Source organism: Artemia franciscana, chromosome 5, assembly GCF_032884065.1.
Source record: "Artemia franciscana chromosome 5, ASM3288406v1, whole genome shotgun sequence".
In the NCBI taxonomy this organism is placed as follows: domain Eukaryota; kingdom Metazoa; phylum Arthropoda; class Branchiopoda; order Anostraca; family Artemiidae; genus Artemia; species Artemia franciscana.
The window spans coordinates 35,446,791-35,518,879 of record NC_088867.1 but is presented as its reverse complement, the minus strand read 5'-3'; positions in this window follow the sequence as shown (position 1 = coordinate 35,518,879).

Sequence of the window (72,089 nt, the reverse complement as noted above, 5' to 3'; positions counted from 1 at the left end):
GGATTGATTACTCCCTCTCAATTTATTAACATTCCAGTACAATATTTTACTATTATGCCGTTTAGCTATATCTTCCCGATCCTTGGCAGTTTTATCCATGACCTTCACTCGCACCTCCTTAGTTCACGTTTTAATGCTTTCTCCACTTTCTTTACATTCCTTTTGTTTTCATATGATCTATCAATCAGATAATTCTTGTACAAGCCCTTTCTCCTCTTTATTAAACATAAAGCTTTTTCACTAAGTTTCCTAGGCGAGAGACTGAATGATAATGTGTCTATAATGTGTGCAGAGTTAAGTGCCATAATCATGGCACCCCATGAATAATCAACCTTTGATTATAAAAAAAACAAGTTTTTTTTAACTGAAAGTAAGGAGCAACATTAAAACTTCAAAGGAACTGAAATTACTCCGTATGTGAGAGGGACTTTTCCTCCTCAACGTACAGGTTACGAGCCTGAGTTCAAAAGTTACGTATCAGAGAACCCTACTGTAGAGGTCTCAAGTTCCTATCTGCAATTAAATAAAAAAAAAAAGTTTTTTTAACGGAAAGTAAGGAGCAACATTAAAACTTAAAACGAACAGAAATTACTTCGTACATGAAAGGGGCTGCTTCCTCATCAACGCACCGCTCTTTACGCTAAAGTTTGGCTCTTTCTCTTAACTCTACTTTTAAAAAAAGTAAAAACCTTTAGCGTAAAGAGCGGGGCGTTGAGGAGGAAAAGCCCCTTTCATATACGGAGCAATTTCTGTTCGTTTTAAGTTTTAATGTCGGTCCTCACTTTCAGTTAAAAAACTTGTTTTTTTATTTAATAACGGAATGTTTTTGAATTAATACATGTTTTGATTTTGGCTCTCCGCACATAAATAATTAAAACGAAATTTGCATATTAATTTTGTATGGGCTAAATGGCTTTCTCATAGTTTAGTTCCAAGATTTTGAGAAAAAAAGGAACGGGGGAGGAGGCCTAGTTGCCACTCCAAATTTTGATTACTTAAAAAGGCAACTAGAAATTTTAATTTTTTACGAACTTTTCATTAGTAAAAAATATACGTAACTTAAGAATTAACTTACGTCAAAACTTCTATATTCTTATATTTTTATTATGTATATGAGGGGGTTTGTCCCCTCGTTAATACCTCGCTCTTTACACTAAAGCTTAAGTTTTGTTCTAGTTGACTAAGAATGACCCCTCAATCAGAAAGGCCGTAGAATAAATAGTTGAGATTAGTAAAGATACTTTAGCGTAAAGAGCGAGGTATTACAAGGGGATGAATCCCTCATATGTGTAATAATTTCTGTTCGTTTTGAGTTTTAATGCTGTTCCTTACTTTCAGTTGAAAAAACTTTTCATATTTATTTTTTAGTTTTTTTTTTTAATAATGCTAGAAAATCCTACGCCCCAGTCATTGAAATTCTCTTCCCCATGACAAATTCCTCCATGGAAAGATCCTCCCACGTAACCCCCCTCCATCAAATTCTCCCTCCCCCCCCCAAAAAAAAATCCCCCTGAAAATGTCTGTACACTTCCCAATAACCATTACTATATGTAAACACTGGTCAAAGTTTGTAACTTGCAGCCCCTCCCAAGGGGATTGTGGGGTAGAAGTCATCCCCAAAGACATAGTTATTAGGTTTTTCTACTATGGTGAATAAAAAGGCTATCTCAGAGTTTTGATCTGGAGACTTTGAGGAAAAAATGAGCGTGGGAGGGTGCCGGTATAACCACCAATTTTTTCGTCACTTAAAAAGGGCACTAGAACTTTTAATCTTCGTTAGAATGAGCCTCTTGTGACATTCAAGGACCACTTAGTCGATACAATCACCCCTGGGAATAAAAACAACAAAACAAAACCAAATAAACACGCATCCGTGACCTGTACTCTGGCAGAAAATGCGAAATTCCACATTGTTGTAGATAGCAGCTTGAAACCTCTACATCCGGGTTCTCTGATACGCTGAATCTAATGGTGTGATTTTTGTTAAAAAACCACACCATTGTATGACAAATAGGGGGTGTTTCCCCCTATTTTCTGAAATAAGGTAAATTTTATCAGGCTCGTAACTTTTGATGGGTAAGACTAAACTTGACAAATCTTATATATTTAAAATCAGCATTAAAATACAAATCTTTTGATGTAACTATTGGTACCGAAATTCTGTTTTTTAGAGTTTTGGTTACTATTGAGCCGGGTCGCTCCTTACTGCAGTTCGTTACCACGAAGTGTTTGATTTACAAAATATTATAGTTTACTCTGACTCGTTTCGTCAAACCTAGAGCTTCCGTCTTCAGCTTCTCAGCGTAAGATTAATTTAGACACTTTTCATTGTCTTAGCATTATTGATAATCTTGCTTCAAGAGGATAAGAACTTACTTTCACTATATTCCAAGCCACTTAGATATAGCTGGTAAATATCAGGCGGATGACATTGCAAAAAAAGCTCTAAACCTTGACCAGCCAAGTGGGAGAAAAATTCCCATTAGAGCTGCTCGCACATTACAATACTATTTAAGCACCGTCTGGTGCAGGCACGTACGCAGGAATTTTTTCGGGGGAGGGGGGTGGCAAAACCTTCGAAACAGCAGATATAAAGTAACACTTTTTTTATTTAGTAACTAAATTAGTGCAAAAAGCACGTATATCGGAAAATACTGATTAACTTTAATCTGTAGTATTGTAGCGAATGGGAGGAAGAAGACTGAAGCCTCAAAAGTGCGTTTTAGGCTCAGGTTATGTTCATAGCGATTTAGAACCAGTGATTAATCTATTATATCCCACTGAAAGGGAAATTTTAGGGTTAACAGTGCAATATGGGTGCTGTGGGGGGTAGTTCTTTTATTGCGAAAACGTCGATTTTAATGAAAAATGATAGTTTCCAAAATTGATCCATTAAAAGCTGTACTTATCCTGAAAAGGGGGGATAAACGCCCTAATGTGAAGGATAATTCTATTTTGCTGTGGAAAGCAAACTCTCTTTACGAAAAAAAAAATAACAAAATAGTCGATAATTACTTCAATTGGTTAATAATTGGGCAGTGACTTGACCAGATAATTTTATGGTGTAAAATCCCAAAAAAGGCATGCATCTAGATTCTTAATAAATGTCCTACTTTTGCCAGACATCCCAAGAAACCATGGGAAAATTAAACATTTCGCAAAATTTCGAGGGGGGGCGAAGGCCCTCCCCCCTGCGTACGTGCCAGGTCTGGTGTCTATTCAGATAATACAATTATGGGAACACTTAATCCGACTTGTTTTAGACAGCTCTGCCCTGCTACTGTGTCGTGATGATACTACTAACAAATCTGTCATATGTTTGTATCATCACGACAAATCTTCTAATCTACTCTCTAAATCTTCAAATCTACTTTGTCGTGACGATACTAACAAATCTTCTGTGAGAGGGCAAGCCAGTAGGATATTGCTGGCTTGCCGTATTTTTTCTAGAGGATGAGGAAATAATTTTCAAATGCTTCTTTTTTAATACTGTATAATTTTTGTGACTATAGAATTTGAGAGAGAAAAGACGGGCATAATTTAGGTAAAACAGTGGAACAAAAAAAGCAACAACAAACTGTAAATAATAGAATTCCAAATATTCCAACTCCACGTCTGGGAGCCTTATCAATGGGGGTAATGAAGTTACAGTTGAATTAAATGAAACGCAACATATAAAGATAAGGACAAGCCAAAAACAACACACATACAAAAAATATTACAATTAAATCAAATTTGCATTTAATAACCTCCAAAAATACTGCAATCACTGTAAATAGTCGTGAAACTGGTTACGCCCCTTCAACATCAACATCTGACTTTGTCATGTTTGCCCTGGGCAATTGGGAAATCTTTGTGGCAGATGATTCATGTGTCTCCTGATCTTCTAGGATACACTACATAACATAAAAACCACGGAGGATGCAAAGTCCATACTCTCACAACTAGATCGGAAGACCTTTCGAGCCTTTAGATATTGTAAGCAATGGACTTGCCCTTTCCAAAAGTCATATGTTTGTGTCGAATGTGGTGACTGAGATTAATTTGACTGTTCGTGCATATGTAATCGAAGTGATGTAACAAATCGTTCATTTACTGCGAATAAGAAGTTTCCATTATGTATACTTTCCCAGCTATACGCTTTTGAGCTAGCTTCCCGCCGGTTTGACCAGCGGTGATGTTTACTTTTCTTTATAATGATGTGCCAATACCAAGCTTTGTGTATAAACTGCATGTCTACCCCTCTGTGACCGCGATTCGTTCTTTTCTCTGAGTAAAGTATCTTTCCATAATTTCTTTTTTTTGGAGAATGAAAACAGGTATACATTATTCAAAAATGTTGCTGTGAATTGATTATTCATCGTAAAAGTCTGAATGAAAACAGCATAAATCAACATTCTGTAGAAAAAAAGAATACTACATTATACTTCACAAACCGTACCGGTAGTGTTGATCTTCATTTCATTACCCTTCGCACAGGAATCACAATGGGGGCTGGGAGCCAGCAATCCTATGCTTTCTCACACCCTTCCAGTTTACCTTGCCCAAATTTTTTTAAGTACCCATTTCGAGCTGTATCAACCCTGGCCGAGCATATAGAATCACACCACTGACCACCTTTTCAAACCAAATAACCAGTGACACCAGGACTTAAACCACTATCCTCGCTGACAAAGGATTTGAAGTCTAGCATGCTAGCCAGTCGGCCAGTACCCTGATTTTTGGAGCGATATTTTGTTGTCAGCTGTTTGGTATAAAGCGCTTACAAAATTATCTCCCACATTCCCATTAACAAAAAAAAAACATATGCCTTTCATTGTCAGAGATAGTATCCTTATTTTGTAGTAGTTCATTTGTGTAGTTCACGGCATCTTTGTAGGTATGTACTGGGCTTTATACCATGTCTTGTTGACGTCGGAGATTGCGACGGCATTGTTCCTCGCTGTTGTTTGTCTTCTGACCGAAAATGTCTTTGGTCTTCACTTTCACTTTTAATTCATTTTTGGTTTTCATTATCTCAGACAATTTTTCAATGTGCTTTGCTTTAGTTGCTCGAATTCATCTTGACTATCACGGTTGTTCATGTTCAGCCGTAGGGGATTTACGTTTTTCGGGTCGTCCGCTTGATCTTGTCATTGTTGATGGTTGACAAATTTCTTCTCGTTCAAACAAATTATAATTTTTAATAATTGTAGATTTGCGTTTTTGGGTCATCCAAAAGGTTTTTTTTTATATTGTTATGAATTAAAAAACTTTTTCCGCGAAGTAAGCTTTTCAAAAAAGTGATGAACTCCATCAACCCAAAAATGAGTAAAAATAGAAGCAAATAATAAAAAAAACGCAAAACTACCACAAACAAGGGTGCTGAAAGAAAATTTTACGGGGGGGGGGGGGTAGACTCCAAAACAACAGTGGCGGTTGGGTGGTGGGGGAATATATTTCAGGGTAGTTTTTCGTAGGAATTTTGAGAAAACGGAAAACACCCCCAAAAAAGCAAGCGATCTTATTGAAAATCCTTTTGCCAGATGAATCATATCAGAGAACCCCACTGTAGATGTAATAAGCTCCAATCTCCAGAATGTGGAGTTTTGCATTGTTTTCCAGAAAAAAACATCTTCGATGCATGTTTATTTGTTTTGATTTTTCCCAGGGTTTATTGTATCAAATCGAAGGTCCAAGATAATTGGGAGGGAGCTCATTTAAACGTAAATTTAAAGCTCTTTTTTAAATGACCATACAGATTGGGCCAGGGTGAGTCTTGTTTTCTGCCATTTAGGGCACTTAACAACGACTTTATCCCAAAGTTGGGATAACTATTTTACAGGCTTCCTATATTAGGCATAACTATTTTTTAGGCTTCCCAGTTGCAATAGAAGTAATGTCACACGATCGCAGCACTGGATTCAACCAAGTTGATTCGCTTTAATTGTAATAAAATTAGGTTACGTTTGGCGATCTGTAACTGCGGATCAGCTATACTGAGGGGATGGTTGAGTCATTTTTTTAGGTGGAGATAGGGTAGATTTCTAGAAAAGGACATCTTAGTGGACGAACTGTTTACTCTTCATGAGGCTTCAGATAAATGTTGAAAGAGATAGGCAGGAGTAGTAATTAATTAGAATGTTTCTCTATACACCTAAAATATCACATTCCAGCACAGCACATCAATATCACATACCAGCACAGAGGTGGACAAGGCAAGGCAGACTATCATCAGCCCCTACTGGAATTTTCTTTGGGGTGGCAAATACTGCTAGGAACTTAATTTTTCGCAATTTTATGTGGTAATATTTTGTCTTTTCTATTTATATAAAGTACTTCAATATATTTAAACAAAAATATGCAATGTATTAATCGAAAAGAAAATCCTATTGTAGAGGTTTTGAGGGCTTCAGTTGTGTAGAAGAATGAAGTCTTACAGAATTTCCATCCATACAAACAATAATACTTTTTCTCATCCAACTTTTTAACACGGACTTTTTACCGAAATTATAATATTCATTGCCAATTTTAGTATATTCATTTAAGTAAATGAAATGAAATAGCAAATTCAAATGCAAGACGGTACTAATCAATGTGCGTTTATTTATTTGCACATTTTAAAAGCAATTAACCAGAGATTTAAGGAACCGGTGCCTCAAATTATATCTTGATTAGGTGTGGGTATGATTTAGAAAACAAACAGAAATTGAAATAAAAAAAGAGGTATTCAACAGAAAGCAAGGAACAGATTTGAAACCTATTTGAACCGATTATTTCTTATATGAAGAAAGCTGTCTCCTCTTTAGCTCCTTACTCTTTGCTGTGAAGTTTGGCTTTTGTTCAAGTTTTTAAAGAAAATTTGCAAACAAAAATAAAGATTTTTCAAAGTACTAGAAAACTTATGTTTAATAAGCAGGGCGCTGAAAAGGGGACAGTCCTTTCCTATACAGAGTAATTTCAATTTCTTTAAGGAGGTGAAAAACTGAATATAATTAGCCATCGCTATGACAGTGTCGATTCGCTGTTTTCATAACCTGTAAATTCATATACTTCTTGAAATTTTCATCTTAAATTTACTTAACCTTACATGTAGTTGCGATAGAAGTAGTTGGAGCAACAGTAACAATAGTAATAGAACAAGTAAACGTTACAGTAATTGTAGTATTAGCCGTAGTGTGCAGATATTGTCTTTTGGTCAGTTGATCTTCTCCTTCTAAAATATGAAGACAAAGACTTTTATTGTACGTATAGGTTTTATTACTAAACAAAATTACAAACATTATTAAAACACTTAATTCTTGGAGCATTGAAATCAATATTACACAGGTAGGAAAGAATATTTTCCACTATGAAGTCATTTAATGAAGGATTGCCTACATAAATGCTGAGAAATTCACTGTAAGTGTACTAATGACATCAAAAGCATAATACTGCACGAAAGGATAGATCTAGATCTGTTGACGCGGAAAGGGTTATCAGAGGTAAATTCAAGGGGGCACAAGACATGTGACTTAATTCTATATTTTGTTCATTTTTTTAACCCGTTCTGATTTTTGAATGACATCATTGAAATAAATATTATAATGTAAGATTTTATGATAATTAATTTTTTAAATCAATTAGTTATTGGCATACTTTTATTTTATTGTACATCATTTTTAAAGGTATCAGGGTTTTTTCCTTAATTCTCAAAAATTTGTCTCGTAATTATAAATTAATTTTCTGGTGCATCAGAGTGAAATTTACTATCTTCAAAGTAATATTACATGGGAAATGTTTGTCTCTACGTTTTCTTGCAAACATATTCCTTATTAAATTTTGGTTTTAAGTTTTCAAAGCCTGCACTTACTGCTACAGCAATGATAATTATCTAAAATTGACTTTCGCAATTAATGGTGAATTTCATTAAAATGACCTTACCTTAGTTCCTCCAGAGCCATCGGTGGCGCATAGGGCGTCGACAAAGCCTCTCCATTCGTCTCGCATTGGTGCTGCAGCGATGACGTCTTCCCATTCAGGTATTAGTGAGGTGCCGGCCGTCCTCAGATCTCGGTCATGTGTTCGTCTCAATGTATTTTTGGGGCGGCCTCTCTTTCTTCTACCGTCTGGCTTCCATTCATAGGTTGTTCGAGGAAGGCGGCTCTCTTCCATACGAAGAACGTGTCCCAGGTATGTCCACCGCCTTCTTTTCAGCAACTCAATGACTGGAGGTTGACCTGTTTTTCTGCGTATTTCTGCATTTGTAATTTTTTGTTGCCAACTTGTATTCAACATTCTTCTGAGGCTCATATTTTCAAATGCAAGGATCCTTTTTTCAAGCTGGGTGTTTATTTTCCAACATTCACTTGCGTAAAGGAGAAATGAGAGTACATTGCTATTGAAGAGTCGAAGCTTCAGTCGCATTGAATATTTATTACTTCTCCAAATAGGCTTCAATCTATTGAAGGCACCTGTAGCTTGTCCAATTCTACGTTTAAGCTCGGTCAAGATCTCTCCATCACAATCAATCCAGCTACCCAGGTACTTGAACTCCTGGACTTGTTCTAGATCTTTGTTTTTGCAATGGAGAACAAGTGGCGAGGTTGTGATGGCCATGCTCTTCGATTTGTCAATGTTTATCTTTAGCCCGACATTCTCTGCATTCTCGATAATAGTGTCAAGCAGCTGCTGCAACCGTTCTTTAGACTCTTCGAGAAGGACAACGTCGTCCGCGAAGTCCAGATCAAACAGTTGTTTGTTGCTTACTTTTACCCCGTAGCCCGATGTGAATCTCAGGGCATAATCCATTATTATTATAAATAGCATGGGGGAAAGTACACATCCTTGACGAACACCAGACATGATCTTGAAAAATCTGGTTGCACCGTTTTCGGTCTTTACGCAACATTCCGATTCTTCATAAAGCGCTATAATCATATCTACTATTTTCTCGGGAATTCCGTAGTATTTCAAAACTCTCCACAAGCAATCTCTGTCAACTGAGTCAAATGCCTTTTCAAAGTCAATGAATAGGAGGTAGAGCTTCTTGTTCCATTCTTTTGATTCTTCGACAAGCATTCTCAGTACAAATATTAGATCAGAACAGGATCTCCCAGTTCTGAAACCATGCTGCTCTTCTCGTAGAGTTGCGTCTAGTGCTTTCCGCAGACGTTGCAAAATGATGGAGGCTAATAGTTTGGATGAGACAGGGAGAAGATTGATACCGCTCCAGTTATGGCAATTCATCAAATCTCCCTTTTTGAAGAGTTTGACTATAATGCCTCTGCTCCAATCTCTTGGGACCTTCACTAAGGTCCATATTTTGGTGAAGAGAGAAAGCCAAATGGATATGCAGGTACTAATTGAGTACTTCAGCATTTCTGCTGAGGTGCCATCAATACCCGGGGCTCGTCCATTTTTTAACTTCTTTGCTGCATGCATGATCTCCTCAGCATTCGGAGGATCTGTATTGATGTCTAGATACATAAAAGGGATATCAGGTACGTTAGCTTGGTCGCAAGTTCTCGGTCTGTTCAGAAGTTTTTCGAAATGGGAAGCCCATCTCTCGTCAATTTTTTCTGGATCAGATATAATTGATCCATTTTCGTCCTTGACAAGGGTGATTCGGCTGCTTTGTTTTCCTACCATCTCATTTGTCAATCGGTAGACAGTCTTGGAGTCACCCTTCCTAGCAGCTTCTTCCGCTAAAGCTGCTTTCTTTTCAAGGAACTGTCTCTTGTCCTTTCTTGCACTCTTTTTTACCTCTTTATCTTTTTCTTTGTATAATTGTTTTGTTGCCAGCTCTGAACACCTTGTAGTATCTATGAGCATGGCTTGCTTAAGTGCCTTTCGTTCGTCAATCAGTTGACGAATGGAGCCAAACTGCAGGAGATCTACGTAAACACAAAGGGGCAAAATGATAACTGGATATTTGAGAGGAGCATAAGGATTACTGCCACTTATTTTCATAGAATAGCTTCTCGCAAAAAAAAATACTCCAACCGCACCCATAGTCAAGAATATCCGAATTAATTCTAATTTCAAATCTATTCCAATGCTTAGGGGAATTCAACTGGAGGCTATTGCACTGACGGCGTACGAGCAGAGAGAGGGAGTATCATTACTAAAAGGAGATCAAATGGAACTACTCATTCTTCCAAATATCCAGTTTCTTGGAGCTTCTCTTGATGGTCGCTTAGAAAACGGCACACCAGTTGAAGTGAAGACTGTCCATAATATTCCCAGAGGAATGACCATAAGGGAAGTGGCATCCCAAAAAGGATTGGTAAAGAACTTTTTCCTATGGTCACACAATTCAAAATTGGAGTTAAAGAAAAATCACAAATACTATATTCAAATTCAAGGTCAGCTAGAAATCACCAATCAAGAAGAATGTCACTTGGTGGTATATCACCATGAGCATGATGTGGAAATTTTAACTATTCCGAGATCAAAAGAGTATTTTTTGTCCATATTACCAAAGCTTCAAAAGTTTTGGAGCGATTGTTTACTTCCGGAGATATTAGACTCGCGATTGATTAGGAACATGCCACTTAGAGAGCCTGCCTTAGTCCGGGCTGCAGCAAATCGCGGAATGAAACGGACTTTGGAGCCAGAAGACAGTGGATGTGAGAAAATTACTTGGTCCGACACTGAAAGTGAATATTGAAAGTGGATTTTTCATTGACATGTGAAGAGCATTGACATGCGAATAGTATAGAGATTGTTTAGGGGTCATAATGTATTAGTAGCAGTATTGTTAACCTTAACCTATTAGGGTTGTTTGAATAATAGACTATTATAGGTTAACTATTAGTGTTGGTGAATAGCATATAAATATTAGTAAGTAAATTCTATTTGAGAAATTTCAGCATTCTGTCGAAGTCCAAACCATGTTGATAAATAAACTCTAATTACGTTGAGATTTAGTTGCTACTTTAGGCACTTCCAGGTAAGCTAGGACAGCTAAATTTGGCAGGCGTATCAGGGAGCGGACCAGATTAAATTGGAAATAGTAATTTTCCAGATCTGACCATCTGGAGGGGATGGGGGCCGGTTAATTCGGAAAAATAATATTTTTTCGGGTGCCGGCAGTATTTCAGAAAAATTTCGGTTAATAGAAAAATGAAATATTTTTAACTTACGAACGGGTGACGGGATCTTAACGAAATTTGATGTTTGAAAAAATGTTGTGTCTCAGAGCTCTTATTTCAAATCCCAACTGGATCCGGTGACATTGGGGGAATTGAGGGGGGAACCTAAAATCTTGGAAAACGCTTAGAGTCGAGGGATCAGGATGAAACCTGATGGTAAAAGTAAGCACAAGTCCTAGATACGCGATTGGCATAACTAGAACGGATCCGCTCTCTTTGGGGGAGTTAGGGGGGGTTAATTCTGAAAAAATAGAAAAAATGAGGTATTTTTAACTTAAGAAAGTCATCAGACCCCAATGAAATTTGATGTTTGGAAGGATATCGTGTCTCATAGCTCTTATTTTAAATTCCGACCGGATCCGGTGACATTGGGGGAGAGATGGGAGGGGGAACCTAAAATCATGGAAAACGCTTAGAGTGGAGGGATCGGGATGAAACCTGGTGGTAAAAATAATCGTAAGTCCTAGATATGAGATTTACATAACTGCAACGGATCTGCTCTCTTCGGGGGAGTTGGGAGGAGGATTGTTAATTCTGAAAAATTAAAAAAATAAGTTATTTTCGAGTGACGAAGGAGAGATTGGATCTTATAGTAATTTGATATTTGGAAGGATATCACGTCTCAGAGCTCTTATTTTAAATCCCGACCGGATCCGGTGAAGAGGAAGTTGGGGGGGACCTAAAATCTTGGAAAATGCTTAGAGTACAGGGGTCGGGATGAAACTTGGTGGTAAAACTAAGTACAAGTCCTAGAAAGGGGATTGACATAACTGGAACAGATCTGTTCTATTTGGGGGAGTTGGGGAGGGAGGGTTAATTCTAAAAAATAGAAAAAATTAGGTATTTTAACTTATGAAAGAGTGATCGTACCTTTATGAAATTTCATATTTAGAAGGACCTCGAAACTCAGATCTCTCATTTTAAATCCCTACCAGATTCAGTGTCATTAGGGGGGGGGGGCGGCATTACTGGTACGGATCCGTTCTCTTTGAGGGAGCTAGAAGTTGTTAATTTGGAAAAATTAGAAAAATTGAGGTGTTTTTAACTTAAGAATGGGTGATCAGACCTTAATAAAATTTTATAATTAGAAGAAACTCGGGTCTCAGAGCTCTTCTTTCAAATCCCGACCAGATCTTTTGACATTGGGGGGGAATTGGAGGGGGAAACTGGAAATCTTGGAAAACGCTTATAAACTGCGTAGATACGTAATTGACGTAACTGGACTGGATCCGTTTTCTTTGGGGGAGTTAGGTGGTGTGGTTCAGTGCTTTGGTGAGTATAGTGCTTCTGGACGTGCTAGGACGATAAAAATTGGTAGGCATGTCAGGGAGCTGCACAAATTGACTTGTTACAGTTGTTTTCCCCGATTCCACCATCTGGAGGGCTGAAGGGAGAGGAAAAATTTGAAAAATTGAGGTATTTTTAACTTACGAGTGGGCGATCGGATCTTAATAAATTCAGATATTTAGAAGTACCTTGTATCTCAAAGCTCTTATTTTAAATCCCGACCAGCATTAAGCCTCTGATTTTCCTTTTAAAGCAATATATTGATTCTTAGAATTTTGCTAGAGCTCATATCATATGAGCTCTTGGCTCTTGGCTCTTCTTGACCTTGTCACAAGTGCCATATGAGCTCTTAGCTCTTGTTTTTGATGAATAGTATATAAATATAAGTAGTTTCAAAAATTTATTAAATACCCCTAAGGGGTTTCCTTCCTCCCTTACCTGTATTTATGACCCCAGGGCAAGGGTGCCTAATGTTTATTATGTACCTTCAGGAACATATCACTTTAAATGACATTAATTTAATAAGTATATGCATTACTCCGTAAATCGAAGTATATGATTACCCCGGTTCCAAACCGGGGTAATCAGTCATTTATGAACGAGCTTATAAATCATCAACTATATGAGATGATGGGGAAAAAACCAAAATATTCTAAGATACGGCACTATTAGGAATAAAATGAGATCCCGTGGAACTAAAATGGACGAATATCCTACAACGTTAGATTTAAAAAAATAATGTTCGTATATTTTATAGGCCTACAATCGGCGTTTCTTTACTTTTAAGAGCCAATAATGTCTAAAATAATGTGTTTTAAAGAATAACGTTCTTTTTAAAAATAATATTCATACATTTTATAGGCCTACAATCGATGTTTCTTTACTTTTAAAGGCCAATAATGTGTTTTTAAGAATAATGTTCTTTTTAAAAATAATGTTCATACATTTTATAGGCCTACAATCAGTGTTTCTTTACTTTTAAAGGCCAATAATGTTTAAAATAATGTGTTTTTAAGAATAATGTTCTTTTTTAAAAATAATGTTTATACATTTTATAGATCTACAATCGGTGTTTCTTTACTTTTAAAGGCCAATAATGTTTAAAATGATGTGTTTTTAAGAATAATATTCTTTTTAAAAATAATGTTCATACATTTTATAGGCCTACAATCGGTGTTTCTTTACTTGTAAAGCCAAACTGTTATCTGCTTTGTAACCTAACAAATTCCAATTCGTATGGTGTTAAAATGATATTGCCTCAAGTTGTTGTTGCCAATTATACATGTTTTCAACTTCCTTTTAAATCTGGTCTTAATGCTAAGGAGATGTCAACATTCTTAATGATATTCTGGCAAACCCCTCAAGGAGTGCTTAAGCCAATGAGAAAGGAGGAAATCTTGAATACTAAGAATTATTGCTAAAAATCATCTGTTACAACTACAAACTTAACAATCTTTGGGATTATTTGTAGGTATAAGATCTACAAAACGACACAAAAATCAAGGCTATATGATTAGTACAACCCTTTTAAACAGTAAAGGAAGAATATCTTAAATGGCAAATTTTAAAGGAAACTGATGATAATAAAAAAAAAATTCACGGCCAAAATTTTTGAAATCTTGTGGCAAATGGAGAGGCTACTTTACAATTCTCTACGTCTTCTAAAAGTAACTTTATTGCTACTTTTAAAAATTAGAGGTATCCCCACTAATAAATTTTTTATGAAGTTCTAAAGAAAAAAAATGCAAATTTGTTCGGTCTATTCATGTCAAAGCTTTCAATGAAGCCACAGTAATTTTTTCATCGAAGAATCTGCTCGTGTCTATTGTTAATACGCATTTCACTGCTATAGGAAAATAGCATTGGCTTCAAACCTCGGAGATCCACCTTAAGTTCAAAATACAATGAGGCAAATTCTGATGAAAAATGCTATTCAACAGGCTCGATTGTCAGTGGATAGCAAATTTGAACTGCATATCAAAACAGCCGATCAGGACAGCTTAATTAAACTGTGCTACCTATATTAATAAGGAAGGATACTCAAAGACAATTTGATAGAGAGTAGTTGTAGGATCTACGACACTCGGCTCGATTTTATGTTTGTTGCAGGTTTAGAATATATATTATTTCTATTTTTTATATCGTATTTATAAACATATTTCTAGCATTCAACTACTAAAATAAGCTGATATGGGATAAACTCTGGATGAGATTTTTTTTTTTAACCGAAAGTAAGGTGCGACATTAAAACTTAAAACAAACAGAAATTCTTCTGTATTTGAAAGGGGCTGTCCCCTCCTCAAAGTCCTACTATTTACGCTAAAGGGTTTAATTGTTTTAAAAGTAGAATAGTTAGAAAGAGTCAAACTTTAGCGCAAAGAGCGGGGCATTGAGGAGGGGACAGCCACTTTCATATACGGAATACTTTCTGTTCGCTTTACGTTTAAATGTCTTACCTTACTTTCAGTTTAAAAAAACTAGTTTTTTTATTTAATCTCATCCAGAGTATATCCCATCTGTGCTTATTATAGTAGTTGAAGACTAGAAATATGTTAAAAATACCTCATTTTTTCTAATTTTTCAGAATTACCCCCCCCCCCTCCAACTATCCCAAACAGAGCGGATCCGTTTTGGTTATGTCAATCATGTATCTAGGACTTGTGCTTATTTTTCCCACCGAGTTTCATCCCGATCCCTCCACTCTAAGTGTTTTCCAAGTTTTAGGTTTCCCCCTCCCAACTCCCCCCCCCAATGGCGCCAGATCCGGTCGGAATTAAAAAACAGCTCTGAGACACGATATCCTTCCAAACATCAAATTTCATTAAGATTTGATCAACCGCTCGTAATATAAAAATACTTCAATTTTTCTATTTTTTCCAAATTAACGGGCCCCCCACTCCCCCTCCCATACGGTAAAATCAGGAAAACGACTATTTTTAGTTTAATCTGGTCCGGTCCCTGATACGCCTGCCAAATTTCATCGTCCTAGCTTACCTGGAAGTGCCTAAAGTAGCAAAACCGGGACCGACAGACCGACAGAATTTGTGATTGCTACATGTCACTTGGTTAATACCAAGTGCCATAAAAAAGTTAATCGCAAAATTTGATTTGGGTATGAATTAGGAACTTTCAGAGAATACTTAAAGGGAAGATCGTCTGACCAAAAGGGAATATATGCACATTTCTGCTAATACTAATATTATTGTTACATTTACTACTACTATTACTACTACTACTTCCATCGCAATTACTTGTAAAGCTAACAGCATTGAGCTAGAAATTTCAAGAAGTATATAAACATACAGGTTATCAAAAGGACATATCAGCAATGTCATAGGAATAGCTAATTTTATTGAGTTTAAACTTCCAGGACGTAATGAGACGGATATTTTATTGACCAAAAGGCAATATGTTAGTACAACTGATGCTAGTAGTACTACCGCAATTACTATTAATACTATTGCTAGCAATAAAAAACAAGTTTTTTTCAACTGAAAGTAAGGAGCAACATTAAAACTTAATACGAACAGAAACTATTCCATATGTGAAAGGGGCTGTCCCCTCCTCAACGTCCCGCTCTTTATGCTAAAGTTTGATTCTTTGTCATAGTTCTACTTTTTAAATCAATAAAAAAGTTTGACTCTTCGTCACAGTTCTAATTTTTAAAACAATAAAAACTTAATTTAGATTAAGTCTTCCCCAAAGACATAGTTACTAGGTTTTTCGACTATACTGAACAAAATGGCTATCTCAAAATTTAGATCCGGTTGCTTCGGGAAAAAATGAGCCTGGGAGGGGGCCTTCCAATTTTTTTGGTCACTTAAAAAGGGTATTAGAACTTTTAATTCCCGTCAGATTGAACCCTCTCGCAACATTCTAGGACAACTGGGTCGATACGATCCCCCCCTGGAAAAAAACAAAACAAAGAAAAACAAATAAACACGTATTCGTGATTTGTCTCCTGGCAAAAAAAAATACGAAATCCTTTCCACAGTTCGTTACCACGAACTGTTTGATGCTATTGCTAGTAATATCAATACTACTACTATGACTACTATAGCAACTATCAAATAGTTCGTGGTAACGAACTGTAGTAAAGAGCGACCCGGCTCAATAGTAAACAAAACTCTAAAAAACGAAATTTTGATACTAAAAGATACATCAAAAGAATCGTATTTCTATGTTGATTTTAAATATATAAGTTTCATCAATTTTTTTCTTTATCATCAAAAGTTACGAGCCCGAGAAAAATTTGCCTTTTTTGGAAAATAGTGGGAAACACCCCCTAAAAGTCATAGGATCTTAACAAACATCACACCATCGCATTCAGCGTATTAGAACTCTACTACAAAAGGTTCATGCTCCTATCTACAAAAATGTGGAACTTTGTATAACTTACGTTATACATGGGATGTGGGAGGATCTTTCCTTGGATGAATATGTTATGGGGGAAGAGAAATTCAATGAAGATTTTCTAGCATTATTATAAAAAAGCAATGAAAAAATAAAGATGAAAAAGCTTTTTCAACTGTAAGTAAGGAGCAGCATTAAAACATAAAACGAACAGAAATTATTACGCATATGAGGGGTTTACCTCCTCCTAAATACCTCGCTCTTTATTCTAAAATAGTTTTATTAATTACAACTATTTATTCTAAGGCCTTTCTGATTCAGGGGTCATTCTTAAAGATTGGGACAAAATTTCAGCTTAGTGTAAAGAACGAGGAATTAAAGAGGGGACAAACCCCCTCATATACATAATGAAAATATAAGAACATAGAAGTTCGTTACGTAAGTTAATTCTTAAGCTACGTATATTTTTTACTAATAAAAACGTTCGTTAAAATAGCTTACTTATGAGCAGACGATTTACGAAAATTACTAAGGGGACTAGGAGGGGTTCTTGTAAACCTCCAGTTAAGGGTTCTGGAACCTAACTATTACAATAGTACCTTTTTTGCGCTTCAAAGCTTTTCCACTTTAGAAGTGGTACCAGAAGTGTTCTTTTCAGTGCTAAATCGCACTTATAAATGGTAAAATTGATAATAGAAAAAGCACGTATATATGAGCAATAGCTTTCAAATGAGCCATTAAACATGACTCTTATCAGTTCCGCTAGCCCAATAGCCCCAGCTTTTCTGCTTGAGATACGGCACCAAGATTGCCGTCTTAGCAACGTTTGGAGCTTGTTGATGGTGGAATTTATATGAAGAACGTAGATATGAGCAATAACTTTTTTATGAGCTACAAGAGATCTGTCTACAATGTTCTGGTAGCCTGCTAGCGCCACCCCTTGAAAAATGACACAAAAATTGCCATTTTAGTGAAATGGCACTTGCAGATTTGAAGGAGTCATTAAGCATCTCTATGATGTTCTGGTAGTTCTCTAGGGCTGTTGAAGAAAAAAAAAAAAAAAAAAAAAAAACAACGGGAGACAGATCAGTGCTACTTATGGAAAAATATGATTCTCCTTTTTGTTCAAGGAGGGGGACTGTAATTTCCCTGTATAAGGCTTTTGACAACGATTATTCCAGTAGTACGCTTTTAATTTTAATCTGACGGCATTTTTCAGGGGTTAGGGGCTTTTTTTCGGAATCACCATAAATTTTTTTTCGGAATAAACTTTTCCTTTAAGACGAACCAAAAAATTGGTTACCATTCCTGAGTCAATGTCAGATGGCAAAGCTTTTTCACTAGGCGGTTTTTTTCAAATGTATTTTTTAATTTTTGGTTACTATGGGCTGTGGTTCGCTCTTTACTAAGTTGCAGCTACCGCTGCAGCCATGATAAAAGATTCTTCTCCAAAAACAATAGAGAAATGAATAAATGCTTACAAAGAAACCAAAAGTAACGCATTTGTAGGGTTTTTATACCTAGCAGCTAAGGCAATAATTCAAATTGATTGCAGAGCCACAAATCTTCGTCACATAAAAGTATAATTCGCTGAAAATAGAAATACATAGTGTTTATGATGTATGGCCGCCATGTATGTAAACTTCTCTTTTTTTTATATTGGATTTTTCATATTGCCACAAGGTTCCGACAGAATTTGATAGACAAAGTTTGTTATTTCACGGAAACTATGGACCTCTGGTCAAATAGATGGGTGCAGTAATAGATTTTGGAAAGTGGCAGATAATTCAGACTTTACCGGTAAACGCGTGGCACCTGGTTCAAAAAGGAATCATAAATGGATTTTTAGAAGCACACGTGAAAGCATAAAGTGTCCTCACGGTCTTTCAAACATCCTCGCTGCCCTTTCCAAGCCTTTTTTTTTTAGAAAGACAGGTTTTCCGTATTACAAAGTTGGTCCACAGCCCTACCAATATCCCAGCAACCCTAGGTCTTGCAATTTTCCAGCAAAAAGCTCTGTATGTTACATCTTGTGTGAAATAAGATAGCACAAAGATATTTATTTGTTTACGATTCGAGAATCAAAGTGCATAAAAGGCCTTTCAATTTTCTCTTTTTCTATTATCAATATTTAAGAGCAAAAGTAGGCATCTCGTAGTTTTTTTTTACTGGGATGTTTCGGCATGAAACTGCCTTCTTTGAGGCATCTCTCTCCCTAACTACATACAACACAATGATAGAACCCTATTACAGGAGTTCAAGTGCCTTTCTAAGTTTAGTAATTTGGTCATTGCATATAGATAGTATTTGTTATTGGGAAATATACGAATATTTTTTGCGGTGGAGTTTCCTGCAGGGAGACGGGATTGTCTGAGGAATTTCCAGTAAGAAGAAATTTTAGGAATAATTTTCTTTCAGCGAAGATGTATCTTCCATGAGGGGGTACTTTTCGAGAGGGGAGATTTTCCAAGGGGGATTTTCTCCTAGGGGTATATTCTTATGGGGATAAATTCGAAGGTGGTGTTTTTGGGAAGGGTATATTCCAGGGAGATATTTTCTGTCGGGGAGGTTGTTTTCCAGGGAGGACGCGAGGTAAATGCCTCCCCTTGATTCCAAAGATGTCTATTTGTATATCCGCTAAAAATGCTCCGTTTCTCCGTAGTTTCGTTGGAAAAAATTAATTTTTGTTTACATAAATGTTGACAAAACAGAAAAGTTTGTCTCTTATATTTTGAATCATATGTTTTAGCAAACACCCCCCCCCCTCCTATGTTTCATTTAAAATAATGATTGATTTTAGAGGTTCATTCCAATGAATACTTATAGATCTAGTGCTCTTTTAAGTGAATCAATTTCATAGAATTAAAGTTTAAAAAAAATAAATTTCATCAGAGAAGCCATTCCTCACCTTTTTTGGTCAAACACGACTATGAATTCGAAATCAAAAATTTGACAAATTAATTTGTTTGCTATACAGTACATTAGTAAAACTTTTAAAATACTTTTTCATGTATGATAAAGATTTTATAAATAATTAAAATGATTAATAGTATAATTTTAGTTCTCTATTTAAATAAATATATTTTTGTGTAAGGCATGCTTTTGAGCCAAATGATTTAGAAGAAAAAATTTAAATTGACGGGAAGATTGCCTAGACTTTGAAGAATTTGAAAACAGCCAAAGTTGCTAGATACAGTTAACAATTTTTGAAGAGCTCCCAAATTGGAACCGGTCAACGCCGGAGCCTCTAAATGGGAGCACGGAAATAGATCAAAACCGTTTTCCCCAGAAGGAATTGTTTAAGAATAGTTAAAACAATAATTAAGAAAGTTTAGTAGTCATTGCCATGGCTGTCAAATTGACACATTTTGTGTCAAAATAACACAATTTGATGTTGCGTGACACAATGACACATTCAGACGAAATGATGACACATTTTTCAATAAAAAATGACACATTTTCCAAAAAAATGACATATTTTTGAAATCGTAGTCTGGATTTTTAAATGGTAATAAAAGAAAAGTAAAATTTCAATTTTCTACCTCCAGAAAAGCTGCAAATTAATAGAAGGGAATAGCTCTCCCTAACGGTGGCAGTAGTACACAAACAGCGCAGAATACAGGACAGATGCCATCACCGTATTTAAAATTTAAACCACGCGAAAAAAACAGCCATAGGCGGAAATTTCAAATCAAAATGCACGCTAAATACTTCTTGATTGAGTATTTGATGTAGCCAACTGGTACGTACTTAATAGTTAAAATTAAACAGCATGCAGTTTACCAGAGCTGTGTGCATAAGCAGCAACTACCGTTTTTAGGAGCACAGGAGGGGTATCCAACCTCGGACAAGATTACAAATTTCCAGAGATGTCTTTCCTCCAGAATAATCCATCTGTCCTAAAAAGGCACCAAAAAATATGACAAAAATACTAGATTGAATCTGGTTGAATGGCTTACATATTAGTTAATTAAAAGCTTAGCTAATAAAGCCGATTACGTATAGAGCCGATTACGATTACGACGTCATACGAAAAGTCTATTTTTAATTTGCTGTCGGAATTGATTGTCCCTAAAACTTTAATAAATGTAAACTTGCCTCGTTGGCCGCCCTGACACAAATTCATAGTGTGTAACATTAATTTAATCGAATTTTTCTATTTCTTTCCTGACGTCACAAAAAGGTCATGATCTCAAGATAATAGGATAAGGTTAAGTTTACTCCTGTTTGAACTGATTTGGAAAATATTACATATTCAAAACTCTAAATAAAGATTTGACAAGTAAATATGATACCACTTGTAGCAAAAAAATATGACACATTTTGTGACACATTATGGAATCTGAGATGACACAAAAAGCACATTTTCGGAAAAAATATGACACACTCCTTAAAAAAAATTTGGCAGCCCTGGTCATTGCTAAAGACTTGTGAGCCATATAAACATAGAACTCATTTAAGGAACAAAATCCACGCAGGTTTACGTTTGCTACCTTGGATGATTTTTTTTCGTTTGGTTTGGTGATTTTACTCTATTTAAGTTCAAAATACAGTGAGGCAAATTCTGATGAAAAATGCTATTCAACAGGCTCGATTGTCAGTGGATAGCAAATTTGAACTGCATATCAAAACAGCCGATCAGGACAGCTTAATTAAACTGTGCTACCTATATTAATAAGGAAGGATACTCAAAGACAATTTGATAGAGAGTAGTTGTAGGATCTACGACACTCGGCTCGATTTTATGTTTGTTGCAGGTTTAGAATATATATTATTTCCATTTTTTACATCGTAAGTATAAACATATTTCTAGCATTCAACTACTAAAATAAGCTGATATGGGATAAACTCTGGATGAGATTTTTTTTTTTTTTTTACCGAAAGTAAGGTGCGACATTAAAACTTAAAACAAACAGAAATTCTTCTGTATTTGAAAGGGGCTGTCCCCTCCTCAAAGTCCTACTATTTACGCTAAAGGGTTTAATTGTTTTAAAAGTAGAATAGTTAGAAAGAGTCAAACTTTAGCGCAAAGAGCGGGGCATTGACGAGGGGACAGCCACTTTCATATACGGAATACTTTCTGTTCGCTTTACGTTTAAATGTCTTACCTTACTTTCAGTTTTAAAAAACAAGGTTTTTTTATTTAATCTCATCCAGAGTATATCCCATCTGTGCTTATTATAGTAGTTGAAGACTAGAAATATGTTAAAAATACCTCATTTTTTCTAATTTTTCAGAATTACCCCCCCCCCCTCCAACTATCCCAAACAGAGCGGATCCGTTTTGGTTATGTCAATCATGTATCTAGGACTTGTGCTTATTTTTCCCATCGAGTTTCATCCCGATCCCTCCACTCTAAGTGTTTTCCAAGTTTTAGGTTTCCCCCTCCCAAGTCCCCCCCCAATGGCGCCAGATCCGGTCAGAATTAAAAAACAGCTCTGAGACACGATATCCTTCCAAACATCAAATTTCATTAAGATTTGATCAACCGCTCGTAATTTAAAAATACTTCAATTTTTCTATTTTTTCCAATTTAACGGGCCCCCCACTCCCCCTCCCATACGGTAAAATCAGGAAAACGACTATTTTTAGTTTAATCTGGTCCGGTCCCTGATACGCCTGCCAAATTTCATCGTCCTAGCTTACCTGGAAGTGCCTAAAGTAGCAAAACCGGGACCGACAGACCGACAGAATTTGTGATTGCTACATGTCACTTGGTTAATACCAAGTGCCATAAAAAAGTTAATCGCAAAATTTGATTTGGGTATGAATTAGGAACTTTCAGAGAATACTTAAAGGGAAGATCGTCTGACCAAAAGGGAATATATACACATTTCTGCTAATACTAATATTATTGTTACATTTACTACTACTATTACTACTACTACTTCCATCGCAATTACTTGTAAAGCTTTACTTTTAATTACTTGTAAAATCTCCCCTCTCGAAAAGTACCCCCTCATGGAAGATACATCTTCGCTGAAAGAAAATTATTCCTAAAATTTCTTCTTACTGGAAATTCCTCAGACAATCCCGTCTCCCTGCAGGAAACTCCACCGCAAAAAATGTTCGTATATTTCCCAATAACAAATACTATCTATATGCAATGAACAAATTACTAAACTTAGAAAGGCACTTGAACTCCTGCAATAGGGTTCTCTCATTGTGTTGTATGTAGTTAGGGAAAGAGATGCCTCAAAGAAGGCAGTTTCATGCCGAAACATCCCAGTAAAAAAAAAGTACGAGATGCCTACTTTTGCTCTTAAATGTTGATAATAGAAAAAGAGAAAATTGAAAGGCCTTTTATGCACTTTGATTCTCGAATCGTAAACAAATAAATATCTTTGTCCTATCTTATTTCACACAAGATGTAACATACAGAGCTTTTTGCTGGAAAATTGCAAGAGCTAGGGGTGCTGGGATATTGGTAGGGCTGTGGACCAACTTTGTAATACGGAAAACCTGTCTTTCTAAAAAAAAAAGGCTTGGAAAGGGCAGCGAGGATGTTTGAAAGACCGTGAGGACACTTTATGCTTTCACGTGTGCTTCTAAAAATCCATTTATGATTCCTTTTTGAACCAGGTGCCACGCGTTTACCGGTAAAGTCTGAATTATCTGCCACTTTCCAAAATCTATTACTGCACCCATCTATTTGACCAGAGGTCCATAGTTTCCGTGAAATAACAAACTTTGTCTATCAAATTCTGTCGGAACCTTGTGGCAATATGAAAAATCCAATATAAAAAAAAGAGAAGTTTACATACATGGCGGCCATACATCATAAACACTATGTATTTCTATTTTCAGCGAATTATACTTTTATTTGACAAAGATTTGTGGCTCTGCAATCAATTTGAATTATTGCATTAGCTGCTAGGTATGAAACCCCTACAAATGCGTTACTTTTGGTTTCTTTGTAATCATTTATTCATTTCTCTATTGTTTTTGGAGAAGAATCTTTTATCATGGCTGCAGCGGTAGCTGCAACTTAGTAAAGAGCGAACCACAGCCCATAGTAACCAAAAATTAAAAAATACATTTGAAAAAAACCGCCTAGTGAAAAAGCTTTGCCATCTGACATTGACTCAGGAATGGTAACCAATTTTTTGGTTCGTCTTAAAGGAAAAGTTTATTCCGAAAAAAAATTTATGGTGATTCCGAAAAAAAGCCTCTAACCCCTGAAAAACGCCGTCAGATTAAAATTAAAAGCGTACTACTGGAATAATCGTTGTCAAAAGCCTTATACAGGGAAATTACAGTCCCCCTCCTTGAACAAAAAGGAGAATCATATTTTTCCATAAGTAGCACTGATCTGTCTCCCGTTTTTTTTTTTTGTTTTTTTTGTTTTTTTTTTCTTCAACAGCCCTAGTGAACTACCAGAACATCATAGAGATGCTTAATGACTCCTTCAAATCTGCAAGTGCCATTTCACTAAAATGGCAATTTTTGTGTCATTTTTCAAGGGGTGGCGCTAGCAGGCTACCAGAACATTGTAGACAGATCTCTTGTAGCTCATAAAAAAGTTATTGCTCATATCTACGTTCTTCATATAAATTCCACCATCAACAAGCTCCAAACGTTGCTAAGACGGCAATCTTGGTGCCGTATCTCAAGCAGAAAAGCTGGGGCTATTGGGCTAGCGGAACTCATTAATATATGTACTAAGGGGTGTGAAATAGAGGCCATGGATAAAGTTGCCGAGAATCTGGAAGATGTAGTTAGACAGCATGCACTGACATGTTAATAAATTTAGAGGGATTGGTCAATCGGGACTTAGAGACACAGTTAAAGATGGGAACGGGGCCCCAATTAGTACTAAGGAAAGAGTTAAAGAGAGGTGGACAGAACATTTTGAGAATGTGCTAAGCAGAGTTGCACGAAAAGGTAAAGAGTAAAATGAAAAAGCTTGTGATACCTTGGATATGAAGGAAGATTTGTTTTATGAGGAAGAATTAGCAACAGCAATAAAAGGAATAAAAAATAATAAGACTCCAGGTGCTGATAGTGTGGTAAATGATTTCTTAAATATAGTGACTCTAAGGTTAGAAGTAAGATACTGAAGATTACGAATATGACTTTTGGAAAAAGGGAAGTACCTACCGATTTTAGGAAAACCTGAATTAAACCACTGCATAAGAAAGATGATAAGAGTGAGTGTTATAATTATCGAGGCATTAGTTTGGTATCTCTAGTTTGCAGATTACTCAGCAATACAAGGCTTTTTAGACTGAAAGATACTGTAGACAAAGTTTTAAGAGTAGAACAGTGCGGTTTTAAATAAGGTAGAGGATGTGTCGACCAAATTTTTTTGGGTTAATAATTTAGAAGTCCCTAAGTCATCAAACACCTTTGGTCCTCAGTTTTATAGGTTATGAGCAAGCGTTCGATTCCGTAGATAAAAGAGCTCTAGCGAACGTCTTATCATCGTATGGTATACCAAACAAATGCATTAGGGTGATTAGTGCTAAATACAAGAATAACACGGCTGCGGTTAAAGAATGAGATAAGAAATGAGGTTAGCAGCTGGTTTCACGTTAAATCAGGAGTTTTGTGTTCTATCCCCTTTTATACGGATCATTTTGAAGGAATTTGTCTTAAGGAGGAGAGGAAATACAATGGGAGACTACAGAGTCAAAAGGGGAGGAAAAGCTCTCCTGGACTTAAATTATGCGGATTATTTAAGCATCCTAGGTGAAAATGTGAGCAAAATGAATAAATTTTTAGAGGTTTCACAAGTTCTGGGTGTTAGAATAGGTTTGAAAATCATTGCTGAGAAGACTAATTCAAGTGATTAAGTGATAAATTAATCAAGTAAACAAGACATGGTAGGAAGTAAACCATAGCTTAAAGGAATTAAGGTTTATACCGTCACTACCTTAAGAGTTTGACTTAATACTATTTACAATTTCTTTCAACTGCTGTATATTCGTTTCTTCGGTCTTTATTATTAGTCCCAGGCCCCTATCATCAGCGAAAGCTTCATCACTTGTTCCTTGACTCAGTGGCTGGCCTTCCTTTTGAACTACTTCACCAATCATCGAGAAGTAGGCACCGAATTGATTCACAAAGTTCTGTGTTTGCCTACGTAGACTCTTCCATCCACAATTAGTGAAGTTGGTGTATTCTTCTGTTTGTCACTACCTAAAACTTCCCTCAAAACCTTCCATGTTCCATTCGAGTTCCCTTTTGTTGCTTCACGTTTTGATTTATAATAGCTATTATCACAAGCTCTTCGTAAAGTATTCACTTGATTTCTTACTTTTTTGAACTCTTCAAAAATATCAGCACTTTTGCAACCTAAAAACGACCGATGCAGTAAATTCCTCTTCTTAATCATCTCAATAAGTTCTGGTGCGACCCAAGGTTTTCTTGATGATTCCTTTTTATTCCTCAACACTTTTAGTGGACATGTTTTATCATATATGAGCTGGAGAATATTCATAAAAATATCAAATGCATGTGAAGCATCGTCTGTCTCATCAAAACTGGTTTCCATGACACCTTACTAAGTTCCTCAGCAAGGTTTTTTAACATTCTGCATCTTTAATTGACACATTTGCTTTTTTTCTACCCTTTTCTCCTTGGCTTTTTCTCCTTTTTCTCCTGTTTTTTTTTAACATTCTGCTTCTTTAATTGACACATTTGCTTTTTTTCTACCTTTTTCTCCTTGGCTTTTTCTCCTTTTTTTCCTGTTTTTTTTTTAACATTCTGCTTCTTTAATTGACACATTTGCTTTTTTTCTACCTTTTTCTCCTTGGCTTTTTCTCCTTTTTCTCCTGTTTTTTTTTAACATTCTGCTTCTTTAATTGACACATTTGCTTTTTTTTCTACCTTTTTCTCCTTGGCTTTTTCTCCTTTTTCTCCTGGTTTTTTTTTAACATTCTGCTTCTTTAATTTACACATTTGCTTTTTTTCTACCTTTTTCTCCTTGGCTTTTTCTCCTTTTTCTCCTGTTTTTTTTTTAACATTCTGCTTCTTTAGTTGACACATTTGCTTTTTTTCTACCTTTTTCTCCTTGGCATTTGCAAGTGGCAGAGAACCTATAACTGGGAAATGATCCGAGCATGGGAACACCAGAACATCAGCAGCACTAGATTTCAGGTACTTCGAACTAACAAAATTGTTATCTATTATAGTTGCTGAATGACTAAAGATACGTGTCGGGACCACAAGTCCCCAACAAAGGGAAATAAATCATTTGAAACCATTTTAAATTAATAGCATGTAAATCATACAAATCAAAATTATAATCTCCCATACAATTAAAATCCAACTGACTAAATGCCGCAGCTCTCATTGTCCCCCTGAAAGGACTTTACAACGGCATCTCTGAAATCTCACTAATTTTACCTTAAGATGGTACCCTAGCTTTTGTTCAGTCTTGGACATAGATAAGAAGTATTGCCATAAGTATTTCACATATTGACAAGAAGTATTACATTCTTCTTGTCTGTGGCCTGGGCTAGTAAACCCCGTCAGTCTCAAAGGGTTAGAATATTTTGCGTGACTGCGTTGTTTAAATTTCATATGATATCTTTTTCAATCCTGTCTAATAGCCGCAACTCCCATTTGACTAGTCCGTGCCTCCCTAGGGAGGCGCACCTTCCAGTTTAGAAAACGCTGGTTTATAGGAAGCATTGGCTATTTGAGCGGTAATACCTTGCGGCAACCACTATTGTGATGCATAATCGTTATACAATGATCAAAAGGGCCAGACTCTCGGCCAAGAGTGCCACCACCTGGGTAACCACTAACATCTTTAGCTATCTTAAATATAAAACTTAAATATCTGAAATATTAAAACTAATATAGCTTTAGCTTTAAATATAAAGGCCTGTGAAAACGATAGATGTATATGAAAACCAGCCAAATACCGTGTGAATCATTAATCAGTTTACTCTGGGGACAGAATATCCCTCTGGATATCCCCCCCTGGGATAGTCGAATGAAGAGCACTCTTTGATGCCAACTGAAGACGAAATTTGAATACGCCGCTCAATGAATAAGGCATACAGAAAGTAATCGTAGGTTCTCATGAAAAGTTAAAACCGCGAATATGGTTACTGGACATATTTTTGGGTAAAATATGAAGTGATTGGGAGAGAGGATCCCCCAAGAACTGCAGATCAGAGAGGCAAAATCGTGGTTTCAGGGTCACAGCTGGTCAACCAGCTGTCCGATGAGTGAATCGTCCATCATTCATGGCTACGAAAGGGGCTCCCCACCAAAAAAGAGACCAAATCTCCTTTATAATGGATAGGAGTAAATCAGATTCCTTGCAAAGCTTTCCAATCAAAACCCAAAATTCAATATAGCCCAATCTTTCCTTAGCCTATTGTAGTCTATTCAATTTTATTTTATGATTATTTGTAGTTTTTCTTAATAGGTCATGGAAATTTTCCTCCCTCGTAGAAAAAGCCAAGGAGAAAAAGGTAGAAAAAAAGCAAATGTGTCAATTAAAGAAGCAGAATATTAAAAAAAAACAGGAGAAAAAGCCAAGGAGAAAAAGGTAGAAAAAAAGCAAATGTGTCAATTAAAGATGCAGAATGTTAAAAAACTTTGCTGAGGAACTTAGTAAGGTGTCATGGAAACCAGTTTTGATGAGACAGACGATGCTTCACATGCATTTGATATTTTTATGAATATTCTCCAGCTCATATATGATAAAACATGTCCACTAAAAGTGTTGAGGAATAAAAAGGAATCATCAAGAAAACCTTGGGTCGCACCAGAACTTATTGAGATGATTAAGAAGAGGAATTTACTGCATCGGTCGTTTTTAGGTTGCAAAAGTGCTGATATTTTTGAAGAGTTCAAAAAAGTAAGAAATCAAGTGAATACTTTACGAAGAGCTTGTGATAATAGCTATTATGAATCAAAACTTGAAGCAACAAAAGGGAACTCGAATGGAACATGGAAGGTTTTGAGGGAAGTTTTAGGTAGTGACAAACAGAAGAATACGCCAACTTCACTAATTTGTTCTCTTTCTTTTTCTTTTTCTTTTCTATATACTGTAATGGGGATCGATTTTCCTTATACTTAATTTTTTCTTAAATGTATTCGTATGAAATAAATCCTTCTTTTTTTGTACTTCCTAATTGCAAACGGCTAGCGCAATAAATAGCTCCGGGCGTAGCTAGATGAACAGTCGTTTGCAAGAAGGAAATTTCATTGAACCTGTCAATATATATTTTGGCCTGACATTGGATGCTACTGGATATATTTATTTCATATTGAAAAATGTTGAGTATCACTTTTCTGCGCTAGTTATTCAAGAAATAAAATAATATACTTTTATTGATACTATGGCTTGACCATAGACCTGTTCGATAGAACCTAAAAAGGTCGCCTCTGATAGAAGTTAGGAATAAATATGGTTTAGTTTATTGCAAACACCCAGTCAAATCTTATTGTACCATATTATACCACATTGTATAAAATGTACCAGGAAATTTGTGATTGTACCAGAATGTACCTATAGAGGTGAAATGTACCAAAACGGTACAATTGTACCACTGTTGGCAACCCTGCTTGGGTGAGAATAGAAATTGCAAAGAAGGATTGTACAGTCCAGAGTAAAACGATAAAAGTAGGCTTAATAGCTACTCTTGCAGTAGATATTCTTGTAAGAGGAGACTTTGGGGATATTCGAAATCCCCTATCCTTAAATAAGACTTGTTTAACGGTGAAAGATGCAGAAGTGGCTTGACCACATCATATCGAAAATAAGGCACGTGAAATTGATTTTTCGGGAATATTTTAAGAAAACAAAAAACTTCAGAACACTTTTACGGAAAATAAGACATCAACAAGTACATGCCAAGGCGAAACCACTCACTGTGCTAGAGAAAAACTAGAATAAATTTATTGTACACGCTTTTCAACGTTAAGTCCGAGAAATTTCGGTAAAATATGAAAAACCAAATGTGGAAATTCAACTCCCATTTGACGAAGATTTGTTTAATACTACGGCAAAAGAAAAAAAAGGGAGAAAAGGAATATTAAACGCAAATACAATAAAGAGATGCAGTCAAAGATGGTGGACTCTGGATTCTAATTCAGATTTAATGATCATTTATTTTGTAGGATCAACAGAGCTGAGAAAAGTGAAAAAGAAAAAAAGGAATACAAAAAAAAAAGTATTTATGGACTCAGCCTGCAATGCTGAACAATAGAAAATTAGGAGAATTACAAAATCAAGAGAAGAAAAAAGAGCTCAGGGGGGACAAAGAGGTCCAAGACCCAGTGGGAAAATTACAAAAACTGCAATGAGACGAAAAAGCATACGAGGGAGGAAAATTTCCATGACCTATTAAGAAAAACTACAAATAATCATAAAATAAAATTGAATAGACTACAATAGGCTAAGGAAAGATTGGGCTATATTGAATTTTGGGTTTTGATTGGAAAGCTTTGCAAGGAATCTGATTTACTCCTATCCATTATAAAGGAGATTTGGTCTCTTTTTTGGTGGGGAGCCCCTTTCGTAGCCATGAATGATGGACGATTCACTCATCGGACAGCTGGTTGGCCAGCTGTGACCCTGAAACCACGATTTTGCCTCTCTGATCTGCAGTTCTTGGGGGATCCTCTCTCCCAATCACTTCATATTTTACCCAAACATATGTCCAGTAACCATATTCGCGGTTTTAACTTTTCATGAGAACCTACGATTACTTTCTGTATACCTCATTCATTGAGCGGCGTATTCAAATTTCGTCTTCAGTTGGCATCAAAGAGTGCTCTTCATTCGACTATCCCAGGGGGGGATATCCAGAGGGATATTCTGTCCCCAGAGTGAACTGATTAATGATTCAAACGGTATTTGGCTGGTTTTCATATACATCTATCGTTTTCACAGGCCTTTATATTTAAAGCTAAAGCTATATTAGTTTTAATATTTCAGATATTTAAGTTTTATATTTAAGATAGCTAAAGATGTTAGTGGTTACCCAGGTGGTGGCACTCTTGGCCGAGAGTCTGGCCCTTTTGATCATTGTATAACGATTATGCATCACAATAGTGGTTGCCGCAAGGTATTACCGCTCAAATAGCCAATGCTTCCTGTAAACCAGCGTTTTCTAAACTGGAAGGTGCGCCTCCCTAGGGAGGCACAGACTAGTCAAAAGGGAGTTGCGGCTATTAGACAGGATTGAAAAAGATATCATATGAAATTTAAACAAGGCAGTCACGCAAAATATTCTAACCCTTTGAGACTGACGGGGTTTACTAGCCCAGGCCACAGACAAGAAGAATGTAATACTTCTTGTCAATATGTGAAATACTTATGGCAATACTTCTTATCTATATCCAATGCTGAACAAAAGCTAGGGTACCATCTTGAGGTAAAATTAGTGAGATTTCAGAGATGCCGTTGTAAAGTCCTTTCAGGGGGACAATGAGAGCTGCGGCATTTAGTCAGTTGGATTTTAATTGTATGGGAGATTATAATTTTGATTTGTATGATTTACATGTTATTAATTTAAATTGGTTTCAAATGATTTATTTCCCCTTGTTGGGGACTTGTGGTCCCGACACGTATCTTTAGTCATTCAGCAACTATAATAGATAACAATTTTGTTAGTTCGAAGTACCTAAAATCTAGTGCTGCTGATGTTCTGGTGTTCCCATGCTCGGATCATTTCCCAGTTATAGGTTCTGTGCCACTTGCAAATGCCAAGGAGAAAAAGGTAGAAAAAAAGCAAATGTGTCAACTAAAGAAGCAGAATGTTAAAAAAAAAAACAGGAGAAAAAGGAGAAAAAGCCAAGGAGAAAAAGGTAGAAAAAAGCAAATGTGTCAATTAAAGAAGCAGAATGTTAAAAAAAAACAGGAGAAAAAGGAGAAAAAGCCAAGGAGAAAAAGGTAGAAAAAAAAGCAAATGTGTCAATTAAAGAAGCAGAATGTTAAAAAAAAACAGGAGAAAAAGGAGAAAAAGCCAAGGAGAAAAAGGTAGAAAAAAAGCAAATGTGTCAATTAAAGAAGCAGAATGTTAAAAAAAAAAACAGGACAAAAAGGAGAAAAAGCCAAGGAGAAAAAGGTAGAAAAAAAGCAAATGTGTCAATTAAAGAAGCAGAATGTTAAAAAAAAACAGGAGAAAACGGAGAAAAAGCCAAGGAGAAAAAGGTAGAAAAAAAGCAAATGTGTCAATAAAAGAAGCAGAATGTTAAAAAAAAAAACAGGAGAAAAAGGAGAAAAAGCCAAGGAGAAAAAGGTAGAAAAAAAGCAAATGTGTCAATTAAAGAAGCAGAATGTTAAAAAAAAACAGGAGAAAAAGCCAAGGAGAAAAAGGTAGAAAAAAAGCAAATGTGTCAATTAAAGAAGCAGAATGTTAAAAAAAACAGGAGAAAAAGGAGAAAAAGCCAAGGAGAAAAAGGTAGAAAAAAAGAAAATGTGTCAATTAAAGATGCAGAATGTTAAAAAACCTTGCTGAGGAACTTAGTAAGGTGTCATGGAAACCAGTTTTGATGAGACAGACGATGCTTCACATGCATTTGATATTTTTATGAATATTCTCCAGCTCATATATGATAAAATATGTCCACTAAAAGTGTTGAGGAATAAAAATGAATCATCAAGAAAACCTTGGGTCGCACCAGAACTTATTGAGATGATTAAGAAGAGGAATTTACTGCATCGGTCGTTTTTAGGTTGCAAAAGTGCTGATATTTTTGAAGAGTTCAAAAAAGTAAGAAATCAAGTGAATACTTTACGAAGAGCTTGTGATAATAGCTATTATGAATCAAAACTTGAAGCAACAAAAGGAAACTCGAATGGAACATGGAAGGTTTTGAGGGAAGTTTTAGGTAGTGACAAACAGAAGAATACGCCAACTTCACTAATTGTGGATGGAAGAGTCTACGAAGGCAAACACAGAACTTTGTGAATCAATTCGGTGCCTACTTCTCGATGATTGGTGAAGTAGTTCAAAAGGAAGGCCAGCCACTGAGTCAAGGAACAAGTGATGAAGCTTTCGCTGATGATAGGGGCCTGGGACTAATAATAAAGACCGAAGAAACGAATATACAGCAGTTGAAAGAAATTGTAAATAGTATTAAGTCACACTCTTAAGGTAGTGACGGTATAAACATTAATTCCTTTAAGCTATGGTTTACTTCCTACCATGTCTTGTTTACTTGATTAATTTATCACTTAATCACTTGAATTAGTCTTCTCAACAATGATTTTCAAACCTATTCTAACACCCAGAACTTGTAAAACCTCTAAAAATTTATTCATTTTGCTCACATTTTCACCTAGGATGCTTAAATAATCCGCATAATTTAAGTCCAGGAGAGCTTTTCCTCCCCTTTTGACTCTGTAGTCTCCCATTGTATTTCCTCTCCTCCTTAAGACAAATTCCTTCAAAATGATCCGTATAAAAGGGGATAGAACACAAAACTCCTGATTTAACGTGAAACCAGCTGCTAACCTCATTTCTTATCTCATTCTTTAACCGCAGCCGTGTTATTCTTGTATTTAGCACTAATCACCCTAATGCATTTGTTTGGTATACCATACGATGATAAGACGTTCGCTAAAGCTCTTTTATCTACGGAATCGAACGCTTGCTCATAACCTATAAAACTGAGGACCAAAGGTGTTTGATGACTTAGGGACTTCTAAATTATTAACCCAAAAAAATTTGGTCGACACATCCTCTACCTTATTTAAAACCGCACTGTTCTACTCTTCAAACTTTGTCTACAGTATCTTTCAGTTTTAAAAGCCTTGTATTGCTGAGTAATCTGCAAACTAGAGATACCAAACTAATGCCTCGATAATTATAACACTCACTCTTATCATCTTTCTTATGCAGTGGTTTAATTCAGGTTTTCCTAAAATCGGTAGGTACTTCCCTTTTTCCAAAAGTCATATTCGTAATCGTCAGTATCTTACTTCTAACCTTAGAGTCACTATATTTAAGAAATCATTTACCACACTATCAGCACCTGGAGTCTTATTATTTTGTAATCCTTTGATTACTATCTCGAATTCTTCCTCACAAAACAAATCACCTTCACATCCAAGGTATCACAAACTTTTTCATTTTCCTATGTATCTTTTCCTGAATCTCTGGCTGGGTTTAGCATATTTTAAGAAACTCATTTACCACACTATCAGCACTTGGTGCCTTACTATTTTTTATTCCTTTTATTGCTGTTGCTAATTCATCCTCATAAAACAAATCTTCCTTCATATCCAAGGTATCACAAGCTTTTTCATTTTACTCTTTACCTTTTCGTGCAACTCTGCTTAGCACATTCTCAAAATGTTCTGTCCACCTCTCTTTAACTCTTTCCTTAGTACTAATTGGGGCCCCGTTCCCATCTTTAACTGTGTCTCTAAGTCCCGATTGACCAATCTCTCTCAATTTATTAACATTTCAGTGCATGCTGTCTAACTACATCTTCCAGATTCTCGGCAACTTTATCCATGGCCTCTATTTCACACCCCTTAGTACATATTTTAATGAGTTCCGCTAGCCCAATAGCCCCAGCTTTTCTGCTTGAGATACGGCACCAAGATTGCCGTCTTAGCAACGTTTGGAGCTTGTTGATGGTGGAATTTATATGAAGAACGTAGATATGAGCAATAACTTTTTTATGAGCTACAAGAGATCTGTCTACAATGTTCTGGTAGCCTGCTAGCGCCACCCCTTGAAAAATGACACAAAAATTGCCATTTTAGTGAAATGGCACTTGCAGATTTGAGGGAGTCATTAAGCATCTCTATGATGTTCTGGTAGTTCACTAGGGCTGTTGAAGAAAAAAAAAAAAAAAAAAAAAAAAAAAAACAACGGGAGACAGATCAGTGCTACTTATGGAAAAATATGATTCTCCTTTTTGTTCAAGGAGGGGGACTGTAATTTCCCTGTATAAGGCTTTTGACAACGATTATTCCAGTAGTACGCTTTTAATTTTAATCTGACGGCGTTTTTCAGGGGTTAGAGGCTTTTTTCGGAATCACCATAAATTATTTTTCGGAATAAACTTTTCCTTTAAGACGAACCAAAAAATTGGTTACCATTCATGAGTCAACGTCAGATGGCAAAGCTTTTTCACTAGGCGGTTTTTTTCAAATGTATTTTTTAATTTTTGGTTACTATGGGCTGTGGTTCGCTCTTTACTAAGTTGCAGCTACCGCTGCAGCCATGATAAAAGATTCTTCTCCAAAAACAATAGAGAAATGAATAAATGCTTACAAAACAACCAAAATTAACGCATTTGTAGGGGTTTTATACCTAGCAGCTAAGGCAATAATTCAAATTGATTGCAGAGCCACAAATCTTTGTCACATAAAAGTATAATTCGCTGAAAATAGAAATACATAGTGTTTATGATGTATGGCCGCCATGTATGTAAACTTCTCTTTTTTTTATATTGGATTTTTCATATTGCCACAAGGTTCCGACAGAATTTGATAGACAAAGTTTGTTATTTCACGGGAACTATGGACCTCTGGTCAAATAGATGGGTGCAGTAATAGATTTTGGAAAGTGGCAGATAATTCAGACTTTACCGGTAAACGCGTGGCACCTGGTTCAAAAAGGAATCATAAATGGATTTTTAGAAGCACACGTGAAAGCATAAAGTGTCCTCACGGTCTTTCAAACATCCTCGCTGCCCTTTCCAAGCCTTTTTTTTTTAGAAAGACAGGTTTTCCGTATTACAAAGTTGGTCCACAGCCCTACCAATATCCCAGCACCCCTAGCTCTTGCAATTTTCCAGCAAAAAGCTCTGTATGTTACATCTTGTGTGAAATAAGATAGCACAAAGATATTTATTTGTTTACGATTCGAGAATCAAAGTGCATAAAAGGCCTTTCAATTTTCTCTTTTTCTATTATCAACATTTAAGAGCAAAAGTAGGCATCTCGTACTTTTTTTTTACTGGGATGTTTCGGCATGAAACTGCCTTCTTTGAGGCATCTCTCTCCCTAACTACATACAACACAATGAGAGAACCCTATTGCAGGAGTTCAAGTGCCTTTCTAAGTTTAGTAATTTGTTCATTGCATATAGATAGTATTTGTTATTGGGAAATATACGAACATTTTTTGCGGTGGAGTTTCCTGCAGGGAGACGGGATTGTCTGAGGAATTTCCAGTAAGAAGAAATTTTAGGAATAATTTTCTTTCAGCGAAGATGTATCTTCCATGAGGGGGTACTTTTCGAGAGGGGAAATTTTCCAAGGGGGATTTTTTCCTAGGGGTATATTCTTATGGGGATAAATTCGAAGGGGGTGTTTTTGGGAAGGGTATATTCCAGGGAGATATTTTCTGTCGGGGAGGTTGTTTTCCAGGGAGGACGCGAGGTAAATGCCTCCCCTTGATTCCAAAGATGTCTATTTGTATATCCGTTAAAAATGCTCCGTTTCTCCGTAGTTTCGTTGGAAAAAATTAATTTTTGTTTACATAAATGTTGACAAAACAGAAAAGTTTGTCTCTTATATTTTGAATCATATGTTTTAGCAAACACCCCCCCCCCTCCTATGTTTCATTTAAAATAATGATTGATTTTAGAGGTTCATTCCAATGAATACTTATAGATCTAGTGCTCTTTTAAGTGAATTAAATAAAAAAAAACAAGTTTTTTCAACTGAAAGTAAGGAGTGACATCAAAACTTAAAACGCACAGAAATTACTTCGTATATGAAAGAGGCTGCCTCCTCATCAACGCCCCGCTCTTTACGCTAAAGTTTTTTACTGTTTTAGAAAGAAGAATTGAGAGAAAGAGTCAAACTTTAGCGTAAAGAGCGGGGCGTTGATGAGGAAGCAGCCTCTTTCATATACGAAGTAATTTCTGTGCGTTTTAAGTTTTGATGTCACTCCTTACTTTCAGTTGAAAAAACTTGTTTTTTTTTATTTAATTTCTGAACGTTTTTGAATCATTGCATGTTTTGATTTTGGCTCTCCACAGAGGAATAATCAAAACGAAATTTGCATTTTTTTTGGGGGGGGTGGGGGCTAAATGGCTTTCTCATAATTTTGATCGAATGATTTTGAGAAAAAAAGAGCGGGGGCGAAGCCTAGTTGCCCTCCGATTTTTTGGTTAATTAAAAAGGCAACTAGAACTTTTAATTTTTTACGAATCTTTTTATTGGTAAAAGATTTACGTAGCTTATAAATTAGCTTACGTAAAGAACTTTTGTATTCTCATGTTTTTATTACATATATGAGGGGATTCGCCCCATCGTCAGTACCTCGCTCTTTACACTAAAGCTTAAATTTTATCCCAATTCATTAAGAATGACCCCTGAATCACAAAAGCCGTAGAATAAATAGTTGAAATTACTAAAAATACTTTAGCGTAAAGAGCTAGGTATCATAAGGAGGTGAGCCCCTTATATGGGTAATAATTTCTGTTTGTTTTAAGTTTTATTGCTGTTCCTTACTTCCAGCTGAAAAAGCTTTTTCACATTTATTTTTTAATTTTTTTTTAAATAATGCTAGTAAATCCTGCTCTCCCTTCATGGAAGTTTTCTTTTCCCATGACAAATTCTCGATGGAAAGTTCCCCCAGCATATCCCTTTCTTCTCAACCCCTCCCCCCAACCAAAAAAATCCTCCTGAAAACGCCTGTATACTTCCCAATAACCATTACTATATGTAAGCACAGGTCAAAGTTTGTAACTTGTTACCCTCCCACGGGGACAGTGGGGGAGTAAGTCGTCCCCAAAGACATAGTTATAAGGTTTTTCGACTACGCTGAATAAAATGGCTATCTCAGAATTTTGATCCGTTGACTTTGGGAAAATAATTAGCGTGGGAGGGGGCCTATGTGCCCTCCAATTTTTTTGGTCACTTAAAAAGGGCACTAAAACTTTTCATTTCCGTTAGAATGAGCCCTCTTGCAACATTCTAGGACAACTGGGTCGATACGATCACCCCTGGGGAAAAAAACAAAAAAAAACAAAAAAACAAAAAAACAAAAAAACAAATAAACACGCATCCGTGATCTGCCTTCTGGCAAAAAAATGCAAAATTCCGCATTTTTGTAGATAGGAGCTCGAAACTTCTACAATAGGGTTCTCTGATACGCTGAATCTGATGGTGTGATTTTCGTTAAGATTCTATGACTTTTAGGGGGTGTTTCCCCCTATTTTCTAAAATAACGTAAATTTTCTCAGGCTCGTAACTTTTGATGGGTAAGACTAAACTTGATGAAACTTATATATTTAAAACCAGCATTAAAATGCGATTCTTTTGATATAGCTATTGGTATCAAAATTCCATTTTTTAGAGTTTTGGTTACTATTGAGCCGGGTCGCTCCTTACTACAGTTCGTTACCACGAACTGTTTGATCAATTTCATAGAATTAAAGTTTTAAAAAAATAAATTTCATCAGAGAAGCATTCCTCACCTTTTTAGGTCAAACACGACTATGAATTCGAAATCAAAAATTTGACAAATTAATTTGTTTGCTATACAGTACATTAGTAAAACTTTTAAAATACTTTTTCATCTATGCTAAAGATTTTATAAATAATTAAAATGATTAATAGTATAATTTTAGTTCTCTATTCAAATAAATATATTTTTGTGTAAGGCATGCTTTTGAGCCAAAAGATTTAGAAGAAAAAATTTAAATTGACGGGAAGATTGCCTACACTTTGAAGAATTTGAAAACAGCTAAAACACACACAAGTTAACACAAGTTAACAATTTTTGAAGAGCTCTCAAATTGGATCCGGGCAACGCCGTAGCCTCTAAATGGGAGCACGGAAATAGATCAAAACCATTTTGCCCAGAAGGAATTGTGTTAGAATAGTTAAAGCAATAATTAAGAAAGTTTAGTAGTCATTGCAAAAGACTTGTGAGCCATATAAACATAGAACTCATTTAAGAAACAAAATCCACGCAGGTTTACGTTTGCTACCTTGGATGATTTTTTTTTCGTTTGGTTTGGTGATTTTACTCTATTTAAGTTCAAAATACAGTGAGGCAAATTCTGATGAAAAATGCTATTGAACAGGCTTGATTGTCAGTGTAATAAAATATTTCTAGCCTTCAATAAGCTGATATGGGATAAACTCTGGATGAGATTATTTTTTTTTTACCGAAAGTAAGGTGCGACATTAAAACTTAAGAAAAAACAGAAATTATTCCGTATTTAAAAGGGGCTGTCCCCTCCTCAAAGTCCTACTCTTTACACTAAAGTGTTTAATTGTTTTAAAAAGTAGAGTAGTTAGAAAGAGTCAAACTTTAGCGCAAAGAGTGGGGAGTTGAGGAGGGGACAGCCACTTTCATATACGGAATACTTTCTGTTCGCTTTACGTTTTAATGTCGTACCTTACTTTCAGTTTTAAAAAAACTAGTTTTTTTATTTAATCTCATCCAGAGTATATCCCATCTCTGCTTATTATAGTAGTTGAAGACTAGAAATATGTTTATACTTAGGATGTGAATTAGGCTAAAATAGAAATAATATATTTCTGAACCAGCAACAAACATAAAATCAAGCCGATTTTCCTAGATCCTACGACTTCTCTCTATTACATTGTCTTTTAATTTCCTTCCTTATTAATATTAAATAAAACAAACTAGTTTTTTTTAACTGAAAGTAAGGAGCGACATTAAAACTTAAAACGAACAGAAATTACTTCGTATATGAAAGGGGCTGCTTCCTCATCAACACCCAACACTTTACACTAAAGTTTGATTCTTTCTCTCAACTCTTCTTTTTGAAACAGTAAAAAACTTTAGCGTAAAGAGTGGGGCGTTGATGAGGAAGCAGTCTTGTTGATGAGGACTTGTGCTTATTTTTCCCACCAAGTTTCATCCCGATCCCTCCACTCTAAGTATTTTCCAAGTTTCAGGTTTCCCCCTCCCAACTCCCCCTCCCAATGTCACCAGATCCGGTCGGGATTTAAAATAAGAGCTCTGAAACACGATATGTTTCTAAATATTAAATTTCATTGAGATCCAATCACCCGTTCGTAAGTTAAAAATGCCTCATTTTTTTCTAATTTTTCAGAATTAAATTGTTACATTTATTGAATTAAATTGTTACTATTATTGTTATATTTACTACTACTATTACTACTACTACTTCCATCGCAATTACTTGTAAAGATAACAGCATTGAGCTAGAAATTTCAAGAAGTATATAAACATACAGGTTATCAAAAGGACATATCAGCAATGTCATAGGAATAGCTAATTTTATTGAGTTTAAACTTCCAGGACTTAATGAGACGGATATTTTATTGAACAAAAGGTAATATGTTAGTACAACTGATGCTAGTAGTACTACCGCAATTACTATTAAAACTATTGCTAGCAATAAAAAACAAGTTTTTTTCAACTGAAAGTAAGGAGCAACATTAAAACTTAATACGAACAGAAACTATTCCGTATGTTTAAGGGGCTGTCCCCTCCTCAACGTCCCGCTCTTTATGCTAAAGTTTGATTCTTTGTCATAGTTCTACTTTTTAAAACAATAAAAAAGTTTGACTCTTCGTCACAGTTCTAATTTTTAAAACAATAAAAACTTAAGTGCCCCCTATCCTCCATCCCACCCCCCCCCCCACGCAAATAAGTACCCCTGAAAACGTCTGTACACTTCCCAATAACCATTACTGTATGTAAGCATTGGTTAAAGTTCGTAATTTGAAGCCCCTCTCCGGGGACTTGGGGGATTAAGTCTTCCCCAAAGACATAGTTACTAGGTTTTTCAACTATACTGAACAAAATGGCTACCTCAAAATTTTGATCCTGTTGCTTCGGGAAAAAATTAGCCTGGGTGGGGGCCTTCCAATTTTTTTGGTCACTTAAAAAGGGCATTAGAACTTTTACTTCCCGTCAGAATGAACCCTCTCGCGAAATTCTAGGACAACTGGGTCGATACTATGCCCCCTGGAAAAAAAAAACAAAGAGAAACAAATAAACACGCATTCGCGATTTGTCTCCTGGCAAAAGAAATACAAATTCCTTTCTACAGTTCGTTACCACGAACTGTTTGATGCTATTGCTAGTAATATCAATACTACTACTATGACTACTATAGCAACTATCAAATAGTTCGTGGTAACGAACTGTAGTAAAGAGCGACCCGGCTCAATAGTAAACAAAACTTTTTGCTAGAATTGCTTGAATTGAAAGTATTCATATAGCGCCTTCTGGCTAGTTCAAATTACCCCTCAACTAATCCTTAAAGGCATAACTTACTTGAGATATTACTTCGTCACCTTATTGAAAGTCCACTTGCCCTTATTTTGTTTTGATTTAGTTCAGCATCCGCCGAAATATTCTTTAAAAGCTTTACCCTACTACCCTTAGCTTGCAAAAAAGGAATTGTTGTGCAGAATTAGTAGCAGTATGCGCATAGCACCTTTGGTTTCTTCAACATCCCCTTCAACACGTGCTGAAAGTTTCAGCTTAATCAGTGTTGAAAGTTTCATCAGTCCAGTGGCAGTAGTAACAAAAGAAGTTGTATTAGAAGTTGTATAGAAGTAATATTAACAGCAGTAGTAATATGAGTAGAAGCGATTTCATTAGGAAAAAAAAAATTCTTTTTGTTAGTTCAACATCCCTCACAACAAGCCCTGTTATTTTCAACTTAACAGACCAAACTGTTCATAAGATATTGCTGTTACAAATTTTGACAACCTGCACACAAACGACGTGATATGATTCAGCTCACCTTTCCATCAAATTTTTTGGAAATTTCACCTTCATGCTCTTAGGTATTAAATAAAAAAACTAGTTTTTTTTAACTGAAAGTAAGGAGCGACATCAAAACTTAAAACGAGCGGAAATTGCTACGTGCATGAAAGGGGCTGTTTCCTTCTCAACGCCCCGCTCTTTACGCTAAAGTTTGACTCTTTCTCTCAATTCTACCTTATTAAACAGAAAAAACATCTTACTGAATAACTTACGGAATTATATTTGGATTATGTGTATGAGGAGGTTTGTCCCCTCTTTAATTCCTCGTTCTTTACACTAAGCTTAAATTTTGTCCCAATCTTTAAGAATGACCCCTGAATCAGAAAGGCCGTAGAATAAATAGTTGAAATTGCTTAAAATACTTTAGCATAAAGAGCGAGGTATTTAGGAGGAGGTAAACCCCTCATATGCGTAATAATTTCTGTTCGTTTTATGTTTTAATGCTGTTCCTTACTTCCAGTTGAAAAAGCTTTTTCATGTTTATTTTTTCATTGCTTTTTGATAATAATGCTAGAGAATCTTGCGCCCCCTTCATTGAATTTCTCTTCTCCCATAACACATTCATCCAAGGAAAGATCCTCCCACATCCCATGTATAACGTAAGTTATACAAAGTTCCACATTTTTGTAGATAGGAGCTGGAACCTTTTGTAGTAGAGTTCTATGATACGCTGAATGCGATGGTGTGATTTTTGTTAAGATTCTATGAATTTTAGGGGGTGTTTCCCCCTATTTTCCAAAAAAGGCAAATTTTTCTCAGGCTCGTAACTTTTGATGATAAAGAATAAATTTGATGAAACTTATATATTTAAAATCAACATAAAAATACGATTCTTTTGATGTATCTTTTAGTATCAAAATTTCGTTTTTTAGAGTTTTGTTTACTATTGAGCCGGGTCGCTCTTTACTACAGTTCGTTACCACGAACTATTTGATAGTTGCTATAGTAGTCATAGTAGTAGTATTGATATTACTAGCAATAGCATCAAACAGTTCGTGGTAACGAACTGTAGAAAGGAATTTGTATTTCTTTTGCCAGGAGACAAATCGCAAATGCGTGTTTATTTGTTTCTCTTTGTTTTTTTTTTTCCAGGGGGCATAGTATCGACCCAGTTGTCCTAGAATTTCGCGAGAGGGTTCATTCTGACGGGAATTAAAAGTTCTAATGCCCTTTTTAAGTGACCAAAAAAATTGGAAGGCCCCCACCCAGGCTCATTTTTTCCCGAAGCAACCGGATCAAAATTTTGATGTAGCCATTTTGTTCAGTATAGTTGAAAAACCTAGTAACTATGTCTTTGGGGAAGACTTAATCCCCCAAGTCCCCGGAGAGGGGCTTCAAATTACGAACTTTAACCAATGTTTACACACAGTAATGGTTATTGGGAAGTGTACATACGTTTTCAGGGGTACTTATTTGCGTGGGGGGGGGGTGGGATGGAGGATAGGGGGCACTTAAGTTTTTATTGTTTTAAAAATTAGAACTGTGACGAAGAGTCAAACTTTTTTATTGTTTTTTATTTTTTTTATTAATTTTTTAAACTTTTATTAAACTTTTTTTTTTTTTTTATTAATGTTGCTCCTTACTTTCAGTTGAAAAAAACTTGTTTTTTATTGCTAGCAATAGTTTTAATAGTAATTGTGGTAGTACTACTAGCATCAGTTGTACTAACATATTGCCTTTTGGTCAATAAAATATCCGTCTCATTAAGTCCTGGAAGTTTAAACTCAATAAAATTAGCTATTCCTATGACATTGCTGATATGTCCTTTTGATAACCTGTATGTTTATATACTTCTTGAAATTTCCAGCTCAATGCTGTTAGCTTTACAAGTAATTGCGATGGAAGTAGTAGTAGTAATAGTAGTAGTAAATATAACAATAATAGTAACAATTTAATTCAATAAATGTAACAATTTAATTCTGAAAAATTAGAAAAAAATGAGGCATTTTTAACTTACGAACGGGTGATTGGATCTCAATGAAATTTAATATTTAGAAACATATCGTGTTTCAGAGCTCTTATTTTAAATCCCGACCGGATCTGGTGACATTGGGGGGGGAGTTGGGAGGGGGAAACCTGAAACTTGGAAAATACTTAGAGTGGAGGGATCGGGATGAGACTTGGTGGGAAAAATAAGCACAAGTCCTCATCAACAAGACTGCTTCCTCATCAACGCCCCACTCTTTACGCTAAAGTTTTTTACTTTTTCAAAAAGAAGAGTTGAGAGAAAGAATCAAACTTTAGTGTAAAGAGTTGGGTGTTGATGAGGAAGCAGCCCTTTTCATATACGAAGTAATTTCTGTTCGTTTTAAGTTTTAATGTCGCTCCTTACTTTCAGTTAAAAAAAAACTAGTTTGTTTTATTTAATATTAATAAGGAAGGAAATTAAAAGACAATGTAATAGAGAGAAGTCGTAGGATCTAGGAAAATCGGCTTGATTTTATGTTTGTTGCTGGTTCAGAAATATATTATTTCTATTTTAGCCTAAATCACATCCTAAGTATAAACATATTTCTAGTCTTCAACTACTATAATAAGCAGAGATGGGATATACTCTGGATGAGATTAAATAAAAAACTAGTTTTTTTTAAAAACTGAAAGTAAGGTACGACATTAAAACGTAAAGCGAACAGAAAGTATTCCGTATATGAAAGTGGTTGTCCCCTCCTCAACTACCCGCTCTTTGCGCTAAAGTTTGACCCTTTCTAACTACTCTACTTTTTAAAACAATTAAACCCTTTAGCGTAAAAAGTAGGACTTTGAGTAGGGGACAGCCCCTTTTAAATACGGAATAATTTCTGTTTTTTTTTAAGTTTTAATGTCACACCTTACTTTCGGTTAAAAAAAAAATAATCTCATCCAGAGTTTATCCCATATCAGCTTATTATAGTAGTTGAAGGCTAGAAATATGTTATTACACTAACAATCAAGCCTGTTGAATAGCATTTTTCATCAGAATTTGCCTCACTGTATTTTGAACTTAAATAGAGTAAAATCACCAAACCAAACGACAATGTAATAGAGAGAAGTCGTAGGATCTAGGAAAATCGGCTTGATTTTATGTTTGTTGCTGGTTCAGAAATATATTATTTCTATTTTAGCCTAATTCACATCCTAAGTATAAACATATTTCTAGTCTTCAACTACTATAATAAGCAGAGATGGGATATACTCTGGATGAGATTAAATAAAAAACTAGTTTTTTTAAAACTGAAAGTAAGGTACGACATTAAAACCTAAAGCGAACAGAAAGTATTCCGTATATGAAAGTGGCTGTCCCCTCCTCAACTCCCCGCTCTTTGCGCTAAAGTTTGACTCTTTCTAACTACTCTACTTTTTAAAACAATTAAACCCTTTAGCGTAAAGAGTAGGACTTTGAGGAGGGGACAGCCCCTTTTAAATACGGAATAATTTCTGTTTTTTCTTAAGTTTTAATGTCGCACCTTACTTTCGGTAAAAAAAAAATAATCTCATCCAGAGTTTATCCCATATCAGCTTATTGAAGCAGTTGAAGGCTAGAAATATGTTATTACACTGACAATCAAGCCTGTTGAATAGCATTTTTCATCAGAATTTGTCTCACTGTATTTTGAACTTAAATAGAGTAAAATCACCAAACCAAACGAAAAAAAATCATCCAAGGTAGCAAACGTAAACCTGCGTGGATTTTGTTTCTTAAATGAGTTCTATGTTTATATGGCTCACAAGTCTTTTGCAATGACTACTAAACTTTCTTAATTATTGTTTTAACTATTCTAACACAATTCCTTCTGGGGAAAATGGTTTTGATCTATTTCCGTGCTCCCATTTAGAGGCTCCGGCGTTGACCGGATCCAAATTGGGAGTTATTCAAAAATTGTTAACTGTGTTAGCTGTTTTAGCTGTTTTCAAATTCTTCAAAGTGTAAGCAATCTTCCCGTCAATTTAAATTTTTTCTTCTAAATCATTTGGCTCAAAAGCATGCCTTACACAAAAATATATTAATTTAAATAGAGAACTAAAATTATACTATTAATCATTTTAATTATTTATAAAATCTTTATCATTTATGAAAAAGTATTTTAAAAGTTTTACTAATGTACTGTATAGCAAACAAATTAATTTGTCAAATTTTTGATTTCGAATTCATAGTCGTGTTTGACCAAAAAAGGTGAGGAATGCTTCTCTGATGAAATTTATTTTTTAAAAACTTTAATTCTATGAAATTGATTCACTTAAAAGAGCACTAGATCTATAAGTATTCATTGGAATGAACCTCTAAAATCAATTATTATTTTAAATGAAACATAGGAGGGGGGGGGGGTGTTTGCTAAAACATATGATTCAAAATATAAGAGACAAACTTTTCTGTTTTGTCAACATTTATGTAAACAAAAATTAATTTTTTCCAACGAAACTACGGAGAAACGGAGCATTTTTAACGGATATACAAATAGACATCTTTGGAATCAAGGGGAGGCATTTACCTCGCGTCCTCCCTGGAAAACAACCTCCCCGACAGAAAATATCTCCCTGGAATATACCCTTCCCAAAAACACCCCCTTCGAATTTATCCCCATAAGAATATACCCCTAGGAAAAAGTCCCCCTTGGAAAATTTCCCCTCTCGAAAAGTACCCCCTTATGGAAGATACATCTTCGCTGAAAGAAAATTATTCCTAAAATTTCTTCTTACTGGAAATTCCTCAGACAATCCCGTCTCCCTGCAGGAAACTCCACCGCAAAAAATGTTCGTATATTTCCCAATAACAAATACTATCTATATGCAATGAACAAATTACTAAACTTAGAAAGGCACTTGAACTCCTGCAATAGGGTTCTCTCATTGTGTTGTATGTAGTTAGGGAGAGAGATGCCTCAAAGAAGGCAGTTTCATGCCGAAACATCCCAGTAAAAAAAAAGTACGAGATGCCTACTTTTGCTCTTAAATGTTGATAATAGAAAAAGAGAAAATTGAAAGGCCTTTTATGCACTTTGATTCTCGAATCGTAAACAAATAAATATCTTTGTGCTATCTTATTTCACACAAGATGTAACATACAGAGCTTTTTGCTGGAAAATTGCAAGAGCTAGGGGTGCTGGGATATTGGTAGGGCTGTGGACCAACTTTGTAATACGGAAAACCTGTCTTTCTAAAAAAAAAAAGGCTTGGAAAGGGCAGCGAGGATGTTTGAGAGACCGTGAGGACACTTTATGCTTTCACGTGTGCTTCTAAAAAGCTTTGCCATCTGACATTGACTCAGGAATGGTAACCAATTTTTTGGTTCGTCTTAAAGGAAAAGTTTATTCCGAAAAAAAATTTATGGTGATTCCGAAAAAAAGCCTCTAACCCCTGAAAAACGCCGTCAGATTAAAATTAAAAGCGTACTACTGGAATAATCGTTGTCAAAAGCCTTATACAGGGAAATTACAGTCCCCTTCCTTGAACAAAAAGGAGAATCATATTTTTCCATAAGTAGCACTGATCTGTCTCCCGTTGTTTTTTTTTTTTTTTTTTTTTTTTTTTTTTTTCTTCAACAGCCCTAGTGAACTACCAGAACATCATAGAGATGCTTAATGACTCCTTCAAATCTGCAAGTGCCATTTCACTAAAATGGCAATTTTTGTGTCATTTTTCAAGGGGTGGCGCTAGCAGGCTACCAGAACATTGTAGACAGATCTCTTGTAGCTCATAAAAAAGTTATTGCTCATATCTACGTTCTTCATATAAATTCCACCATCAACAAGCCCCAAACGTTGCTAAGACGGCAATCTTGGTGCCGTATCTCAAGCAGAAAAGCTGGGGCTATTGGGCTAGCGGAACTCATTAAAATATGTACTAAGGGGTGTGAAATAGAGGCCATGGATAAAGTTGCCGAGAATCTGGAAGATGTAGTTAGACAGCATGCACTGACATGTTAATAAATTGAGAGAGATTGGTCAATCGGGACTTATAGACACAGTTAAAGATGGGAACGGGGCCCCAATTAGTACTAAGGAAAGAGTTAAAAAGAGATGGACAGAACATTTTGAGAATGTGCTAAGCAGAGTTGCACGAAAAGGTAAAGAGTAAAATGAAAAAGCTTGTGATACCTTGGATATGAAGGAAGATTTGTTTTATGAGGATGAATTAGCAACAGCAATAAAAGGAATAAAAAATAGTAAGGCACCAAGTGCTGATAGTGTGGTAAATGAGTTTCTTAAAATATGCTAAACCGAGCCAGAGATTCAGGAAAAGATACATAGGAAAATGAAAAAGTTTGTGATACCTTGGATGTGAAGGTGATTTGTTTTGTGAGGAAGAATTCGAGATAGTAATCAAAGGATTACAAAATAATAAGACTCCAGGTGCTGATAGTGTGGTAAATGATTTCTTAAATATAGTGACTCTAAGGTTAGAAGTAAGATACTGAAGATTACGAATATGACTTTTGGAAAAAGGGAAGTACCTACCAATTTTAGGAAAACCTGAATTAAATCACTGCATAAGAAAGATGATAAGAGTGAGTGTTATAATTATCGAGGCATTAGTTTGGTATCTCTAGTTTGCAGATTACTCAGCAATACAAGGCTTTTAAAACTGAAAGAGTAGAACAGAGTAGAAAGTTTTAAGAGTAGAACAGTGCGGTTTTAAATAAGGTAGAGGATGTGTCGACCAAATTTTTTTGGGTTAATAATTTAGAAGTCCCTAAGTCATCAAACACCTTTGGTCCTCAGTTTTATAGGTTATGAGCAAGCGTTCGATTCCGTAGATAAAAGAGCTTTAGCGAACGTCTTATCATCGTATGGTATACCAAACAAATGCATTAGGGTGATTAGTGCTAAATACAAGAATAACACGGCTGCGGTTAAAGAATGAGATAAGAAATGAGGTTAGCAGCTGGTTTCACGTTAAATCAGGAGTTTTGTGTTCTATCCCCTTTTATACGGATCATTTTGAAGGAATTTGTCTTAAGGAGGAGAGGAAATACAATGGGAGACTACAGAGTCAAAAGGGGAGGAAAAGCTCTCCTGGACTTAAATTATGCGGATTATTTAAGCATCCTAGGTGAAAATGTGAGCAAAATGAATAAATTTTTAGAGGTTTTACAAGTTCTGGGTGTTAGAATAGGTTTGAAAATCATTGTTGAGAAGACTAATTCAAGTGATTAAGTGATAAATTAATCAAGTAAACAAGACATGGTAGGAAGTAAACCATAGCTTAAAGGAATTAATGTTTATACCGTCACTACCTTAAGAGTGTGACTTAATACTATTTACAATTTCTTTCAACTGCTGTATATTCGTTTCTTCGGTCTTTATTATTAGTCCCAGGCCCCTATCATCAGCGAAAGCTTCATCACTTGTTCCTTGACTCAGTGGCTGGCCTTCCTTTTGAACTACTTCACCAATCATCGAGAAGTAGGCACCGAATTGATTCACAAAGTTCTGTGTTTGCCTTCGTAGACTCTTCCATCCACAATTAGTGAAGTTGGCGTATTCTTCTGTTTGTCACTACCTAAAACTTCCCTCAAAACCTTCCATGTTCCATTCGAGTTCCCTTTTGTTGCTTAAAGTTTTGATTCATAATAGCTATTATCACAAGCTCTTCGTAAAGTATTCACTTGATTTCTTACTTTTTTGAACTCTTCAAAAATATCAGCACTTTTGCAACCTAAAAACGACCGATGCAGTAAATTCCTCTTCTTAATCATCTCAATAAGTTCTGGTGCGACCCAAGGTTTTCTTGATGATTCCTTTTTATTCCTCAACACTTTTAGTGGACATGTTTTATCAAACAGTTCGTGGTAACTAACTGTAATAAGGAGCGATCTGGCTCAATAGTAACAAAAACTCTAAAAAATTTAATTTTGATATCAATAGCTACATCAAAAGAATTGCATTTTAAAGCTGATTTTAAATATATAAGTTTCATCAAGTTTAGTCTTAGCCATCAATCGTAGGATCTTAACGAAAATGACACCATCAGATTCAGCGTATCAGAGAACCCTACTGTAGAAGTTTCAAGCTCCTATCTACAAAAATGTGGAATTTTGCATTTTTTGCCAGAAGACAAATCACGGGTGCGTGTTTATTTGTTTGTTTTTTTTTTTTTGTTTTTTTTTTTCCCCAGGGGTCATCGTGTCGACCAAGTGGTCCTAGAATATCGCAAGAGGGCTCATTCTAACGGAAATGAAAAGTTCTTGTGCCCTTTTTAAGTGACCAAATAAATTGGAGGGCATCTAGACCCCCTCCCACGCTCATTTTTTTCCCAAAGTCAACGGATCAAAATTTTGAGATAGCCATTTTGTTTAGCATAGTCGAAAATCATAATAACTATGTTTTTGGGGATGACTTACTCCCCCAGAGTCCCTGGGGGAGGGGTTGCAAGTTACAAACTTCAACCAGTGTTTACATATAATAATGGTTATTGGGAAGTGTACACACGTTTTCAGGGGGATTTTTTTTGGTTTTGGGGGTAGGGTTGAGGGAGGGGGCTATGTGGGAGGATCTTTCTTTGGAGAAATATGCCATGGGGGAAAAAATTCAATGAAAAGGGCGCAGGACGAATCTGGTCACGTTAGAAAAAAACGTCAAATTAAGAGCTTAATATACAATGCTGGGTGTTCGGAGCCTCTCTATTATGGAGCATAATTTGAAAATGAAACAACTATACGAGCGATAAAGCATATATACCACAACCATAACTCAACTAACGAAAGAACTACTAAGAGATAACACAACTATAAAGCGAAAACAGGTGAAAACTAACGGGAAAATAAACGAACTAAGAGGTGGAAGGGGCCCAGAGAAAAAATATAATCCTTTTTCAATTTTGAGCCTAACTTCCGCAAAGGAGTAATAATGTCAGAAGCCCCGAAATACCGAATTATTTTCTTTTCAAACAGTTCGTGGTAAGGAACTGTAGTAAGGGGCGACCCGGCTCAATAGTAAACGAAACTCTAAAAAACGGAATTTTGATGCTAAAAGATACATCAAAAGAATCGAATTTTTACGCTGATTCTAAATATATAAGTTTCAATTAATTTAATCTTTGTCATCAAAAGTTACGAGCCTGAGAACATTTGCCCTATTTTGGAAAAAAGGGGGAAACATCCCCTAAAAGTCATAGAATCTTAACGAAAATCACACTATCGCATTCGGTATATCAGAGAACTCTATAGCAAAAATTTCAAGCTCCTATCTAAAAAATGTGGAATTTTGTATTTTTTGCCAGAAGACAAATCACGGGTGCGTGTTTATTTGTTTGTTTGTTTTTTTTTTGTTTTTTTTCCCAGGAGTCATCTTATCGACCAAGTAGTCCTAGAATGTCGCGAGAGGGCTCATTCTAACGGAAATGAAAAGTTCTAGTGCCCTTTTTCAGTGAAAAAAAAAATTGGAGGGCAAATAGGCCCCCTCCCATGCTCATTTTTTTCCAAAAGTCAACAGATTAAAATTTTAAGATAGCCATTTTGTTCAGCATAGTCGAAAACCATAATAACTATGTCTTTGGGAATGACTTACTCCCCCACAATCCCTGAGGGAGGGGCTGCAAGTTACAAACTTTGACCAGTGTTTACATATAGTAATGGTTATTGGGAAGTGTACAGACGTTTTCATGGGGATTTTTTGGTTTGGGGGGTGGGGTTGATGGGAGAGGGCTTTGTGGGAGGATCTTTCCTTTGAGGAATATGTCATGGGGGAAGAAAAATTCAATGAAAAGGGCGCAGGATTTTCTAGCATTACTATAAAAAAAACAATGAAAAAATAAACATGAAAACGTTTTTTCAAATGAAAGTAAGGAATAGCATTGAAGTTTAAAACGAACAGAGATTATTACGCATATGAGGGGTTCTAAAAATACTTTATATTTTTTTTAAAATATAAAAATACTATAGGGGTTCTAAAAATACTTTATAATACCTCGCTCTTTATGCTAAAATATTTTTTAGTGATTTCAACTATTTATTCTACGGCCTTTTCGATTCAGGGGTCATTCTTAAAGAATTGGGACAAAACTTACGATTTAGTGTAAAGAGCGAGGTATTAACGAGGGTACAAACCCCCTCGTACACATAATAAAAATATAAGAATATAAAAGTTTGTTACGTAAGTTAATTCTTAAGTTACGTATATTTTTTACTAATAAAAACGTTCGTTGAAAATTAAAAGTTCTAGTAGCCTTTTTAAGTAACCGAAAAATTGGAGGGCAGCTAGGTCTCCTTCCCCACCCCTTATTTCTCAAAATCGTCTGATTAAAACTAAGAGAAAGCCATTTAGCCAAAAAAAAATAATATACTAATTTCATTTCAATAATTTATGTGCGGAGAGCCAAAATCAAACATGCATTAATTCAAAAACGTTCAGAAATTAAATAAAAAAACTAGTTTTTTTAACTGAAAGTAAGGAGCGACATTAAAACTTAAAACTAACAGAAATTACTCCGTATATGAAATGGGTTGTCCCCTCCGCAGTCCCTCGCTCTTTACGCTAAAGCTTTTAATTGTTTTAAAAAGTAGAATTGTGGCAAAGAGTCAAACTTTAGCGTAAAGAGCAAGGGACTGGGGAGGGGACAACCCATTTCATATACGGAGTAATTTCTGTTCGTTTTAAGTTTTAATGTCGCTCCTTACTTTCAGTTAAAAAAACTAGTTTTTTTTATTTAATCATATATGAGCTGGAGAATATTCATAAAAATATCAAATGCATGTGAAGCATCGTCTGTCTCATCAAAACTGGTTTCCATGACACCTTACTAAGTTCCTCAGCAAGGTTTTTTAACATTCTGCATCTTTAATTGACACATTTGCTTTTTTTCTACCTTTTTCTCCTTGGCTTTTTCTCCTGTTTTTTTTAACATTCTGCTTCTTTAATTGACACATTTGCTTTTTTTTCTACCTTTTTCTCCTTGGCTTTTTCTCCTTTTTCTCCTGTTTTTTTTTAACATTCTGCTTCTTTAATTGACACATTTGCTTTTTTTCTACCTTTTTCTTCTTGGCTTTTTCTCCTTTTTCTCCTGTTTTTTTTTTTTTAACATTCTGCTTCTTTAATTGACACATTTGCTTTTTTTCTACCTTTTTCTCCTTGGCTTTTTCTCCTTTTTCTCCTGTTTTTTTTAACATTCTGCATCTTTAATTGACACATTTGCTTTTTTTCTACCTTTTTCTCCTTGGCCTTTTCTCCTTTTTGTCCTGTTTTTTTTTAACATTCTGCTTCTTTAATTGACACATTTGCTTTTTTTCTACCTTTTTCTCCTTGGCTTTTTCTCCTTTTTCTCCTGTTTTTTTTTAACATTCTGCTTCTTTAATTGACACATTTGCTTTTTTTTTCTACCTTTCTCTCCTTGGCTTTTTCTCCTTTTTCTCCTGTTTTTTTTTTAACATTCTGCTTCTTTAATTGACACATTTGCTTTTTTTCTACCTTTTTCTCCTTGGCTTTTTCTCCTTTTTCTCCTGTTTTTTTTTTTAATATTCTGCTTCTTTAGTTGACACATTTGCTTTTTTTCTACCTTTTTCTCCTTGGCATTTGCAAGTGGCACAGAACCTATAACTGGGAAATGATCCGAGCATGGGAACACCAGAACATCAGCAGCACTAGATTTCAGGTACTTCGAACTAACAAAATTGTTATCTATTATAGTTGCTGAATGACTAAAGATACGTGTCGGGACCACAAGTCCCCAACAAGGGGAAATAAATCATTTGAAACCAATTTAAATTAATAGCATGTAAATCATACAAATCAAAATTATAATCTCCCATACAATTAAAATCCAACTGACTAAATGCCGCAGCTCTCATTGTCCTCCTGAAAGGACTTTACAACGGCATCTCTGAAATCTCACTAATTTTACCTCAAGATGGTACCCTAGCTTTTGTTCAGCCTTGGATATAGATAAGAAGTATTGCCATAAGTATTTCACATATTGACAAGAAGTATTACATTCTTCTTGTCTGTGGCCTGGGCTAGTAAACCCCGTCAGTCTCAAAGGGTTAGAATATTTTGCATGACTGCGTTGTTTAAATTTCATATGATATTTTTTTCAATCCTGTCTAATAGCCGCAACTCCCTTTTGACTAGTCCATGCCTCCCTAGGGAGGCGCACCTTCCAGTTTAGAAAACGCTGGTTTACAGGAAGCATTGGCTATTTGAGCGGTAATACCTTGCGGCAACCACTATTGTGATGCATAATCGTTATACAATGATCAAAAGGACCAGACTCTCGGCCAAGAGTGCCACCACCTGGGTAACCACTAACATCTTTAGCTATCTTAAATATAAAACTTAAATATCTGAAATATTAAAACTAATATAGCTTTAGCTTTAAATATAAAGGCCTGTGAAAACGATAGATGTATATGAAAACCAGCCAAATACCGATTGAATCATTAATCAGTTCACTCTGGGGACAGAATATCCCTCTGGATATCCCCCCTGGGATAGTCGAATGAAGAGCACTCTTTGATGCCAACTGAAGACGAAATTTGAATACGCCGCTCAATGAATGAGGTATACAGAAAGTAATCGTAGGTTCTCATGAAAAGTTAAAACCGCGAATATGGTTACTGGACATATGTTTGGGTAAAATATGAAGTGAATGGGAGAGAGGATCACCCAAGAACTGCAGATCAGAGAGGCAAAATCGTGGTTTCAGGGTCACAGCTGGCCAACCAGCTGTCCGATGAGTGAATCGTCCATCATTCATGGCTACGAAAGGGGCTCCCCACCAAAAAAGAGACCAAATCTCCTTTATAATGGATAGGAGTAAATCAGATTCCTTGCAAAGCTTTCCAATCAAAACCCAAAATTCAATATAGCCCAATCTTTCCTTAGCCTATTGTAGTCTATTCAATTTTATTTTATGATTATTTGTAGTTTTTCTTAATAGGTCATGGAAATTTTCCTCCCTCGTAGAAAAAGCCAAGGAGAAAAAGGTAGAAAAAAAGCAAATGTGTCAATTAAAGAAGTAGAATGTTAAAAAAAAACAGGAGAAAAAGGAGAAAAAGCCAAGGAGAAAAAGGTAGAAAAAAAGCAAATGTGTCAATTAAAGAAGCAGAATGTTAAAAAAAAACAGGAGAAAAAGCCAAGGAGAAAAAGGTAGAAAAAAAGCAAATGTGTCAATTAAAGAAGGAGAATGTTAAAAAAAAAAAACAGGAGAAAAAGCCAAGGAGAAAAAGGTAGAAAAAAAGCAAATGTGTCAATTAAAGAAGCAGAATGTTAAAAAAAACAGGAGAAAAAGGAGAAAAAGCCAAGGAGAAAAAGGTAGAAAAAAAGCAAATGTGTCAATTAAAGATGCAGAATGTTAAAAAACCTTGCTGAGGAACTTAGTAAGGTGTCATGGAAACCAGTTTTGATGAGACAGACGATGCTTCACATGTATTTGATATTTTTATGAATATTCTCCAGCTCATATATGATAAAACATGTCCACTAAAAGTGTTGAGGAATAAAAAGGAATCATCAAGAAAACCTTGGGTCGCACCAGAACTTATTGAGATGATTAAGAAGAGGAATTTACTGCATCGGTCGTTTTTAGGTTGCAAAAGTGCTGATATTTTTGAAGAGTTCAAAAAAGTAAGAAATCAAGTGAATACTTTACGAAGAGCTTGTGATAATAGCTATTATGAATCAAAACTTGAAGCAACAAAAGGGAACTCGAATGGAACATGGAAGGTTTTGAGGGAAGTTTTAGGTAGTGACAAACAGAAGAATACGCCAACTTCACTAATTGTGGATGGAAGAGTCTACGTAGGCAAACACAGAACTTTGTGAATCAATTCAGTGCCTACTTCGCGATGATTGGTGAAGTAGTTCAAAAGGAAGGCCAGCCACTGAGTCAAGGAACAAGTGATGAAGCTTTCGCTGATGATAGGGGCCTGGGACTAATAATAAAGACCGAAGAAACGAATATACAGCAGTTGAAAGAAATTGTAAATAGGATTAAGTCACACTCTTAAGGTAGTGACGGTATAAACTTTAATTCCTTTAAGCTATGGTTTACTTCCTACCATGTCTTGTTTACTTGATTAATTTATCACTTAATCACTTGAATTAGTCTTCTCAACAATGATTTTCAAACCTATTCTAACACCCAGAACTTGTAAAACCTCTAAAAATTTATTCATTTTGCTCACATTTTCACCTAGGATGCTTAAATAATCCGCATAATTTAAGTCCAGGAGAGCTTTTCCTCCCCTTTTGACTCTGTAGTCTCCCATTGTATTTCCTCTCCTCCTTAAGACAAATTCCTTCAAAATGATCCGTATAAAAGGATAAAAGGGGATAGAACACAAAACTCCTGATTTAACGTGAAACCAGCTGCTAACCTCATTTCTTATCTCATTCTTTAACCGCAGCCGTGTTATTCTTGTATTTAGCACTAATCACCCTAATGCATTTGTTTGGTATACCATACGATGATAAGACGTTCGCTAAAGCTCTTTTATCTACGGAATCGAACGCTTGCTCATAACCTATAAAACTGAGGACCAAAGGTGTTTGATGACTTAGGGACTTCTAAATTATTAACCCAAAAAAATTTGGTCGACACATCCTCTACCTTATTTAAAACCGCACTGTTCTACTCTTCAAACTTTGTCTACAGTATCTTTCAGTCTAAAAAGCCTTGTATTGCTGAGTAATCTGCAAACTAGAGATACCAAACTAATGCCTCGATAATTATAACACTCACTCTTATCATCTTTCTTATGCAGTGGTTTAATTCAGGTTTTCCTAAAATCGGTAGGTACTTCCCTTTTTCCAAAAGTCATATTCGTAATCTTCAGTATCTTACTTCTAACCTTAGAGTCACTATATTTAAGAAATCATTTACCACACTATCAGCACCTGGAGTCTTATTATTTTGTAATCCTTTGATTACTATCTCGAATTCTTCCTCACAAAACAAATCACCTTCACATCCAAGGTATCACAAACTTTTTCATTTTCCTATGTATCTTTTCCTGAATCTCTGGCTCGGTTTAGCATATTTTAAGAAACTCATTTACCACACTATCAGCACTTGGTGCCTTACTATTTTTTATTCCTTTTATTGCTGTTGCTAATTCATCCTCATAAAACAAATCTTCCTTCATATCCAAGGTATCACAAGCTTTTTCATTTTACTCTTTACCTTTTCGTGCAACTCTGCTTAGCACATTCTCAAAATGTTCTGTCCATCTCTCTTTAACTCTTTCCTTAGTACTAATTGGGGCCCCGTTCCCATCTTTAACTGTGTCTCTAAGTCCCGATTGACCAATCTCTCTCAATTTATTAACATGTCAGTGCATGCTGTCTAACTACATCTTCCAGATTCTCGGCAACTTTATCCATGGCCTCTATTTCACACCCCTTAGTACATATTTTAATGAGTTCCGCTAGCCCAATAGCCCCAGCTTTTCTGCTTGAGATACGGCACCAAGATTGCCGTCTTAGCAACGTTTGGAGCTTGTTGATGGTGGAATTTATATGAAGAACGTAGATATGAGCAATAACTTTTTTATGAGCTACAAGAGATCTGTCTACAATGTTCTGGTAGCCTGCTAGCGCCACCCCTTGAAAAATGACACAAAAATTGCCATTTTAGTGAAATGGCACTTGCAGATTTGAAGGAGTCATTAAGCATCTCTATGATGTTCTGGTAGTTCACTAGGGCTGTTGAAGAAAAAAAAAAAAAAAAAAAAAAAACAACGGGAGACAGATCAGTGCTACTTATGGAAAAATATGATTCTCCTTTTTGTTCAAGGAGGGGGACTGTAATTTCCCTGTATAAGGCTTTTGACAACGATTATTCCAGTAGTACGCTTTTAATTTTAATCTGACGGCGTTTTTCAGGGGTTAGAGGCTTTTTTTCGGAATCACCATAAATTTTTTTTCGGAATAAACTTTTCCTTTAAGACGAACCAAAAAATTGGTTACCATTCCTGAGTCAATGTCAGATGGCAAAGCTTTTTCACTAGGCGGTTTTTTTCAAATGTATTTTTTAATTTTTGGTTACTATGGGCTGTGGTTCGCTCTTTACTAAGTTGCAGCTACCGCTGCAGCCATGATAAAAGATTCTTCTCCAAAAACAATAGAGAAATGAATAAATGCTTACAAAACAACCAAAAGTAACGCATTTGTAGGGGTTTTATACCTAGCAGCTAAGGCAATAATTCAAATTGATTGCAGAGCCACAAATCTTTGTCACATAAAAGTATAATTCGCTGAAAATAGAAATACATAGTGTTTATGATGTATGGCCGCCATGTATGTAAACTTCTCTTTTTTTTATATTGGATTTTTCATATTGCCACAAGGTTCCGACAGAATTTGATAGACAAAGTTTGTTATTTCACGGAAACTATGGACCTCTGGTCAAATAGATGGGTGCAGTAATAGATTTTGGAAAGTGGCAGATAATTCAGACTTTACCGGTAAACGCGTGGCACCTGGTTCAAAAAGGAATCATAAATGGATTTTTAGAAGCACACGTGAAAGCATAAAGTGTCCTCACGGTCTTTCAAACATCCTCGCTGCCCTTTCCAAGCCTTTTTTTTTTAGAAAGACAGGTTTTCCGTATTACAAAGTTGGTCCACAGCCCTACCAATATCCCAGCACCCCTAGCTCTTGCAATTTTCCAGCAAAAAGCTCTGTATGTTACATCTTGTGTGAAATAAGATAGCACAAAGATATTTATTTGTTTACGATTCGAGAATCAAAGTGCATAAAAGGCCTTTCAATTTTCTCTTTTTCTATTATCAACATTTAAGAGCAAAAGTAGGCATCTCGTACTTTTTTTTTACTGGGATGTTTCGGCATGAAACTGCCTTCTTTGAGGCATCTCTCTCCCTAACTACATACAACACAATGAGAGAACCCTATTGCAGGAGTTCAAGTGCCTTTCTAAGTTTAGTAATTTGTTCATTGCATATAGATAGTATTTGTTATTGGGAAATATACGAACATTTTTTGCGGTGGAGTTTCCTGCAGGGAGACGGGATTGTCTGAGGAATTTCCAGTAAGAAGAAATTTTAGGAATAATTTTCTTTCAGCGAAGATGTATCTTCCATAAGGGGGTACTTTTCGAGAGGGGAAATTTTCCAAGGGGGATTTTTTCCTAGGGGTATATTCTTATGGGGATAAATTCGAAGGGGGTGTTTTTGGGAAGGGTATATTCCAGGGAGATATTTTCTGTCGGGGAGGTTGTTTTCCAGGGAGGACGCGAGGTAAATGCCTCCCCTTGATTCCAAAGATGTCTATTTGTATATCCGCTAAAAATGCTCCGTTTCTCCGTAGTTTCGTTGGAAAAAATTAATTTTTGTTTACATAAATGTTGACAAAACAGAAAAGTTTGTCTCTTATATTTTGAATCATATGTTTTAGCAAACACCCCCCCCCCCCTCCTATGTTTCATTTAAAATAATGATTGATTTTAGAGGTTCATTCCAATGAATACTTATAGATCTAGTGCTCTTTTAAGTGAATCAATTTCATAGAATTAAAGTTTTAAAAAATAAATTTCATCAGAGAAGCATTCCTCACCTTTTTTGGACAAACACGACTATGAATTCGAAATCAAAAATTTGACAAATTAATTTGTTTGCTATACAGTACATTAGTAAAACTTTTAAAATACTTTTTCATGTATGATAAAGATTTTATAAATAATTAAAATGATTAATAGTATAATTTTAGTTCTCTATTTAAATAAATATATTTTTGTGTAAGGCATGCTTTTGAGCCAAATGATTGAGAAGAAAAAATTTAAATTGACGGGAAGATTGCTACACTTTGAAGAATTTGAAAACAGCTAAAACAACACAAGTTAACACAAGTTAACAATTTTTGAAGAAGCTCCCAAATTTGGATCCGGTCAACGCCGGAGCCTCTAAATGGGAGCACGGAAATAGATCAAAACCATTTTCCCCAGAAGGAATTGTGTTAGAATAGTTAAAACAATAATTAAGAAAGTTTGGTAGTCATTGCAAAAGACTTGTGAGCCATATAAACATAGAACTCATTTAAGAAACAAAATCCACGCAGGTTTACGTTTGCTACCTTGGATGATTTTTTTTCGTTTGGTTTGGTGATTTTACTCTATTTAAGTTCAAAATACAGTGAGGCAAATTCTGATGAAAAATGCTATTCAACAGGCTTGATTGTCAGTGTAATAACATATTTCTAGCCTTCAATAAGCTGATATGGGATAAACTCTGGATGAGATTATTTTTTTTTTACCGAAAGTAAGGTGCGACATTAAAACTTAAGAAAAAACAGAAATTATTCCGTATTTAAAAGGGGCTGTCCCCTCCTCAAAGTCCTACTCTTTACGCTAAAGGGTTTAATTGTTTTAAAAAGTTGAGTAGTTAGAAAGAGTCAAACTTTAGCGCAAAGAGCGGGGAGTTGAGGAGGGGACAGCCACTTTCATATACGGAATACTTTCTGTTCGCTTTAGGTTTTAATGTCGTACCTTACTTTCAGTTTTAAAAAAACTAGTTTTTTATTTAATCTCATCCAGAGTATATCCCATCTCTGCTTATTATAGTAGTTGAAGACTAGAAATATGTTTATACTTAGGATGTGAATTAGGCTAAAATAGAAATAATATATTTCTGAACCAGCAACAAACATAAAATCAAGCCGATTTTCCTAGATCCTACGACTTCTCTCTATTACATTGTCGTTTGGTTTGGTGATTTTACTCTATTTAAGTTCAAAATACAGTGAGGCAAATTCTGATGAAAAATGCTATTCAACAGGCTTGATTGTTAGTGTAATAACATATTTCTAGCCTTCAACTACTATAATAAGCTGATATGGGATAAACTCTGGATGAGATTATTTTTTTTTAACCGAAAGTAAGGTGTGACATTAAAACTTAAAAAAAAAAAAACAGAAATTATTCCGTATTTAAAAGGGGCTGTCCCCTCCTCAAAGTCCTACTTTTTACGCTAAAGGGTTTAATTGTTTTAAAAAGTAGAGTAGTTAGAAAGAGTCAAACTTTAGCGCAAAGAGCGGGGCGTTGAGGAGGGGACAACCACTTTCATATACGGTATACTTTCTGTTCGCTTTACGTTTTAATGTCGTACCTTACTTTCAGTTTAAAAAAAAACTAGTTTTTTATTTAATCTCATCCAGAGTATATCCCATCTCTGCTTATTATAGTAGTTGAAGACTAGAAATATGTTTATACTTAGGATGTGATTTAGGCTAAAATAGAAATAATATATTTCTGAACCAGCAACAAACATAAAATCAAGCCGATTTTCCTAGATCCTACGACTTCTCTCTATTACATTGTCTTTTAATTTCCTTCCTTATTAATATTAAATAAAACAAACTAGTTTTTTTTAACTGAAAGTAAGGAGCGACATTAAAACTTAAAACGAACAGAAATTACTTCGTATATGAAAGGGGCTGCTTCCTCATCAACACCCAACTCTTTACACTAAAGTTTGATTCTTTCTCTCAACTCTTCTTTTTGAAACAGTAAAAAACTTTAGCGTAAAGAGTGGGGCGTTGATGAGGAAGCAGTCTTGTTGATGAGGACTTGTGCTTATTTTTCCCACCAAGTCTCATCCCGATCCCTCCACTCTAAGTATTTTCCAAGTTTCAGGTTTCCCCCTCCCAACTCCCCCCCCCCAGTGTCACCAGATCCGGTCGGGATTTAAAATAAGAGCTCTGAAACACGATATGTTTCTAAATATTAAATTTCATTGAGATCCAATCACCCGTTCGTAAGTTAAAAATGCCTCATTTTTTTCTAATTTTTCAGAATTAAATTGTTACATTTATTGAATTAAATTGTTACTATTATTGTTATATTTACTACTACTATTACTACTACTACTTCCATCGCAATTACTTGTAAAGCTAACAGCATTGAGCTGGAAATTTCAAGAAGTATATAAACATACAGGTTATCAAAAGGACATATCAGCAATGTCATAGGAATAGCTAATTTTATTGAGTTTAAACTTCCAGGACTTAATGAGACGGATATTTTATTGACCAAAAGGCAATATGTTAGCATAACTGATGCTAGTAGTACTACCGCAATTACTATTAAAACTATTGCTAGCAATAAAAAACAAGTTTTTTTCAACTGAAAGTAAGGAGCAACATTAAAACTTAATATGAACAGAAACTATTCCGTATGTTTAAGGGGCTGTCCCCTCCTCAACGTCCCGCTCTTTATGCTAAAGTTTGATTCTTTGTCATAGTTCTACTTTTTAAAACAAAAAAAAAAGTTTGACTCTTCGTCACAGTTCTAATTTTTAAAACAATAAAAACTTAAGTGCCCCCTACCCTCCATCCCATCCCCCCACGCAAATAAGTACCCCTGAAAACGTCTGTACACTTCCCAATAACCATTACTGTATGTAAACATTGGTTAAAGTTCGTAATTTGAAGCCCCTCTCCGGGGACTTGGGGGATTAAGTCTTCCCCAAAGACATAGTTACTAGGTTTTTCAACTATACTGAACAAAATGGCTACCTCAAAATTTTGATCCGGTTGCTTCGGGAAAAAATGAGCCTGGGTGGGGGCCTTCCAATTTTTTTGTTCACTTAAAAAGGGCATTAGAACTTTTAATTCCCGTCAGAATGAACCCTCTCGCGAAATTCTAGGACAACTGGGTCGATACTATGCCCCCTGGAAAAAAAAACAAAGAGAAACAAATAAACACGCATTCGCGATTTGTCTCCTGGCAAAAGAAATACAAATTCCTTTCTACAGTTCGTTACCACGAACTGTTTGATGCTATTGCTAGTAATATCAATACTACTACTATGACTACTATAGCAACTATCAAATAGTTCGTGGTAACGAACTGTAGTAAAGAGCGACCCGGCTCAATAGTAAACAAAACTCTAAAAAACGAGATTTTGATACTAAAAGATACATCAAAAGAATCGTATTTTTATGTTGATTTTAAATATATAAGTTTCATCAAATTTATTCTCTATCATCAAAAGTTACGAGCCTGAGAAAAATTTGCCTTTTTTGGAAAATAGGGGGAAACACCCCCTAAAATTCATAGAATCTTAACAAAAATCACACCATCGCATTCAGCGTATCATAGAACTCTACTACAAAAGGTTCCAGCTCCTATCTACAAAAATGTGGAACTTTGTATAACTTACGTTATACATGGGATGTGGGAGGATCTTTCCTTGGATGAATGTGTTATGGGGGAAGAGAAATTCAATGAAGGGGGCGCAAGATTCTCTAGCATTATTATCAAAAAGCAATGAAAAAATAAACATGAAAAAGCTTTTTCAACTGGAAGTAAGGAACAGCATTAAAACATAAAACGAACAGAAATTATTACGCATATGAGGGGTTTACCTCCTCCTAAATACCTCGCTCTTTATGCTAAAGTATTTTAAGCAATTTCAACTATTTATTCTACGGCCTTTCTGATTCAGGGGCCATTCTTAAAGATTGGGACAAAATTTAAGCTTAGTGTAAAGAACGAGGAATTAAAGAGGGGACAAACCTCCTCATACACATAATCCAAATATAATTCCGTAAGTTATTCAGTAAGATGTTTTTTCTGTTTAATAAGGCAGAATTGAGAGAAAGAGTCAAACTTTAGCGTAAAGAGCGGGGCATTGAGAAGGAAACAGCCCCTTTCATGCACGTAGCAATTTCTGCTCGTTTTAAGTTTTAATGTCGCTCCTTACTTTCAGTTAAAAAAAACTAGTTTTTTTATTTAATACCTAAGAGCATGAAGGTGAAATTTCCAAAAAATTTGATGGAAAGGTGAGCTGAATCATATCACGTCGTTTGTGTGCAGGTTGTCAAAATTTGTAACAGCAATATCTTATGAACAGTTTGGTCTGTTAAGTTGAAAATAACAGGGCTTGATGTGAGGGATGTTGAACTAACAAAAAGAATTTTTTTTTTCCTAATGAAATCGCTTCTACTCATATTACTACTGCTGTTAATATTACTTCTATACAACTTCTAATACAACTTCTTTTGTTACTACTGCCACTGGACTGATGAAACTTTCAATACTGATTAAGCTGAAACTTTCAGCACGTGTTGAAGGGGATGTTGAAGAAACCAAAGGTGCTATGCGCATACTGCTACTAATTCTGCACAACAATTCCTTTTTTGCAAGCTAAGGGTAGTAGGGTAAAGCTTTTAAAGAATATTTCGGCGGATGTTGAACTAAATCAAAACAAAATAAGGGCAAGTGGACTTTCAATAAGGTGACGAAGTAATATCTCAAGTAAGTTATGCCTTTAAGGATTAGTTGAGGGGTAATTTGAACTAGCCAGAAGGCGCTATATGAATACTTTCAATTCAAGCAATTCTAGCAAAAAGTTTTGTTTACTATTGAGCCGGGTCGCTCTTTACTACAGTTCGTTACCACGAACTATTTGATAGTTGCTATAGTAGTCATAGTAGTAGTATTGATATTACTAGCAATAGCATCAAACAGTTCGTGGTAACGAACGGTAGAAAGGAATTTGTATTTCTTTTGCCAGGAGACAAATCGCGAAAGCGTGTTTATTTGTTTCTCTTTGTTTTTTTTTTTCCAGGGGGCATAGTATCGACCCAGTTGTCCTAGAATTTCGCGAGAGGGTTCATTCTGACGGGAATTAAAAGTTCTAATGCCCTTTTTAAGTGACCAAAAAAATTGGAAGGTCCCCACCCAGGCCCATTTTTTCCCGAAGCAACCGGATCAAAATTTTGAGGTAGCCATTTTGTTCAGTATAGTTGAAAAACCTAGTAACTATGTCTTTGGGGAAGACTTAATCCCCCAAGTCCCCGGAGAGGGGCTTCAAATTACGAACTTTAACCAATGTTTACATACAGTAATGGTTATTGGGAAGTGTACAGACGTTTTCAGGGGTACTTATTTGCGTGGGGGGGTGGGATGGAGGGTAGGGGGCACTTAAGTTTTTATTGTTTTAAAAATTAGAACTGTGACGAAGAGTCAAACTTTTTTATTGTTTTAAAAAGTAGAACTATGACAAAGAATCAAACTTTAGCATAAAGAGCGGGACGTTGAGGAGGGGACAGCCCCTTAAACATACGGAATAGTTTCTGTTCGTATTAAGTTTTAATGTTGCTCCTTACTTTCAGTTGAAAAAAACTTGTTTTTTATTGCTAGCAATAGTTTTAATAGTAATTGCGGTAGTACTACTAGCATCAGTTATACTAACATATTGCCTTTTGGTCAATAAAATATCCGTCTCATTAAGTCCTGGAAGTTTAAACTCAATAAAATTAGCTATTCCTATGACATTGCTGATATGTCCTTTTGATAACCTGTATGTTTATATACTTCTTGAAATTTCTAGCTCAATGCTGTTAGCTTTACAAGTAATTGCGATGGAAGTAGTAGTAGTAATGGTAGTAGTAAATATAACAATAATAGTAACAATTTAATTCAATAAATGTAACAATTTAATTCTGAAAAATTAGAAAAAAATGAGGCATTTTTAACTTACGAACGGGTGATTGGATCTCAATGAAATTTAATATTTAGAAACATATCGTGTTTCAGAGCTCTTATTTTAAATCCCGACCGGATCTGGTGACATTGGGGGGGAGTTGGGAGAGGGAAACCTGAAACTTGGAAAATACTTAGAGTGGAGGGATCCGGATGAAACTTGGTGGGAAAAATAAGCACAAGTCGTCATCAACAAGACTGCTTCCTCATCAACGCCCCACTCTTTACGCTAAAGTTTTTTACTGTTTCAAAAAGAAGAGTTGAGAGAAAGAGTCAAACTTTAGTGTAAAGAGTTGGGTGTTGATGAGGAAGCAGCCCCTTTCATATACGAAGTAATTTCTGTTCGTTTTAAGTTTTAATGTCGCTCCTTACTTTCAGTTAAAAAAAACTAGTTTGTTTTATTTAATATTAATAAGGAAGGAAATTAAAAGACAATGTAATAGAGAGAAGTCGTAGGATCTAGGAAAATCGGCTTGATTTTATGTTTGTTGCTGGTTCAGAAATATATTATTTCTATTTTAGCCTAAATCACATCCTAAGTATAAACATATTTCTAGTCTTCAACTACTATAATAAGCAGAGATGGGATATACTCTGGATGAGATTAAATAAAAAACTAGTTTTTTTTTAAACTGAAAGTAAGGTACGACATTAAAACGTAAAGCGAACAGAAAGTATTCCGTATATGAAAGTGGTTGTCCCCTCCTCAACGCCCCGCTCTTTGCGCTAACGTTTGACTCTTTCTAACTACTCTACTTTTTAAAACAATTAAACCCTTTAGCGTAAAAAGTAGGACTTTGAGGAGGGGACAGCCCCTTTTAAATACGGAATAATTTCTGTTTTTTTTTTTAAGTTTTAATGTCACACCTTACTTTCGGTTAAAAAAAAAATAATCTCATCCAGAGTTTATCCCATATCAGCTTATTATAGTAGTTGAAGGCTAGAAATATGTTATTACACTAACAATCAAGCCTGTTGAATAGCATTTTTCATCAGAATTTGCCTCACTGTATTTTGAACTTAAATAGAGTAAAATCACCAAACCAAACGACAATGTAATAGAGAGAAGTCGTAGGATCTAGGAAAATCGGCTTGATTTTATGTTTGTTGCTGGTTCAGAAATATATTATTTCTATTTTAGCCTAATTCACATCCTAAGTATAAACATATTTCTAGTCTTCAACTACTATAATAAGCAGAGATGGGATATACTCTGGATGAGATTAAATAAAAAACTAGTTTTTTTAAAACTGAAAGTAAGGTACGACATTAAAACCTAAAGCGAACAGAAAGTATTCCGTATATGAAAGTGGCTGTCCCCTCCTCAACTCCCCGCTCTTTGCGCTAAAGTTTGACTCTTTCTAACTACTCTACTTTTTAAAACAATTAAACCCTTTAGCGTAAAGAGTAGGACTTTGAGGAGGGGACAGCCCCTTTTAAATACGGAATAATTTCTATTTTTTCTTAAGTTTTAATGTCGCACCTTGCTTTCGGTAAAAAAAAAAATAATCTCATCCAGAGTTTATCCCATATCAGCTTATTGAAGCAGTTGAAGGCTAGAAATATGTTATTACACTGACAATCAAGCCTGTTCAATAGCATTTTTCATCAGAATTTGCCTCACTGTATTTTGAACTTAAATAGAGTAAAATCACCAAACCAAACGAAAAAAAATCATCCAAGGTAGCAAACGTAAACCTGCGTGGATTTTGTTTCTTAAATGGGTTCTATGTTTATATGGCTCACAAGTCTTTTTCAATGACTACCAAACTTTCTCAATTATTGTTTTAACTATTCTAACACATTCCTTCTGGGGAAAATGGTTTTGATCTATTTCCGTGCTCCCATTTAGAGGCTCCGGCGTTGACCGGATCCAATTTGGGAGCTCTTCAAAAATTGTTAACTAGTGTGCATTCTAGCGTTTGTCAAATTCTTCAAAGTGTAGGCAATCTTCCCGTCAATTTAAATTTTTTCTTCTAAATCATTTGGCTCAAAAGCATGCCTTATACAAAAATATATTTATTTAAATAGAGAACTAAAATTATACTATTAATCATTTTAATTATTTATAAAATCTTTATCATACATGAAAAAGTATTTTAAAAGTTTTACTAATGTACTGTATAGCAAACAAATTAATTTGTCAAATTTTTGATTTCGAATTCATAGTCGTGTTTGACCAAAAAAGGTGAGGAATGCTTCTCTGATGAAATTTATTTTTTAAAAACTTTAATTCTATGAAATTGATTCACTTAAAAGAGCACTAGATCTATAAGTATTCATTGGAATGAACCTCTAAAATCAATCATTATTTTAAATGAAACATAGGAGGGGGGGGTGTTTGCTAAAACATATGATTCAAAATATAAGAGACAAACTTTTCTGTTTTGTCAACATTTATGTAAACAAAAATTAATTTTTTCCAACGAAACTACGGAGAAACGGAGCATTTTTAGCGGATATACAAATAGACATCTTTGGAATCAAGGGGAGGCATTTACCTCGCGTCCTCCCTGGAAAACAACCTCCCCGACAGAAAATATCTCCCTGGAATATACCCTTCCCAAAAACACCCCCTTCGAATTTATCCCCATAAGAATATACCCCTAGGAAAAAATCCCCCTTGGAAAATTTCCCCTCTCGAAAAGTACCCCCTCATGGAAGATACATCTTCGCTGAAAGAAAATTATTCCTAAAATTTCTTCTTACTGGTAATTCCTCAGACAATCCCGTCTCCCTGCAGGAAACTCCACCGCAAAAAATGTTCGTATATTTCCCAATAACAAATACTATCTATATGCAATGAACAAATTACTAAACTTAGAAAGGCACTTGAACTCCTGCAATAGGGTTCTCTCATTGTGTTGTATGTAGTTAGGGAGAGAGATGCCTCAAAGAAGGCAGTTTCATGCCGAAACATCCCAGTAAAAAAAAAGTACGAGATGCCTACTTTTGCTCTTAAATGTTGATAATAGAAAAAGAGAAAATTGAAAGGCCTTTTATGCACTTTGATTCTCGAATCGTAAACAAATAAATATCTTTGTGCTATCTTATTTCACACAAGATGTAACATACAGAGCTTTTTGCTGGAAAATTGCAAGAGCTAGGGGTGCTGGGATATTGGTAGGGCTGTGGACCAACTTTGTAATACGGAAAACCTGTCTTTCTAAAAAAAAAAAAGGCTTGGAAAGGGCAGCGAGGATGTTTGAAAGACCGTGAGGACACTTTATGCTTTCACGTGTGCTTCTAAAAATCCATTTATGATTCCTTTTTGAACCAGGTGCCACGCGTTTACCGGTAAAGTCTGAATTATCTGCCACTTTCCAAAATCTATTACTGCACCCATCTATTTGACCAGAGGTCCATAGTTTCCGTGAAATAACAAACTTTGTCTATCAAATTCTGTCGGAACCTTGTGGCAATATGAAAAATCCATAAAAATATCAAATGCATGTGAAGAATCGTCTGTCTCACCAAAACTGGTTTCCATGACACCTTACTAAGTTCCTCAGCAAGGTTTTTTAACATTCTGCTTCTTTAATTGACACATTTGTTTTTTTTTCTACCTTTTTCTCCTTGGCTTTTTCTCCTTTTTCTCCTGTTTTTTTTTAACATTCTGCTTCTTTAATTGACACATTTGCTTTTTTTCTACCTTTTTCTCCTTGGCTTTTTCTCCTTTTTGTCCTGTTTTTTTTTTTAACATTCTGCTTCTTTAATTGACACATTTGCTTTTTTTTCTACCTTTTTCTCCTTGGCTTTTTCTCCTTTTTCTCCTGTTTTTTTTTTAACATTCTGCTTCTTTAGTTGACACATTTGCTTTTTTTCTACCTTTTTCTCCTTGGCATTTGCAAGTGGCACAGAACCTATAACTGGGAAATGATCCGAGCATGGGAACACCAGAACATCAGCAGCACTAGATTTCAGGTACTTCGAACTAACAAAATTGTTATCTATTATAGTTGCTGAATGACTAAAGATACGTGTCGGGACCACAAGTCCCCAACAAGGGGACATAAATCATTTGAAACCAATTTAAATTAATAGCATGTAAATCATACAAATCAAAATTATAATCTCCCATACAATTAAAATCCAACTGACTAAATGCCGCAGCTCTCATTGTCCCCCTGAAAGGACTTTACAAAGGCATCTCTGAAATCTCACTAATTTTACCTCAAGATGGTACCCTAGCTTTTGTTCAGCCTTGGACATAGATAAGAAGTATTGCCATAAGTATTTCACATATTGACAAGAAGTATTACATTCTTCTTGTCTGTGGCCTGGGCTTGTAAACCCCGTCAGTCTCAAAGGGTTAGAATATTTTGCGTGACTGCGTTGTTTAAATTTCATATGATATCTTTTTCAATCCTGTCTAATAGCCGCAACTCCCTTTTGACTAGTCCGTGCCTCCCTAGGGAGGCGCACCTTCCAGTTTAGAAAACGCTGGTTTACAGGAAGCATTGGCTATTTGAGCGGTAATACCTTGCGGCAACCACTATTGTGATGCATAATCGTTAAACAATGATCAAAAGGGCCAGACTCTCGGCCAAGAGTGCCACCACCTGGGTAACCACTAACATCTTTAGCTATCTTAAATATAAAACTTAAATATCTGAAATATTAAAACTAATATAGCTAGCGCAATAAATAGCTCCGGGCGTAGCTAGATGTACAGTCGTTTGCAAGAAGGAAATTTCATTGAACCTGTCAATATATATTTTGGCCTCACATTGGATGCTACTGGATATATTTATTTCATATTGAAAAATGTTGAGTATCACTTTTCTGCGCTAGTTATTCAAGAAATAAAATAATATACTTTTATTGATACTATGGCTTGACCATAGACCTGTTCGATAGAACCTAAAAAGGTCGCCTCTGATAGAAGTTAGGAATAAATATGGTTTAGTTCATTAGACATTTATTAATAAGTAAATTATTAAATTGGGCGGGGGATTAAGAACCTATTAAATTGGTGGGTCGGGCGAGCCTATGAAATATATCATCAGGCTGGTATGGATAGAATTGAAAAAGATAGTCAAGCCAATGAAATATATCATCAGGCTCGTATGAAAACCCTTAAAAAACCTTGCGAAACCCGTTAAGGAATGTCAATGAGTGAGAGACTATTAAACGTTTATCAGACATTAAATGCTAAAACGGAAAAAATAGAGCTTCGTTGACAAGGGGGGAGGATGGGCCGGCCAACGAAACAGAATTGGAGGCTAAGCTACCCTCTCTAAAAAGCAAAGTACATAATATTCAAGCTCCGAGTGCTAATAATCCGGTAAAACGTGATTCCTCGGACCCTTTTTTTAAGGATCGCCTTAATAGAGATGAGAAAGCAACGCATAAAAAAACAAGTTGGGCTATAACTCATGGTAAAGGAAATATCGACGAGTTTGTGAAATCAAATAAAACACAAAGAAAACTAAAAGGAAAATCGATCAACATGACAATTGACTCGAGTAGTGAGCAAACTTCTGTACGAACTGACCTTATTAAAAAGACAGAAATAAACCATAATGATACGATTACAACCATATGTTATTATGGAGACAGGCTAATGCCCGTCTGCTTGGGTGCAATGTTGCCAATGCTTCGGAAGAAAAAGTACTGCAAAACGCCCTAAAAAAGTACCACTGATCAAAAAATTGTACCATATCTTTTTTTTTGCGTGTTGCGCTACGACCAAGACGAAAAAAAAATTTGTTGCTACGTACAACACGTGGACGATCGGAAAATTACATTACAATAAAGAGAAAAAAGTATCCGATATATTCTTTCAAAGATATCTGGAAAACCTTCTTTCCCCTGCAAGGACCATTTTAGTGTCACTCCTCCAAATAGCTGCTCACCTAGTTCGTACTTACCGCACAGATGGCATTGCTGTTTCACACTATATTATGACCGCAAGAGGCCAACAACAGGCACTTAAATAAATGTATAAAGGAAAACTTAAAACTCTAGAAGAGAAGACAAATAAAAACTACAATTCCCTCCGCTCCCTGCGTCCTGACACCCAGTCAAATCTTATTGTACCATATTATACCACATTGTATAAAATGTACCAGGAAATTTGTGATTGTACCAGAATGTACCTATAGAGGTGAAATGTACCAAAACGGTACAATTGTACCGCTGTTGGCAACCCTGCTTGGGTGAGAATAGAAATTGCAAAGAAGGATTGTACAGTCCAGAGTAAAACGATAAAAGTAGGCTTAATAGCTACTCTTGCAGTAGATATTCTTGTAAGAGGAGACTTTGGGGATATTCGAAATACCCTATCCTTAAATAAGACTTGTTTAACGGTGAAAGATGCAGAAGTGGCTTGACCACATCATATCGAAAATAAGGCACGTGAAATTGATTTTTCGGGAATATTTTAAGAAAACAAAAAACTTCAGAACACTTTTACGGAAAATAAGACATCAACAAGTACATGCCAAGGCGAAACCACTCACTGTGCTAGAGAAAAACTAGAATAAATTTATTGTACGCGCTTTTCAACGTTAGGTCCGAGAAATTTCGGTAGAATATGAAAAACCAAATGTGGAAATTCAACTCCCATTTGACGAAGATTTGTTTAATACTACGGCAAAAGAAAAAAAAAGGGAGAAAAGGAATATTAAACGCAAATACAATAAAGAGATGCAGTCAAAGATGGTGGACTCTGGATTCCAATTCAGATTTAATGATCATTTATTTTGTAGGATCAACAGAGCTGAGAAAAGTGAAAAAGAAAAAAAGGAATACAAAAAAAAAAGTATTTATGGACTCAGCCTGCAGTGCTGAACAATAGAAAATTAGGAGAATTACAAAATCAAGAGAAGAAAAAAGAGCTCAGGGGGGACAAAGAGGTCCAAGACCCAGTGGGAAAATTACAAAAACTGCAATGAGACGAAAAAGCATACGAGGGAGGAAAATTTCCATGACCTATTAAGAAAAACTACAAATAATCATAAAATAAAATTGAATAGACTACAATAGGCTAAGGAAAGATTGGGCTATATTGAATTTTGGGTTTTGATTGGAAAGCTTTGCAAGGAATCTGATTTACTCCTATCCATTATAAAGGAGATTTGGTCTCTTTTTTGGTGGGGAGCCCCTTTCGTAGTCATGAATGATGGACGATTCACTCATCGGACAGCTGGTTGGCCAGCTGTGACCCTGAAACCACGATTTTGCCTCTCTGATCTGCAGTTCTTGGGGGATCCTCTCTTCCGATCACTTCATATTTTACCCAAACATATGTCCAG